We start from the raw sequence: 72,089 nt of genomic DNA on the forward strand, positions 1-72,089 counted from the left end.
TACGTTATACCAATATTTATATAGAAAGGAACAAAGCGCATGCTAGAAGCATAATGTGCATGTGTAATGCAGTGGCGGAAGCCTGTGTGCATGTACACTTAGTAAAGAGCTCACTACAGTGTTCTAAAAGCCACCACCAAATGTCTGTAGGGCAAAGCTGCCCGCTGGCTCAGGCCTACAGTATGGTCCAGCAGGTCCGTTAAATGAGACAGACGTGACTGAATGAGGTCAGAGATCCCATCATCACGCACGGGAACATTGCTTTTTTGCACGTGCGCACTCAGGATGATGCACCCCACCCCTCTAGCAGCATCGCGCTCAACAGGTGTCTGTAGGGCAGAGCTGCCCATAGGCCCAGGCCTAAAGTATGGTACAGCATGTCTTTAAAATGAGAACGAGATGTGACTGAAGGAGGTTAGAGATCACATCATTACACAGGGCAACATTGCTTATTCGCACGTGCACACTCTGGCTGATGCACCCCACCCCTCCAGCAGCACCGTGCTCAAGAGGTGTCTGTAGGGCAGCGCTGCCCGCTGGTTCAGGCCTACAATACAGTCCAGCAGGTCTTTAAAATGAGAAAGAGATGAGACTGAATGAGGACAGTGATCACATCATTGTGCAGTGCAACATCGTTTGTTTGCTCCTGCATAGCCAGGCTGATACACCCCACCCGTCCCGCCGCACCACACTCATCCAGGCTGCTCTGCTTAACTGCTGTTATTGTTATGTGAGCAAACACTACGGGCAGCAGTGCTCACAATGCAGATGGAATGTTGATTGCAGGATAGTGTACACCTCATGGATCCCTTTCGTAGACGACGGGCAGTAGGGCTCACAATTTATAGCCCGTGCTGATCGCCAGGATGGTGTACATCTCATGGATCCATTTTTCTTTTTATTGTGCATTGTGATATGTGAGGTGGATGCGGCCATATCACCTGAGGCAGTGTGGAAGAACTGGGACATATGGCGTCATCGTTATCCTATTTATTTGTACGCAGAGTGGGCTGGGCTTGCATACGCCAGGCCAGCGTAGGGGTGGGAATAATTATTCCAGGGACCTGGACGTTGTCCAGTTCCTGTCTGGCCATGAAATGTACTTATTGGGTTTCTTTTGTAGTTTTAACCTCACAGAATGTGCAATTTAGATTAGTGTAGCATGTGCCGGGAGGGCGGAAACTATCATTAATGAGATGGTGTTTGAAAAGATTGAATGGTGAACATTACATGTCGTTGTCAAGGTTGTGGATATGCGCAGAAATGTATGTCAATAGTGTGCGGTATTATAGAAAGGGTTGGTATCGGGAAGCGAACACAAGTGAATGTGCTCAGATGCAGGGAGGATCAGTAGTGAGGCTACGTCATACACAGTGATAACACTCATTACAGTCAAGCAATGCATGTCAAATATGAATCTAAAAGTCTCACATATAACACACTACTATATTGGTAAAGCCTGACAACAGAGCGTACAGCAAAAGAAATCTACACATTGCTGTTTACTGTTTGTCACATGTGATCTAGGATGTGCACTCTGTCCGTTGTTCCTGATACTTCTTAGAGCCATGAATACCCAGGCTGAAAGGCGGTACAATAATGTGCACACACACACCAGTGGCATTGTTTTTTGATGGACCGTTTGAGATGCATGGCAATCACACGTGGAAGGCTAGTAATGTACAGAGCATGAATATTGATCAAGATGATTGTTGCATGTTGAGTGCAGTATAAGATATGTGTATTCAGGAAAACACTTTTCAGAAAAGCTTTTTAAGCAGAAGAGGTGTCTCTCATCAAACGCTGTAGAGAGAATAAGTAAAATGGGTGGGGTCGTCCAACTGTTACAATGGGAAATGTTATGAACCAATCAAATGCTTTTTTAACCGCATGCGTGCGGCGCGAATTCCCCGCCCATGCTGACTCCGCCTTGCGCGGGCGGAGTCATGACGGAACGGTTCCGTCATCAGCACAGCTCAACCGACGCTCATGACGGAACCGTTCCGTCATCAGCATCGAAGGGGTTAAGGTCACATAGCAATCGCGCACCGAGCGCGCAAAGAGGCCGTACCCAACGTGATTTTGACTAAATATAAATATATCTAGATATATTTATCATAATATAAGTTTATTACAGTTAGAAATATATATATGTTTAAAATATTTTAGAGTATCACTTGCTCTCATATACTGTTTAAAGTTATTTAGATATACTTTTGAGATAAAAAAAAGGGAATGGCGTACCCGGCGCAATACTATACTTCTGTAACTTAACACAGGGCCTGGCAGCGTGTACTCGTCGCGATGACTGGGGCCCAAGTCGGGCCTTATCGACGGCAGAAAATAAGCGCGTCGAATTGAAGGAAGGTATTGCAGGCACTACAACTCCCAGACTTCCATTACCGTGAATTAAGGGCGTGACATTACTTAAGGAGTTGTTGCCTACCAGCAGCGCGATTTTTTTCTAACTGCCTCTGATGAAGGGATTACCCAGAAACGCGTCAGGCATACGAGAAGCTGCTCATAGTACCGGTCCTTGTGCCCATCAGTACCTGTTATGGAGGCTGGTAACCTACATGCCGCTCGTGTGCAGCTCCTTTTGGGATACCACGTGTTGTTGATTTATATGCGGCAACCCAGCCGCAGAGTATGCACCACCCCATGACACCCAGGGGGCCACGGCAATGGATTCACCGTTTCCAAATTTGGAGTGCCATGCCAGGATTTATGATGGACACGATGACTGGGGCCCAAGTCGGGCCTTATCGACGGCAGAAAATAAGCGCGCCGAATTAAAGGAAGGTATTGCAGGCACTACAACTCCCAGACTTCCATTAACGTGAATTAAGGGCGTGACATTAATTAAGGAGTTGTTGCCTACCAGCAGCGCGATCTTTTTCTAACTGCCTCTGATGAAGGGATTACCCAGAAAAATGTCAGGCATATGAGAAGCTGCTCATAGTACCGGTCCTTGTGCCCATCAGTACCTGTTATGGAGGCTGGTAACCTACATGCCACTCGTGTGCAGCTCATTTTGGGATACCACGTGTTGTTGATTTATATGCGGCAACCCAGCCGCAGAGTCTGCACCACCCCATGACACCCAGGGGGCCACGGCAATGGATTCACCGTTTCCAAATTTGAAGTGCCATGCCAGGATTTATGATGGACACGATGACTGGGGCCCAAGTCGGGCCTTATCGACGGCAGAAAATAAGCGCGCCGAATTAAAGGAAGGTATTGCAGGCACTACAACTCCCAGACTTCCATTAACGTGAATTAAGGGCGTGACATTAATTAGGGAGTTGTTGCCTACCAGCAGCGCGATCTTTTTCTAACTGCCTCTGATGAAGGGATTACCCAGAAAAATGTCAGGCATATGAGAAGCTGCTCATAGTACCGGTCCTTGTGCCCATCAGTACCTGTTATGGAGGCTGGTAACCTACATGCCGCTCGTGTGCAGCTCATTGTGGGATACCACATGTTGTTGACATATACATATATATTACCTACTGGCGATAGCCAGTAGGTATATATAGTTAGGATTGTTTTCCATAGGGAAATCGCAACATTCTATTGGGAATAACTTTGGCGCCGGTTGAGGAATCTTCCTGAAATTTTCCTTAACTTTGCCTCGCGGCGCTCCGCTGCTTCCCTGAAAGTTTGGGGGGGATTCAACAAGAGGGGGCCGAGATAAAAAAGTTTTCCCCATGTTAATTTCCATAGGGCGGTTGGACTCACTTTTAGCCCGAACGGCTGAATGGTTTTCCACCAAACTTGGCAAAATTGTAGGGACTGGTAGCCTGATGTGCCTTTGCTATGTCTCAAGATATGTGCTCCAGTGGTTTTTACGAAAATTAACTTTGAAAAAATATATATTGGGCTACATTGGTCTATATATATGTTAGAGCCCAAATGTAGCCCAATGTAGCCCAATGTAGCCCAAAGATGGCCACCAGAGACAGAAAAAAACAAATGTAGCCCAAATATCAGCCAGATGTAGTTCAACTATAGCCCAATGACAGAATGTCCCAGAGTGTTCTAAAGAACAACTAGAACACTAACAGTCTTACTTATGACAAAAGTATGGCACACCTGAAGTCATCTTGATTGGAATAAAGTGGTAACGCTTAATACATTTAATTTGAAAAGGAACAAAATGAGGGGTTTCATTTTGCCATAGAAATTTTATATATATATATATATTCACTGAAAAAACCATAGGTTACACACCAGTTATAGTTAGGAATTAGCATTTAAAAAACCTTCGAAATTCACTGAAAAAACCATAGGTTTCACACCAGTTATAGTTAGCTGGAAATTTTACTCGCATAAAACCATTGAAATTCCCACGTTATAGTTAGTTGGACTCACTATAACTTGCACGTCTGCAATGCACTGCTGATGACGTCACATATTACATCACTCATGCATATATTTAAATATTTAAACATTACTCGCTAATATATGTATTCACTAAGATACACTTAATAAGCCAGTTAACCAATACATTTTTTTTTTAAAAAACACTGAAAAAAACATAGGTTTCAGGCCTTATATAGTTAGGAATTAGCATTTAAAAAACCTTTGAAATTCACTGAAAAAAACATAGGTTTCAGGCCTTATATAGTTAGGAATTAGCATTTAAAAAACCTTTGAAATTCACTGAAAAAAACATAGGTTTCAGGCCTTATATAGTTAGGAATCAGCAGTTAAAAAACCTTTGAAATTCACTGAACAAACCATAGGTTTCAGGCCTTATATAGTTAGGAATTAGCATTTAAAAAAACCTTTGAAATTCACTGAAAAAACCATAGGTTTCAGGAGTTATATAGTTAGGAATTCGTTTTTAAAAAACCTTTGAAATTTGGGGGGGGTTCGTCAAGGGGGGGCCGAGAAAAAAGGGGGGTCCCAAAACGTGTTTTTAACATTGAGTTTTCCATAGGGCGGTTGGCCTCACTTTTAGCCCGAACGGCTGAATGGATTTGCACGAAACTTGGCAAAATTGTAGGGACTGGTAGCCCGATGTGCCTTTTGTAGGTCTCAATATATGTGCTACAGTGGATTTTGAGAAATTAACGTTCAAAAAAAGATATATATCTAGAGCCGCGCCTGGAGCGCTCCCCGGTACGCGTACCGGGGAGCGCTTCAGGCGCGCAACGCGACTTGCGCACGGCAAGCTGATTGGTTCTCGGGTGTCTGTAAACATTCGAAACAGTCCGCAGCGGCCGCCATCTTGTGTCTCGGTAGGATTGAGACACAAGAGGTGGCAAAAATCAAAGGGGGAAATGAGCAAGAGGGGGCAGGGTACACACCCCCTGACCCCCTAGGTTTCATGTGGGGGCCATAAAAGGCTCCGGCGGGTGAAAAAAAAAATTAAAAAAAATTCGATTTTCGCGGGGGTGAGCGCCCGGTACGCGCACCGGGGAGCGTACGGGGGAGCGTACCATGGAGATTAAAAATGACAGACTTTTAAAAAAATAAAGCTTCTTTTTAAAAATTGGAGGTAGTTCTGAAAAGAACTTTTTTTTTGATTTTGTTGTTTTATATATTTTTTTTTGTTTTTGTTGTTTTATATTTTTTTAGACTTTTTAAAACAATTTTATATTTTTTTTGGATTTTTTTCAAGGGAAAAACAAAAACAAGGATTCCAAAACTGCTCAACAGGAGCAAAAAATTTGAAAATTTAGGGACTGGAAGAGCAGCGGTGTTGCTGTTTCTTTAGGGCAATCAGTTCAACACTCTGCTCCCCATAGCAGAGCAGTTCGTCACACTCTTTGCACAAAAATTTGATGCCCGCAAACACCGGCTGAATGTTAGGGACCATTCTTCCACGGGGTGGTCCCGAAGGTGTTGCTCCACCAGTGGAGGTGCTGCCGCCATCTGTGGGTACATTCCGTGCCAGCTCTCTGACACTCTCCCTGGCAAAGTTGTTAGGGTGTCTTCTTTTCACATGCCGGATCAAATTAGCATTCCCAAAACTATATTTTTTCAGAGGATTGCCTCTGGATAAACTACTCCCACATATTTTGCATGTTACTTTGGGAGCGTTGACTTTTTTCTGTCCTTCTGGGATTTCGTAAAATTTCCAGATGAAATGGGTTTTTTTCTTTTGCTGAGGAGGGTCCTCATCTAAAAATCCCTCTGAATCACTGCTGGATGACTCTCTTGCAGCCATTGCTGGAGATCAGAAAAGTAGGAGATAGAGTAGACACAACAGCTCTTGCTCTCTCCAAGTACAAAGCAATAGTGAGAGAAATGGGTGGGTTTCACACAATTTGGAAAAAAAAAAGTTCTGAACCAATGAAAAGTGTTATTTTAAAGTCACATGGTTTGACGCGCTTACGCTACGCGCCCCGGGGCGCGTCCCGGGCGTGTATCGTAAGCGCATCGGGGCACTTACGTTGCGCGATCGTATGCGCTTCCGGGTGCGCTTACGCGGTGCGTCATAAGACGCATCTCGCGGCTACGCGATACGTGTCTTATGACGCAAGGCGTGGCGGCTACGCGATACGTCACGATGTTGTTTTCGTTCTCGGCAATAGCGCTTCCGGGACGCGCATTAGTACGCCCCCCGGGGCGCGCCGCAAGATTGCGCTTACCCGTGCGTTCACCTGTCCGCGCCCCGGGAGCGCACTAAAAATAATATTAAAAAAAAATAAAAAAATTATAAAATATAAAATTAGATTTAAAATGTATTATTTTTATAAAGATTTGCTATTAAAAAACCTATGAAATTCACTGAAAAAACCATAGGTTATAGACCATATATAGTTAGGAATTAGCATTTACAAAACCTTGAAAATTCACTGAAAAAACCATAGGTTATAGACCATATATAGTTAGGAATTAGCATTTAAAAAACCTTATTTTACTCACACAAAACCATTGAAATTCCATATATAGTTAGTTGTACTAACTATATATCGCGCACCCGCAATCCACTGCTGATGATGTCACATATTACATCATTCATGACATGGTCAGTGACATCACTGATGACATCACTGATGACATCTCAAATGACATCACTGATGACATCACTGATGACATCTCATTTCACATTACTCATGACATCATTCATGTGATGATACGATGAACCTCTTCAGACTCTAATAAAAACGTAGATACACTCAGTGTAAACAGACACTCACAGACTGTCACTCATCCATGGAGTTACTCACACACCTAATCAGTCTTGCAAAGAATCAATCACACCTCCATTTCCGAAAACTATATAGTTAAACACACCTTACTTATTGAAACATATAATAACACATATTTACTCTGTTATACAATCCCTGATACAAGTTCACAATAATCCATACAGCCACTCACACATTCACTGGCTCTTATGCACAGTTATTTATATATGTCAACTACCACATGTACTGTGTTTTACATATGTACTTACTTTGACATGTAGCACTGAGATATCCATTCACTCACCAATACACTCATGCACACAGTAAACCGCCCATACAGCTGTTTCCACATGCACTTTTGAACCCATACATCTAGTGAATCAACTGCTCACACATCTATGCACAGAGTCATACACCTCCCAGCCACCCACACACACACTCAGTCTCCCATACAAATACTTGGCCAACTAATCAATAACCCATATAGTTAGTCATATAGCTAATGATCAACACATGCATCAGATTACAAAACAACAGACACAATGGTGCACAATTTAAAACAGTTTAGTCACTAACCCATGCACTCAGTGAGACACATTTAATCACTCACTTATACAGTCAGTCATGCACCTACTAAATACATCATCCAGACAGTTATACATCCACTCATTCTTCAATATATAAGACATATTTTAACTTTACAGAAACATACAGTCACTGGATGTTGTCATCAGTGATGTCATCAGTGATGTCATTTGAGATGTCATCAGTGATGTCATCAGTGATGTCACTGACCATGTCATGAATGATGTAATATGTGACATCATCAGCAGTGGATTGCGGGTGCGCGATATATAGTTAGTACAACTAACTATATATGGAATTTCAATGGTTTTGTGTGAGTAAAATAAGGTTTTTTAAATGCTAATTCCTAACTATATATGGTCTATAACCTATGGTTTTTTCAGTGAATTTTCAAGGTTTTGTAAATGCTAATTCCTAACTATATATGGTCTATAACCTATGGTTTTTTCTGTGAATATATATATATATATATATATATATATATATATATATATATATATATATATATATATATATATATATTTATATATATATATATACATATATATGTATAAATATATGTGTCTACGCTACGTGTGTGTGTCACTGAACAAAACAAAGTTTACTGGGATGTTACAGTTAAGGAACAGATTTTTTTTAAATTTGAAATTAAAATTCACATGTACAAAACCATAGAAATTCAGCAGTTATAGTTACCTGAGCTAGCTAAAACGTACACCCTTGCAATGTACTGCTTATTAACTCCCATATTACATCACTCCAGACATGGTCAGTGACATCACTGATGACATCTAAAATGATATCACTGATGAAATCCCTGATGAGATCATCCAGTGAGTGTTAGTGTTTTATTACACTTTTTTATGACTTACAGATATATGCTAAGATACTACATCAGTAAAATGACTATTGTTTCTGTGCTAGCAATTAGTCATACTATTTCTAATATATCTCATCTGAGTGGCTGTGTGACTGTCTGTATCAGTGTGTGAGTGGGGATGTGAGTGTCTGTATGGGTCAGTGAGAGGGGAGCGATTAGCTGTGTATATGTTTTAGTGGGTGTGTGAGTAGCTGTATAGGTGAGTGAGTGAGTGAGTAGTTGTGTGAGCAGCTTTATTGCTGAGTGACTGGGTGCATGAGTGGCTGTATGGGAGAGTGCGTGGCTGAATGGGTGTGCGAGTCACTGTATCGGTCAGTGACTGGGTTTGTACATGGCTGTATGAATGAATGAGTAGCTGTTTGAGTGTGTGTATAGGTAAGTGAGTGGGTGTGTGAGTTGGTGTATAAGTGACTAAATTGGTGTATAAGTGGGTATATGGATGTGTGGGTGGGTATGCAAGTGGTTGTGTGGGTGTTTGAGTGGGTGTGTGAGTAGGTATATATGTGAGTAAGTGGATGTGTCAGTGGCAGTATGGGTAAGCAAGTGGGTGTGTGAATGGCTGTATGGGTTTATAATTGGGTGTGTGAGTGGCTGTATCAGTGCATATGTAGCAGTGTGAGTGGCTATATGGGTGAATATGTCAGTTTTTGAGAAGCTGTATGGGTGAGTGAGTGGGTGTGTGAGTAGCTGCATAGCTGAATTAATGGGTGTGTGACTGGCTGTGATGGTGGGTCAATGGCTGTGTGAATGTGTTAGGGGTCTGTGAATGGGTATGTGAATGGTTTTGTGAGTGTGTATTTGAGAGGTGGTATGAGTGTGCCAATGGTTCTATGGATTATGTAATCAGTGATTTCATTTGAGATGCAATCAGTGATGTCATCAGCGGTCACTAACAATGCCATTAGTGATGTAATGTGTGAAGTCATGAACAGTGCATTGTGGGGGCATAAGTTATAGTTTGCTCAGGCAACTGTACATGCTAAATTTCTATGGTTCTGTGCATGTGAAAACTGAGCCTAACTATAAAGTCCCTGTAACCTTTGTTTTTTCAGTGAATTTCTAAGGTTTTTTAAACTCTATTTCCTAACTATGTTGCCCCTATAGCCTTTGTTTTTAAGTGAATTTCTAAGTTTTAAAATAGTTTTGTCAACTATAACATTCCTATAACTTTTGATTGTGTATGTGAATTCCTATGTTTTTTTTAACTACTGGTAGAATTTGCATAGTGGTAGAGAAACGAGGCGGGCCCTCTGATCAGCTCTCACGAATCCCGATGTGTGGAACTCACTGGAGGAAACATGAGGGTTTCTTGGCCCCCAAGGTCCCTCAGCATCAAAGAGGCCTTCATCCCTTAACCAGTAGTGCACCAAGAGGTGCATTTACAGAGTGGTGAGGAAAGGGGGAGAGGCCTCCAACCACCTCTCAGCAACCGTGCTGTGTGAGACTTAATGAAGGTAACAGGATGGGTTATTGGCCCCCAAGGACCCTCAGCATCCAAGTGGACGTCATCCCCCAACCTGTAGTGTGAAAGGAGACATGTTTTCAGAATGGCGGGGAAAGAGGGCAGGCCTCTGAAGACCTCTCAGCAATCGCACTGTGTGGGACTTACTGGAGGTAACAGAAGGGTTGTTTGCCACCAAGGACCCTCAGCACCCAAGGGGACTTCATCGCAAATCCAGTAGTGCTCCAGGAGGTGTGTTTATAGAGTGCTGGAGAAAGGGGGGATGGCCTCTGAAGATCTCTCAGCAATCTCACAGTGTAGAACTTACTAGAGGTAACAGGAGGGTTTGCTCACCCACTAGGACCCTTAGCACACAATGGGACTTCATCTTCCAACCAGTAGAGCACCAGGAGACGTGTTTGCAGAGTGCTGGATAAAGAAGGGGTTGCCTCCAAAGACCTCTCAGCAATCCCACAGTGTAGAACTTACAGGAGGTAGCAGAAGGTGTTTCCTAGCCCCCAAGGACCCTCAGCATTCAAGGGGACTTCATTTCTCAACCAGTAGTTCACCAGGAGGTGCATTTGCACAGTGGTGAAGAAAGGGGCGGGCCTTCTACAACATCTCAGCAATCCCACTGTGTGGGATTGCTGAGATGGTAACAGGAGGGGTAGGTGGTCCCCAAGGACCCTCAGGAGTCAAGGAAACTTCATCCCCAACTAGTATTGTGCCAGGAGGTGCGTTTGCAGAGTTGTGATGAAAAGGGGTAGGGCCTCCAGCGACTTGGTGGGCCAGCTTTTTTCTTTTTATTTATTAGGTGGGCTCCCTTTCCTTGGCGGAATTTAGCCCTGGGGACTCCATCCTCCAGGCCCTGGTCTTTAAAGAATGGGGAAGGGGGCTGCTCGACTGCTCTTGAAGCTGGGTAAGCGTTTTTAAATAGCTAGTTATCATCGGCTAATTATTTTGGAAACCCGATAAAATGTTACTAAGTTTAGGCTTATTATTATTTTTATAGTGGTGCCGAACAAATATACGAATCCTTTGGAATATATAACTGAGAAAACAGGAAATCAGGATTACAGTATCCTACACCAGTTTACAGGTACATGATATCAATTATCCTCCGTTATTTTAATTACCACTCAGAGAATCAGATTTGGGTCACTTCAAATGTGTTCACCTTTCTCATAGGTTACTATTTTTGGCCCTATTTCGAGTGATTCCTCCTGAGGGCACACAACCTTGAAGGTAATTCCTTTACAATCCTTCATTTTCCTCTATGCAATGTAACAGTTTTTTACCTCAGATCCTCAACAGAATGTATTATATTCTTCTAGGAGGACGTTTTTCATTAAATGAAATTACAATAAGAGCATCAGTATTGAATCTTCCACCGACGTCAGGGTAAGCAATGGACCCCCGTCATTCTTTTGAAACCAGTCTACTTATTTACAACAGCCTATTTAGACCATCTTTTTTGTCCCATAGGGTCATTCAACGATGTATGGTTGCTCGTCTTAGTCCTGATGAAGACTCGCATGGCCCAGGCTTAACTCACCGTGAGGCCATAAGTCGAGTCGAAACGTCGACGCTTTTGTAGATATTTGACCTGGACCTATATATTATACCCCTTGTTTTTTGTGCATTTGATCCATTCATTATATAGATTTATGTAATGATTTGAAAATATAGTTGAACTGAGCCAGGGTCAGGTCTCAATATAAGGATGATTATTGATCCTTTGTTCAAATGTTAAACTGTTTTTATGTCACGCTCCTTGCAATTTCCATCCTTTTTCTTAATCACCAATTTCACTTTACTTTTCTATTTTTGCACGCTCCCCTTGGGGCAATCATCATGACCTATATGTATTGTATAAGACATTTAATCTTTCTAATAGTGGTAGAAAATGAATAAATAACCACTGCTGTTCGTCTTGGTTGGCTGTTGTTCTGTGAAACTATTTCACTATTTGAATTATCAAATGTTGACTTATTGGGACATTTCAAAATAGTTGTCTTTGGACCATTGTCTTTCAATACTGTTTAATACCCAGATGTCTCTCGTGAACTCAGTTGTTAAACCATGACTAGGAAAAAATAGGCGTTCTCAACAAACATACATGGTTAATATTTTTTATAACACTAGTTTACTTGTGCCTGCAATATTCATGGTAGACAGCAGAATACCAAAATTGTTGTGTGCTGTGTTTTTCATTTATACTGTATACGTGCAGTTTTCCATGACAGTGAAGCATGACTGGAAATAAAGCATGCAGTCTCACTCCCATTGCAGTTGTCAACCAACACCGTATGTCTTACATTTGCCATTATTCCATCCCTAACTTGTCTAATATTGAGAACCAACCAAATGCTCAGAGGGATATTTTTGTTAGAAGATACTGCAGTGCTAACCGAACTGTAGTGGTGTATTGCAGTTGTATTTGTGTATTGAACAAATTAAGAGGTGGCATATAAATAGGCTTTCCTGTTTTCAGTTTCTATTTTTGGTAAATTCTGGTGGGGTTTTTTCAGTGTTTTCAATACCTTGAAAAACAGTGGTTATTTGTGGTTACACATTTTTGCGCCATTAAAAACAACAGAAACTGTGTTTTTCCAGTGTTTATGGAATGTTTTGTTATTAATGTTTGGTTTCTGCACTGATAGTGCATGTGTACAGACAGTGTACGTACAGGGTATATGAGGTCCAAATACAACTTTACAAATCAAACTTATTGTAGCACACCATACAATACTTCTTTAGTGATTCTTTGGTCATGTGAGCTCACTCTTTCCTTCCCATGTAAACGTTTATCTGTGAAAAGGCCCTCTTAACATTAGCACTTGTGACGGGAAATGCCAAAACAGCCAATACACAATTTGCTAACTCTGGCCACTGACATAGCTTTCCAGGCCAATACTGGTGCACCTGAAGATTGTGATTCTCTGGGACAGGTTATGCAATATATGCGTTGAACTGGGTGCATGTTCTATCAGTTATTGAAGTGGTCAAAAATAAATCGGTACTTTTCTTTTTTTTTTTTTTTTTATATTTTTATTGGCAACTTTTAACAATTTATTTCCCCCCCTCAACCCGAGAGGGGGTGAGGAACAATTTACTATAGTACATCAATAGTGCTTCCAACCTGGAAGTATAGAAACAATATTTCTTCTTGAAAGATTCACAACATATGACACATTATAACTTATATTCCACCTAGAACTCGTCCCTCATGCCTTAGTGTTTACACAGCACATATTTACAACAGAAACAACATGTCTTTTTGTACTTCTAGTATTTACATATTTACATATAACAATTTATACATCACTACATCTCTTTTATTGGTACCGGAACCCCTCCCTTTTATGCCAGAGAACCTTACACCCCTGGTGTACTTTATATGTATATTACTCTTCTTCCTTCCATTTCGATATTGGCTCCCATATTTCCAAACCTAGTTTCCTCGCACTCTTTCCTCTTCTTGCATATATTGCCTTCTCCAAACTATATATGTTTAAAACCTTGGCTAACCATTGCTGAAATACTGGTGCAGATTGTTCTAACCACGCTGATGCTATACATAATCTAAAAACTGCCATGGCGACAAAGATAAAGTAGTTACCCTTTTCATGCTCATTTCCCGAGTCTACACCCAATAGTATAATTGCAGGTGTTAAATTAATAGATAATTTCAATGCCCTCTGAAGAAACATTTCTATCTTATTCAATAATGTCGTTAAACATGGGCATGTTGCAAAAATATGAATAATATCTGCATCTAAGCTTCTACATCTGGGACAATTTATACCAGTGGTCGCCCCCCATTGTGCCAGTTTCGCTGGAGTATAGTATAGCCGATAAATGGTTTTATAATGCTGAGCCTGTAAAGACGCAGAACACAGAATATTCTTTCCTAATTCTAGTGATATAATAAAGCACTCCTGATCTATATCTAACTTCGCCGACCAGCTTTCCCCCCACTTGGCCATGTCATCTGTTTTAGATTCGATTAGCTCCGCATAGAACCTTTTAATTGTGCAGTCTGCTCCATTATGTAGTGCCTCTAATATAGAATTTTTTTCAAATCCTCTCAATCCACCCCTCTTATTTTGCAGGAAACTTCTTATTTGTAAGTATTTGAAGAAGTGTCTTGATGGCAAGCCATATTCCGCCTGTAATTTTACAAATTGTTTCATTCCCTGTGGGGAAATCAGATCCCCAACTTTCACTATACCTCTCCGGTACCATTCTAAATATATTGAATCAGAAAATATATCTACAGGAAATACTATATTATCCTTTATCCTCGTATATCTATTTATTTTCCCCAGTCCAAACTTCTTAATAAAAACCTTCCAAATGTTATGTGCGCCCCAAATAGTCTTGAATCGTGTTCTTTTAAAGTAAGCTGTGTCAAAATGTTTCAAAAATATATTTTTAACTTCTTCTCCCATCAGTATACCATATATCGCAAGTGAACCCAAATCATCTTCTTCTTCCACTTCTGCTCCGCCTATTAGTCCAGCCATATATTGTAAGGCTGCAGCCCAATAATACAATTTCAAATCTGGTAATGTCCATCCTCCTCTCTCCCGAGGTAGTGCCATAAATCTTGCTGCTCTCCTAGTCTTACCCTTAGACCAAATAAAACTATTAATCATTTTTTCCATTTTTTTAAACCAAAGATTATCAAACCATAATGGGATTGTCCTGAAAAGATATAAAAATTTTGGCAGTATTAGCATTTTTATGATGTTTACTCTGCCAACCAAAGTAAGGTGCAAATTGTTAAATCTATCTAGCTCTTTCCCCACCTTTCGTATAATGGGATTTATGTTTAACTCTACCAGCTTTGCTAGTTCAGCGGTTATAATTATGCCGAGATAAGTTCCTGTCTGTACCACCCGTGGGTCCTGACATATAGCCTTATTATTTTTTATAATTTGTGTTTTTCCAGTGTTCAAGGAGTATCCCGAAACTTTCCCAAATTTTTTAGCCTCCAACTCCACATATCTAATAGCCTCTGTGGGTGTTGATGTTACTACAGCCACGTCATCGGCATAGGCAAGTATCTTGCAGTCCCCCCTAGGTGTGGCGACTGGAGGTATACTCACATTTGCTTCTAGTCTACGTATTAATGGATCTAAATAAACCGCAAAAAGTAACGGGGAGCACGGACACCCTTGCCTAGTGCCCCTATTTATCTTCACTTGCTCTGTTGTTCCCGAATTTATTCTAATCTTCGCTACTGGATCCCTATACAAGGTCTTTATAGCCGTGACGAAGCCATTCCCAAACCCCATCCTTTCCAGAACACTCCACAAATATGCCCATGATACCCGGTCGAATGCTTTCTCAGCATCTAATAGTAGGACCGAAAATGGCTCCCCCTTAACCTCCGTTTTATCTATTAGGGTTATTAATTTACGTATATGGTGCGGGGTCCCTCGTCCAGGTATAAATCCGTGTTGACTGACAGTAACTAATGGTGTTATTACCTTGGCAAATCTTATTGCCAGTGCTTTTGAATATACCTTTGTGTCAGTGTTCATAAGTGTAATTGGTCTATACGAACCCGGATCCGTAGGTATCTTTCCTTTCTTTAAGATAACAACTATTTCCGCCCCGGACCAGGAGTTTGGAATTGACGCTCCTATCTGTGCTTGTTTCATAGTACGTACCATATCTTCCCCTATCTCCTCCCAGAACACCTTATAAAACTCCAACGGAATCTTATCTGGCCCGGCAGCTTTCCCAGACGACAAATTCTTCAAAGCACCTCTTATTTCCTCATGGTCTAGTGCAACGTCTATCCTCTGTTTCTCTGTTTCATCCAGCTCAGCCCCTTCGTATTGATTCAGGTATTGCATTATGTCTTCAGGATCTTTCACGTCGTTTTCGTGATATAAGTTCGTATAGAATTCCCTGAAGACTTCTCTAACTTGTTGCACGCTTGTTACCACTCCTCCTGAGCTATCTTTTATTGCTTTAATCTCACCGAATGAAACTTTTTGCCTTGCTCTAGTTGCTAGCATTTTGCCGACTCTTTCACTCATCTCGTAGCACTTCTCTCTATTGATCACATATTGTTTTGCTGCCTTCAATGCTATACATTCTTCAGCTTCCATTCGAAGTTTCATGAGTTTCATGTAGGCAGGATCTAATACTTCACTATTGTCGTTCTGTTCTGGTCTATTGCTTACTTCATCCTCCGCTAATAATAATTTCAACTTTAAAGCATCGCTTCTCTCTTTCTCCTGTTTCCTTCTCCTAGCCCCAAAACTTATAGTCTCCCCCCTCACCCCTGCCTTAAAACAATCCCATACTATCCCAACCGCCGCTGTATCTCTATTTATTGCCATAAACTCAATTATCCAGCTCTTCATATATTGAATATATACCTCATCCTCCAGCAGAGCTTTTTCAAATGACCACTCTGAGACCCGCCTTGCCGCTGCCAGCCCTTTTACAGTAATAATTAAGGGATTATGATCCGCTAATAATCTTGGTAATCTCTCAATACCTGCGCCATCTATGCCTTGACTGCTAATTAAAAAATAATCTAATCTCGCACTTACCCTGTGTGGTACCGAATAATACGTATACCCATCTAATCCTGGGTTTAAGGTATCCCAAACATCCAAAAGCCCATTATTCTTAGCTAACGAGCAGACTGCTTGAAAAACTCTTTTCTTCCTTCCTTTGTATTTAACTGAGGGTCCCAACCCCAAACCCAGTCCACCTACACCGTTAATATTAAAATCTCCTCCTATAATTGCATATGGGGCCCAAGTCGCCAGCTCAATATCAATCTGTTCAAAGATTTCCGAATCATCCCCTGTAGACCCGTATATAGAGCCAAGGGTTACCCATCGTTCTCCTATCAGACACTCTATTAAAGCCCATCTTCCCCAGGCATCCTCCCATTTTTTTCTAGTGGTAATATCCCTTTGTCTCGCCATTACCGCCACCCCCCTGTTCCTAGCCCCTTGTCTTGAGTACGCAATCACAGTAAGTCCTAACTGGTCAAGTAGATGAATTTCAGACGCTTGTATATGTGTCTCTTGAAGCATTAAAAAATCTAGTCTAAAACTTTTGATCATGGCAGCCACCTTCTGCCTTTTTAATCTGTCATTTAATCCACAGACATTCCATGTCATTATTCGAGTATTCATCCTGGTTTCTTAAGTAACTCAACATTAGTTATACAGATGCACGACTGATTCCTTATATATATTGGGCTAGCAGCCATATACAACTCATAAATTTTCTCTTTTTTATTAATCCCTGTATTCCAGGTTACTTTCCCACTGCAGTAATATACACTTTTTTGTTGCTGTTCCTTATTGTTCCCCGCCCCCCCCTTTCCCCCCCCTGATACCCCACCCTGACTGTCCCACCCCCCCTACAGGCAAATAGGTCCATAAGACCTATATGTGACAGCTGTGACCGTGCGGGACCACCGTGCCCCCCCTCTTCCCCTTCCATTTTACCAAAATATACAAGCAAGGTGAAACAAGATGAATCCGACTTATTACAAACATATATACAAGTTCCATACAATACGTTTCACTGTTCTTAATACTTATTTGTGCTTCTACACTTCTTTTTTCACTTTTTTTCCACTTTTCTTATACATATTTACACACATTCTACCACTATTTTTTTTTGTTAACAAGCAGAGCTACCGCTCGCTCTCTATCAGCCTGTGCCTGTGCCTGTGCCTGAGATTGTGTTTGGTTCTGTGGATCCCTTTCTTTTAGCCATGTCAAAAACTCAGATGCTTTGATTTCGGAATAGAAAATTTTGAACTGGCCGTCCCTTACCACTTTCAATCTACTCGGAAACATCAAGAATGCCTCACATCCCAGCTTTTGGAATGGCAGTATGAGTTCCCGCAGTTTCCATCTCCGTTCTACCGTTGTATGGCAGAAGTCCGGCCTTGCAAAAAATTCAACGTCATTATATCTACACTTAGCCTGTGGTTTTGCTTTGGCCATTATCTCCTCCCTCAGCAGATAATTTCCCACATAGATAAGTATCGCTCTAGGCCTATTTGAGGCATCCCCCTTTCTCTGTATGAATGGAAATCTGTGGGCCCGCTGAATCTCGGACTCCCAATCCCAGCCCTTTATGTCAGGAAGTGCACCCTTAAGAAGCTCTATAACATAAGATCTCACATCCTGCCCTTCTCTTCCTTCCGCAATACCCAGTAGTCTGATGTTATTTCTGCGTTGCCTATTCTCAAAACTTTCCAACTTCCATAGCATATCTGTGGTAGTCTTCTCTTGCTCCTGTCTATACTCCTTCCAGCCCTTCATTTCGTCTTCCAAAACCCCAGTTCTTTCTTCTACCTCCGTAACTCTCCCTACCAAATCTGCGTATACTTTATTTACTTTACGGAGAGAGGCTTGTATCTTTTTACTCTCCTGCCTCGCTCTACGACTCTCAACTCTCGCCTCAGTTTGCATTTGCCTCAGCATTGAAAACAGCGCTTCTAAGCCCACTGGTGGCGCTTCCCCCTGAGATTTGCTCGGACTCTGACTCTGCCTGTGACTCTGGCTTTGACCCCCAACTGCCTCTTGATGTAGCTGTGACGTAGCTGAGTAATCCCAACTGAGCCTCTTTACAACATCAGTATTTACAGAGCTCACATTACCCTTTGATTTCCTTCGCTTTTTTGTCAAAATTTTAGATTTGCGCCTTGCAGACAGCCCCTGAGCTGAGGCCTCCCCAGACTCTGTTGTGGCTACTGTTTCTGTTACCAACCCCGACATTGTTTGGTCACTCTCCACCTCCTCGGCGTTAGAAGAAACCTCTGTCTCCCTCTCCCTCACCCCCGCTCCGTCCAGGTGCTCCTCCTCGCCCTCCTCCTCGCCCTCTCCCTCGTTTACAGAAAAAAAACACTCATCAGTTGGCGAGCCTGGTACTATCAATAAACCAGCATCGATGGTAGTAACCATATTACCCCCCATTACATCCAAATTGTTTGTAACAGGCCCAGAATTTACATCTCTTTCAGTAGCTACCAGACTTAGATTAGTTACTGGATCTATATTGTCCATATTGTCCATATTGTCCGCTCTGCGGTCGACTCTTAATCCCTCTGATACTTCTCTTAATGCCAAATTTTTAACAGTACCTGTAGACAAAATATTATCGCTACCAACGCAAGCTGCTACTTCCTTCCCCTTATCACATCGCTGTAGAGCCAATCCCTCCTCAATACATATTGTATCGCTTATTTGTATGTCCATTTGATTACCGCAAATATCAGTCTCACCACTGTCCACCGACTCAACAACCACGTAAGCATTCTCAGCAGCATTCTCGGCAGCAGTTACCTGAACAATTGCCTCAGGACCTTCTTTTTGTGAAACGCTTGCTACAGATGAATCTGCGGGTAAATCTTGACCCAGACACTGGGCTTGGGGAAAGCCACCGCCTGGTAAACTCAGAACAGGGTCTGCTAGAAATGACTCCTCCACCGAAATCCCACGAATATTAGCAGTGGTCGTAGGTAAAAATGCCTCATAAACCAAGGGCTGCCTCATGCCTGCTTGTTCTTGTGGTTTTCCTTTCTTTGTAGATACCTCCTTGCTTTTCTCCTTTTCCTTCTTCTTTTTTTTTTCCGCCGCTGCCACGCTGTCCTTGCTCCTCACGATGCTCTTCCCTTGCTCAGCATCGCGCAATTCCTCCTGCCCCTCCTGCATCCGCAGCAACTTCTTAGCTCGTAGGTTGGCTGCCGGCGCATCCGACTCGCTCCAGGCAGCCTTCTCTTTCCCTTCCCTCGATGGTTTCACAATCTTCGGAGCCATCAATCGCCACAAGCTGGGCGCGGTGTCTATCGACTTCAGATACCGCTGATAGTGCTGCTGCCTCCAAACGGAAACCTTCACCATCAGGTGATACGTGCGAGCCAATGTCCACGCCAGCACTGACCCCACCTTCAGTCCGTAGTCCGTTACAGAAATGCTCGAAGTGGAAGCCTTTACTCTCTGCACCATGTCTCCACTCTATCACATATTCAGCGCCTTACAAAGGGAAACGCCAGCATTAACTTTGCTTGATTATCTCCGCTTCTTCGCTTTCAATTCCAAACGCCTCCAACAGCTCCGTTAAGCACATCATCTTTCACTCGGAACAGCTCCGTTAAGCGCTTCACCTTTCACTCGGTAAAACGCCTCCAACAGCTCCGTTTAGTGCATCACCTCTCACTCAGAAAAAAAAGCCTCAGGTAGAGAGGAGAGAGCACGTCCTCTCCCTACAGTCTGTCAGCGGCCATCTTGCCCCCCGTTGTGTCCGCAACCCGCTTTCCATTTCGGTACTTTTCAAAGTTCGGAGAAAATTCACTTTTACGGAAGGGAGCTAGAACTTGTGCAGAATACCTTAGTGAGGCTTCATTGACTTCAAATGCCATAGTTGGTGAAGTGACATTTCTATGCATCATTGTAAACCATTTATCATGCACTGTAAAATAACATTTCCTGAACTGCTCTTCCACATTTCTTTGCTTACCAAGTGGCAAGAATTCTAACATGGAACATGTTGCAGTGCCAAAGTCTCTAAAAGTGTCGCCCAGCCTCCTCTCAAGGAGATGTTTCACATCTACTCCAATTACTCTGAACACTTGGTAGACAAGGGTGTTTTCAGGCAATAGTTTTTTTATTATGTCCACTACTGCAGTCATGTTTTCCTGTAAAAATCTAAGAATGCAGTATAGTGTACTTTTTTCACATCACTATCAATATGCTACCAATGATCCTCACATTTCTTGCCTTTGGCATCATCACCTTGCAAAACATTCTGTATACGGTCACCACATAGATAATATAGCATTAACGGCCTCTATGACTGAGAACCCCCGGCTAAATGACACAGTTGGGATGACTCTTTCTTTGAATCCACATAAAAGCACATAATTAGAAATATATGCATTTTAGTTCCAGTGCATAATGAAACAGTGCACCAGAATGGACTGAAATGTCAATAGCATTCTTCATTAACTTTGAAGATTGTAAATATTTTCTTAGCATACCATCTAGCAAGTGCAAGGATCTCTTACAGGGATGTACTTCAGCTCAGGTATCGATTGTGACAGGTCATAAAACAACGTTTTCATATACATAGCTGAATTACAGCAAATACAAACAATATCACTCAAATCTTTGTTGAACTTTTTATAGCACCATTCAAGGTGACACTGCGTTCCATCTTTTCCAAATATCTGGTGTCCTGTTTTCACCACTATCCCGGATGCTTGGTGGCAGCACTCTTTTCACATATACCTGTCACTACACAATGTATAGGATGTTTAAAGCCTGGGGTGTTTGGCAATTCAACTACTATCAATACTGACTCGCTATAAAAGAGGGCTGATGCATCAAAGGATTTCACTCATTCTCTGTCTCTGGGTTAATGTGATGGGGCATATTGGAAAAATTCTTATGAAACCAGCGATTTTGCCTATCAGTAAAATAATCAAACATAGCTAAAATATCAAATATGATTATGATATTTCCTGATTCTCTACAGTTTACAAAATATTAAATAAGACCTAAAACATGTTTCTAAACACTGCATCTTTAGTCCAAAGACCAAAAAACTGAAAAATCAAAAAGAATAAGAAACAATATTTTAGTGTCATCCTTAAACAACAAAACTCAAGCAGAATAATGTTAGCCCAATGTTTCTTGCTGCTGCCTTGTATAACAAAGTTACACTGTATTGCCCCTTCAGGAAAAAATTAAAATTGCTCGTTGAGTCACTATTTCCTTTCTTTGAATGGCATTCAGTTTGTGGTTGCGAAGGTGTTTTTTCAGTGTTTATATGCTTACACTGGTGAGGGCTATTTTCCTTTTGGTGGGGTTTTACCACTTATTATAGATTTAAACCTAAAACAGTATAGCTTACATATAAAATATGCATTATATTGTATTATAGCCACACAGACAACCAGTGACACTGGCTCCAGTGCTGCTACAAGATGAGACACTGTTGAAGGGGGAGAAGTGGTGGCAGGCATGGAAACTAGTAAGTCACATAATTGCTTGCTTATTGACAATTACTCTTATACTCACTAGCTAGTACCAGAGTGTCATCAGCTCATGACAGTGAACCCCCAGCTTTACCAGCTGCAGCGATGGTTAAGTCAGTATGATCTCTTTGATTTGCAACTCACATAATGAGCGTTGATGGCTTAAGAGAAATGTAAAAGAACTGAAGGTTAAAAGAAAGGAAATGGTATATGTGTGAAAGGGAGGGTGGATGAAAGGGTGCGTGGGTGGGTAAATGGATGAATGAATGAACGGATGGTTGGAAGAAAGATTGGATATTGAATGGATGGATTATGGATTGGAAATTTGGGTGAAAGACAGGATGAGAGAAAGTAAAGCTTAATCACGATGGCTAAGGATGAATTAGAATAAAAGGATGAATGAATATTTGGATTGTTTGGATGATTAAGCAAGGGTGCTTTTCTCATGGAGAGGGGCATGTTGTTCACCTAGATCGCTTACTTTGTTTTTGTAGGGTTGTCAAAGGTATGGTTCAAAGTGGGGGGTATTTTTTATTTTGTGTTCTACTCCCTTTACTCACTGTATTTGTTAAGGGAACCAGATGTAGCCCACCTATAATTCATCACCCCCCCTTTGAATTTTGCCACCCATAACAGTGCAGTATGGTTTAATATGTGGCTGCAGTGTTGGCTGTGCAGTGTGCATCTGCTTCAGTTAATGCAGCAATTATAAAAGTTTTCAATGCAATGCGAACCAAACCCACAAGGTGTGTTTCCCTTATCCTACTCAGTCACCTCTTTGTACTTCACACCGTTACTTTTCCTAAGTTCAAAAAATGGACATGTGCCGCATTTGATTTTATAACCATTTTAAGTGAAGTGATTCCAGAATATATTGTATGGTTTTCCATTACAGATTTTTTTTACACCTGTATTTTCCTTTCGAATTCTGCCAACTTGTACAGTGATTGAATAACCAAAAGATGACGAATCGATGATCAGTGTAGTGACCCCTCTATTCTATCAAAAGCTCTACCCTACCCTGCAGTACAGTAAGTCAAGTTTTCTTTCCTTGCTTACTGCCCAGTGAATTAATTTGTAGGAAATAATATGTTGTACAGGGCAAGACCACTGAGTAAAATGGGAGTAAGTATATGATTTGAAGTCAAGCTTGGGGAATGGGATACACTGTGCTGATGGGTAAGACTAAAGACACAAAGACTAAATCAATGCAAGACGGGGTATAAATGAATGGAAAAGGATGGCTACAACCATAAATGTGCCTAGAAGAGATTGACTTCCAAAACAAAGAAGTAGTACTTCTAACACCTCATTAAAATTCTTATATTGATACATCGCCAGGGCAAAAAATGAAATACAGCACAATGTCCAATGCTCCCCCCCCCACAAACTGGGAAATCTATGAGAACATTGTGCTCCAGGAGACATGAACAATTGACCCAAAGGAAGTGGCCGGCTATACACTCCATCATGTAAAAGCTACAGAAACGCGTTGATATTGGAGAGCAAAAAGCGACCTGGAAGTATATGTATCTACAGCACTGAAAATCAGGTAAGAACAGATTTCCAGAATGACATCAGAACTATAAGTAATCAAACTGGATCAGTGGTATAATTGTCCAACAGTTAAAATAATACTGAAATATCACACCCGAATGCGAGGAAAAAAGCGGCACAATGCTATATGTTACTCCCCACAATAATGGAGATGAGATGGGAGAACCCAGATTGAAAAATAATTGTAACAGGTGATTTTAATTCTAACTTAAACTACACTCCAGATGAAGAGGAGAATTTAGCACAAAAGGTGTTCTGCGCAGTGCCCCACAAATATCTTCAGCAGTAAAGCGACAGGATTTGAATGGGCAAAAGATAGTTCTGGCCTTGGAACATTTAGGCCTGAGAGTTATAAATGGCAGCAACAAAGATGATAAGCCACCACAATGGACCTATCATTGATCAAATGCACAGTCAATAATAGACTACACAATTCTTATTTTACTATTATTGGACCTTGTGGAAAAATACATCACCAAATACACCACCCAAATTGCTCATTCATATCAACATACCTTACCAGAACTAACAATGCTAGCCAAAGAGATCACAGAAACAGTTACAACTTAAATAAACAGCCTTGTAGAGAGATGGATGACCTTTACAAAGAACGTGTTTAAAAAGGAAGCTAATGAATATGCAAATTACACCCCTCTTAAAAACTGTTTATGAACTAAGAAAAGAACTAAGAAAGGCAATCAGAAAGAAGAGGTGCCTTAAAGCCTAGAAATATAGATGGAGTGAAATAAAAAATCTCAGGAAGCTATTTAAAAGCACAACTGGAAGGAGCAGATAATAGAACAGGATACATTCTGGACACAGATCCTCTTCTGCGCAAAACAAAATAATAGCAGAGCCTTTTGGGAAATAATAACTGGGATAATGAGATCACCGCTAATTAGAAACAACTCTAGTGTAACATAGTCATGTTGGGCAACTCACCTGAATACATTTTTCATGAGAGGCATACCAATTGTTAATACAGAGCTGGGCAATAGTTGCAAATCTTTGGAGCCCAAGAGCTTAGCAGAAACAACTATCAGATTTCTAGACATAAGTAATATTCACACAGTCTTGGACAGCTCATTAGATTAGCATCGCCAATACTACTCTTTGGAAAAGGTATCTGAAATAATAAGATCAGTATGAAAGGATGGGGTCCCTAGGCCAAATGGCATCCTGAAGGCCATCTTCAAGAGTGATCCAGATTACTGGGTTACTCCACTGTTGGAGCTCTATAAAGAACTGGGCACATCAAACATACTTCCCAGGAGTTGGAAGAGATCAATTAAAAAAACAATATTTAAGGGTAGTGATAGTTCAGACCCAGCAAACTACAGGCTAATAGCCATCCTTGATTTTGAAGCCAAATATTATGCATCTTTACTCCATGAGGAACTAGTGGAACTAGTGAAATGGTCCAATACCATTCAACAAGTTGATCCCACTCAATCAGACAGGATTTTGCAAAGGTTTTGGAACAAATATAAATATTGGAGCCCTTCCTTTAATATCGGATAAGTGCAAGTGCTTGTGGAGGAAATTACAGCTATTCATTAAAGATTTTAAAGCAGCCTTCAATCGGGTAGATTGGGGCTTGTTGTGGAGTAAACTAAAGACATGGGGCCGTCCTGAAAGAATACTACAACCAATAATACAGCTGAATTTGGGAACGTAGATCTGAGTTAAAATGGCCCATGGAGCAAGACTGTCTAGGGAAATTCAGACAGAGGTAGGATTAAAGCAAGGTTTTGTATTAGCCTCTTACCTATTCCATCTGCTTTTGGCAGATCATTCTCTGAGATTAGACCAGGTTAACTCCCATCCCCCATGCCTGGTTCCACTATGCATAGAACAACTTTCTTATGCAGAAGATATAAGCTTGCTCAGCTTAACAAGAATAGTCCTCCAAAGAGCGCCTAACTAACTAGCAACCTATGTTAAAGCTAATGTGCATGAAATTAACATCACAAAAATTAAAAGAGTGTCTATTCAAAATTGACACAGCATCAACACCCAATTAAACTTGGAGAAACAAATTTAGGTGTAGTCAGCAGCTACAAATATTTGGGGCTGTCTATAGACTGAACTTTCAATGTCACAAACAATACCTTGAAAAAAACGGTCTAACCTATGCACACTGCACTCTTTCAAAATTTAAAGGATCCATCTTTTAATCCTATAATGGCAGTTATAGCTGACAAACTATTGCCAACAGTGACATATGCAAGCCTTGTCTTAAAATGCAACAATGCTACATTTTTAGACAAACTCCAAACAAGAACATGTAAAAAAGTATTAGGCCTACAACAGAATGCATCCACAAAATCACAAGTCCGACTGGAATTTGGACTCATGCAACAAGACATGGGGAAAAGATATGCCACAATTAAAACATGGTATAAAATATGGTTACGTCTATCAAACTTATGATGCCTTGTGGCGGACACAGGAAGAAAGTACCCATTCCACCTACAGCAAATATCTTAATACAGCTATGGAAGAAACACATACAACAGAACTTTGGGCTCAAAACTCCTCTTTCCCAATTTTTCACCAACTGTCAAACAAAATGGCCAAAATGCACTCACTAATAGAAGACAAATGTAAACTAGCCAATTGGTTCCATGCATGGAAGGTTCTTCAATCTTACACAACAGCAAGATCGGCTGAATACTTGAATACAACATACTCTTTTCATTTAAAACTAAAGCTATTGGTAACTCGGTTTGGCCGACCAACCAACTTGGAAATATAGTGGACCCCGGACATGTAGCATATGTGGTTCAGCAGTGCAAGATTTTTTCATTTGATTTATTTATGTTTTTTTATAATTAAAAAAAGTTGTTAATGATAGGGGCATTAAGATAGAGGCAACCATTCCTGTAGATCAGCTTTGATTAAGGGTCTTGAGCCAACAGACCCTCAACTGATGAGGAAAAGCATAGCACCCTGTGATGAATATTGTCTAGACAATCTTGCATCATGGTCACTCAACTATAATGTATATGAATGCCATGACTAATTGTCTGGTTAAAACGTTTTTACACTGGTTCCGTGTAGTCAAGCCTGTGATGATCACTGTCTACAGAATCTCCCCTGATGGTCACACAGCTATAATGTACATGAATACCATTAATTATAGTCTGGTTAATTTGTTTTTACACTGGTACTATGTAGTTGAGCCAAATGTCACAAAAGGAATCTTATTATATGGATGTTTAATGATACTAAAGCACTTCACACAGAGGATTGACGTGATCGCAGTAACTGACACAATAAAACACTCTTCATTTGTTTGTTTTAAAATGACACCGAACCTTGATAATATGTAATATCTACTGTCTTTTGGAATATTGTTATGGTTTGTACTAACTTAAACAGTAAAGTATTGCTTGACTGTGCTGAATGTACCAAATGAAATCAATATAGTTCGTACCTTTCCCTGCATTGCTGTCCATCATTTTACCAAAGATTTACTTACAGCAAACAGCTTAATATCCACAATTCAAATGTGAGGTGTGTGACAAATTGTTTTATTTATCATTCGTCTGATTATTTGGAATTAGGGTAGAAAAAGAAATGCATTTGGAGAGGAGCAGGATAATTGGAATTAAAATAGATAAATGTCAACTACAGCTGTCCTAGCTGCAGATTGTATCAAAATATCTGACACACTGGTTAGCAATGAGCATTGCTCCAGGATACTCTTTTTACTTTTACTTTCCACTACTGCCTACAGAGTGTACAGCTTAGTTATAGAGCTATACCTCTCAAACTATCTTGACCATTAGAGGGGATGCTGCCCTGGCCTGTATTGTCTGCAACAACATAGATGAACAATTACTTGTAATAGCATTTATTTATCTACTTAGTAACTTAACTAGTTCCCTTCACTCCATAGTTGTCTTACCTGAATATAGCTGAAGCAATAACCCAGAATGCATCACAACTTTACAAGCGAAGTCCCACTTCCACCCAGGTGAGCTCCAACTGTAGGATTAATTGGAAGGATTATCCATTGTATTAAACTAAATGGAAATAAAAACACTGAGTTAGTGGGTTATATTAAAGCTTTACAAAGAATTGACACCAAACTACTATATGATAACACAAAAAGAATTCCTGATAGGGAGCTAGTAGTAAGGTACAAAATCCTTGAGTTATAAAAAATGGGCTCAAAGTCTACAGTGGACAAGCTTGGGTTACTTGTTTGCGTTACGCAACACAAGGCCGAATGCTGATGCTGATGACTGATGTTCTTCATTCTATATCTAAAATATACCTCAATATTATGCGTGGATGGGTAAATGGGGCTAGTGTAGGCTACTGCTTAGAAGATCCTGCAGTGAATTGGTGTTGCTTTCTCCACATCTGCCCCACAAAGTGTATGATCCATTGATGTTGTAAATTAAGCCACACCTCAATAAATCACACAGGCCCACATGCATCAAGCATTTTTGGAGTCGCAAACGGTGCGATTCCTTAAAATCGGCCGTTTGCGAATGCAAAAGTGCTGTTTGGGATGCAACATGCTATTTTAGAAATTGCAATTTTTTTGCAAATTCTAAAATTGCGATAGCACATAAGAAATCGCAATTGTGCAATTTCTAAAATGCTATGCATCATTTCTTAAAAATGTGCGATTTTACAAATTGGAAGTGCAAATTACCACGAAGTTCAACCTCGTGGTAATTTGCGAAATTGTTCAAATATGCACAAAAATGCATTTTTTAAACTGTTAAGTTACAGACACACATGTCCTTAGGACATGTGTGTATGTAACTTATACTGAAAAGTACATTTCATGGGTGCAGGGGGGGGTCATTTGCACCCCCCTCTCCACCCTTGAAATGCATTGATGAATTTCGATTTCAAATTGCGAATTCGCAATTCCCATTCATTCCTATGGGCATTTTGGCCCATAGGAATGAATGGGAATTGTGAATTCGCAATTGAAAATTTGCATTTTTTATGCAATTCGGTAAAAATAGCGATTTTTACCGAATTGCAAAAAAAAAGAAAAAATATTCATGCATAGGCTTTTGCGATTTCTAAATTGCAAATCGTTATTTTTCGCAATTTAGAACTCGCAAAAGCCGATATTGATGCATGTGGGCCATTGTCCGGAAAAAGATGTTTAAAGGTTTGATGAATGGATTGGAAAGGCGCTTTGGGGAAAGGTTTGACAAAGACAAACACTGCACAAGGACCACATTCATCTGGGCAATGAGCAGCTTATCATTTGTCATCAATCAGTTGTGGAAGGAAATGAAATAATGATTATGATAGAGTACAGTTAAATGCATTGCAAACAGTTCTTCTACCCCAGAGACCCAAGTTATCAGATATCTAAATCTTCTGTCTTCTAGGTTAGGAGTGAACCCACCCACCCAGTTCTCCAAATATTATAGTTAAAAGAAAAATTATACTCTATTTCAAAATTAGATGGCACATCTTCATTCTTTTTGATAATGTCCATCACTCTTGGGTGCGTGTCTGGACTGGTTTGGTAGAGAAGCAGGAGTGTTGAGACCAGCTTTCACCTTTTGTTCATGCAGGAGACTAGAAAGTCTGTGAATTGTAAAACAGACACTGAAGTTTAGAGTCAAGGAAGACAGAAGGAAGGTACGCTTCACAGGAGTGTATTAAGAAGCCACAGAGGCAGCACAAAAAAAGAGGGATTCAGAGTTTTACTTTTTCTACAAGTGCAACACACACGCACACAGAAGCAATTCACAAATAAATGCACCTCTCTCCATTGCATATAATTGAGTATTAGGCCTCAGACTGTTGGTTTACCTTTGAAGTCGATAATTTCTTGCTTCTAGCAGTTGATGAGGTAGTCCCGCAGCTCCCGCCGAGAGTTCTTCTATCCTCCTCCTGAATCTGTGTAACTCATTCCCAGACAAGTCATGGCCAGAGCAAGATAGACGTGTTGTGCACTGCTGTTGAAAAACAAGTAGAGAAACAGAATTGGAATATTTTATATAGGTTTTTGTTTGTTAACTAAAGTGACTGTTCTGGCCTCTGAAAAGCTAGAAAAAAAGAGAGGACCCTGCAAGAAAATCTGGCTAAGTGTGAAAGGGCCAATCAACATCAGGAAAAAGCTTATTGCTTATCACTCAGGCCCCAAATATTGCAAATCCATCATCTCAAGCAAGTTCCAACATTACATTTTAACACCCTCCCTCACTGTTTGCCACCAAATGAATCATCAATTGTCACTCACTATCACTCGATAATCAGATCACTCACTGGTGCAATGGTTACCTGTTCCAAGTCCAAACGCAGTGGTAAGTAACTTATCCCCACTTTCATACAAGCAACAGATTTGAATTTGGCAGTGTAGTAAATCAAATGATTATCTGGGCAGACATCTTAGATGATGAAAAAAGCAAAAGGGTCATAGAAGTGAACCATAGAGGCTAAATCATTTTCAGTAAATACGTTTGTAAATGCCAACCACCTCCAGAGAAAAAATGATCGCACATCACTATAGCCCCAAATATTGGAAATTAAACATCTTAAGAAAGTTCCCACATTACAGTTCAACATCCTCCCTCACTGTCTGCCTCAACATGAATCACAAATCATCATTACTCACACAATCACTCACTCACCATTGCAATAGTTGTAGTTACCTCTTTCAATCCAAGCATTTGCAGTTTAGGTATTAGGTATCCATCTGTGACGCAGGCAACACATTAGAATTTGGTATTGACACTCTTGCAAATCAATGATCTTCTGGGGCAGACCTGCTAGTGCTAACTGATGCAAAAGGGATAGGCAATAGGCATGCGAGGGGGACATGCATTGCGTCCATTGTCACAAAGGAATTCTGGAGGCTTCATCAATGCCCAATGGTCTAACTGCAATCCAGCAATATATGGGACTAACAAATGGTAGGGCAGGATAAATCTGACACAAAAATAATATTAATATTGGTCCACTAGCTACTTTTTGTTGTTGTTGCAAAGATAGAAGTAAAGAGAAAGAATTAAAAACAGTTCTATGGGGGCACTGGTACACTCCATCTGGGAAGTAGAGTTTGTCCTCAAACTCAGGTGGTTCACCCAGAAGTTGGTCAGCTAATACTCTTGATTCTGATCAATCCTCCTCCTCCTCCTGGGCTGCTTCAGGAACGGTATAACTGTGTGGTATGAGATGTTGGTTCATTCCTCCTCCTCCTCCTGTGCTGCTTCAGGAACGATGTAACTGTGTGGTGTGAGATGTTGGTTCATTTTGATCAAAGTCAATCTCTCCACTTGTTGAGGTGAGAGACTGGCCCTTCTCACTGTAACAACCACACCAGCTTCACTGAACACATGCTTATCAGACACGCTGGCTACTTCCCAAGCCAGGTACTTTTTTGACAGACTGCTGACCTGTGGCCCTTGGCACATCTTCCCATACCAATACATATATGGATTTTGGTCAACAGAGACATCTTTTGGATCATCCAAATACTCCTGGAAAATCCTGCAGATCGTCATTGATGCCGCCACTTGCCAAACCTCTTTTGCCATCACCTCTACACTGGTCTTAAGCTCTGCCGATTGAAACCAATACATTGCAGAGGTTGGGGCTGGTCCTTCTGTTGCTGTCGTTGCCAGGTTCTGGTTGATGGTGTTATTGGCTGCTATGAGACAAGACTGCCATCTCTGGACGTTTAAGGTGGCACCCATGAACTGTAGGTTGGGATTCTAAGTCCCAGCCCTATTTCTTCGAGGTATCTGGCTTGATCTGCAAGTGTATGAAAGTTTTCAGTGCTCCGTCCATCATCTCCTTGTGTTTGGCAGAGTATGCCTAGACGTAGGTCCCTTGCTCACTTTTCACTGAATTCAAGCTTGCCTGGCTAATGAGGGTTGTTAACCCGAAACCTGTCCAAGGATGCTTGTTTCCTGTCCAGGGAAGACATGGCTTGGCAGTTTGGGCTGAACTGTTCCCATGAGGCACAGGCTCAATACTGGTTTGCATATAGCTGTGTCAGTACTGGGGTGGCAAAGTAAGCTAAAGAACAATGATGGATTCAACCCAGATCTGTGACTGGGGTTGAGTGTCTGAAAGGTTTCAGCACTCTTTCCATCATCTCCTTCTGCTTGCTTTGATCTACAATCCACCTCATATTTTGAAAAATCCCCTTCAGAAAAGAGAATGAAAGTGAGCAGAATTCTTTTGTACTGTGGATAACGTAGTGTGGCTCCAATGTAACCTTTAGATATGATGGTGTCAAGTTGCAGCCTTGTATTATAAGTAAGGCTCCCTGTTTTCCGTTTTTACGGATTTTTACAGATAAATACAGACAGAAAACAATGTGTTTTCTGTGTGCATTTATCTTTAAAAGTGGATAAATACAGAAAATTGTGCTTCTTTTAAGTGACTCCCTGTGCTTTCTTTCAAGAATTATAGTCCAGCAGCTGAGCAAATGGACAGCATGGGAAATTTAAAAACAGGATGAAATGTCTTTAAATAACGGAATATGTTAATATATATTTATGAAATAGTGCTAAAATCTACCAGTGTATGTATTGTGTAATATTTGGAAGCTTAAATAGCTAAAACACGACAGACATCAAAGTATGAGTGCGCGTCTGTCAGTTAAATAGATATGGAAATGTACAGTTTTACATCTTCATTTATACGCAAACACAAAATAAATATGGATAAATACAGATAAAATGGCCAAAAAATAAATATGGATAAATACAGACGGAAATGGCCAAAAAATAAATACCATAAAACCGGGAGCCCTAATTATAAGGCACGCAAAGTATTAAACTCTTAACCAAGGTCTGACCTTCTGTGTTTTCATTCCCACCTCCGGGGGCGAACTTTTGAGGCACGCTCTTTACCTGATCCTGCAGCAGATGCAACAATGGGATAGCTTGAACCATTGTACTGTTCTCCTCTCCTTGCTAACTTCCAGTGTGAAAACCTCAAAAGGGGTAGCATCTCTGTCAGGCGTTTGACTAGGCCCCATTTGTCCACATCCATGATCATAGCTTTCCCAACTGCATCTCCTTCTCTTAGAATGACATAGTCATTGATCTATTTGTACTGCTCAAAGAGATGTTGCAAAATGTAATAGGTTGAGCTCCAATGTGTTGGCACCACCCACATCAGGGCTTTAACTGGTGTGCTATCATTACACTGAATATTTCACAACTGCTTCTGGGCTTTAAAAGAATGACCGAAACAAGTGCAGAGTCTTTTCAGGTGGTCAGTATGTTGTTTTGAATGTCTTCTTTTTTGAGAAAGTCTTGCACCACCAGGTTGATGCAATTGGTCAAACAAAGGACACTGAAATAGCCTCTGTCTGACATGGTTGACTATGTTACTATCATTGTCTGTGGCAACAAAGCAATTCTGAGACCTCTCACAGCCATTCATACACCTTGCTGTTAAATGTGTCCAAGATGTTTTTAGCTCTATGTGATTTCTCCTTTGTGAACATTGTAACTGTTGCATGCTGCTGAATGCTCTTTAAAGTTTCTTCAGGGCCAAGACCAGCAGATATCTTTTGCTTTACCATGCAAAATAGAAACCCAGTGTGCAGGGATGTAATCAGTCACCTGACAACTGCTCCACATGTCTGTTGTCAGGTGGATAGTGTGAACAACAATTTGCTGCAAAGCTTGTCTAACCAACTACAGCACATCACGATGCAGTGCTGGAATAACAACTCTGGCAAAATAGTTCCGACATTGGTACCTTCCATTTTGGGCAGATGGCTGCCACAAAAAGGTAGGAGGTCCAGCGCTAACATTTTTGCTAGCTTCCCATTGTACGAACGTGCAGTTGGGTGGCTCTGCCCTAACATGCCTGTAATAGTAGCATGGATTTTCAACTTTTCTGGGACCACAGGTGTTTTTCAAGAAGTAGATGATGGTGGTAGACTTAATGTGCGTCATGGTGGGGCAGTGCCTGTATACCCTGGTGTCTCCATCTCACTCTGAATCTTTTGCCTTTGGGAAGTCCCAGAGGTAGGTGATTCTGCTGCTGCACTGCTGGGGACAGGGCTGCTTTGCATGAAGATGTCACCATCTTCTTCCTACTTCCTCATCATCACCTTCCACTGTGATTGGACTTGTAGCTGATGTTCCTCAGCTCTTCCTACCACCAAGACCATGTACATCAATTTTTTGAAAGTGCACCTTCCACTTGATTGTGCAATGTTTTTTTCATATGGGTCATTTGGTTACCTTGACAAACATTTGTGTTGTAAATGCTGAATACTGCAATGTGCTCCCCCTTTTTGCTTACTGTAAAAAATACCCAGACTAATGAGAAATACTATTTTACTGTGCCACTGCCAATTCCTGAAGATGTGGGTGTGATGTTGATAGCCTCTCTGCTTCTCTTGAGGTAGGGGTTGGTGCAGGTCCCAGCTGGGACTTTGTAAATATGGGTGATGACGGAGCTACCTGTGCCACATCCTTTGGATCACATTGAATAGCAATGTCAGACTTCTTTGTTTCACCTTCCACAATGACAGCCTCATCATCATTATCCTCGTCATCATCATCTTCCATAAGTCTAAGTCTTTCAGGAACTTTTCTTTTCCCTTACACCTCCTGTTGTCTCCTGGACTCTGCTGGGGTCCACTTGATGTCCCTATCATCATCACCAGCAGTGGGACTTGGAGAAGATGGTGGAGTAGTACCCTTCCTTTTCCTTGTTGAAGATCTGGGAACCAATGATTCTAAAAGAGGAGGTTCTTGCTTGAAAGTAAGCTTAACCTCTTATTCTGCTTCAACATCAGAAAAATGTGCTATTGCTGGCTGCAATCCACTTTGCTCAGTTTTCTGAAACAAATGTGTACTAATTCGCAAATTTAACGTCACTACTTGTCGGCATCAACATGATAGCAGTAGCTGCCTCACTAACAAACATGGTCCTTGGCTTAGGTTAGGGTGGTGCTGTTGTTGCAGGAGTGCTGCTCTCAGCTTGCTCCCTGGAGGCTTGTGCGGCAGACACACGACCTGGTGGTCCAAGAAAGGATGGGGTACATACCACTGGTGGGAAGCCGCTTCTTCTCATGGACTATTTACTTGGAAGCATCTTTCTTTGGGGCCATTTTAAAACTCTCAGTTGGCAGTTGTACTAAGTAGGCCTGGGCTGTAAATTCCGTTTCACTCGCAAAATGTGTAGAATTTGGGTAATTTTGCGTTCCACAGAGAACGCAAAATTGCCCAAAATTCTGCGTTCAGCGACTTCGCGACATTTTTTTGCTTGTTCGCGTTCTCAAATGTGTGTTTGAGAGACATTTCCCCCAGAGCACGCAAACAGCGATTGCGAACAGTAAAAAAGCATCACAAACGAGCAATTCCGCGTGTTCGCGGAATTTCGGCAGGTTCGCGGAGATTTATTACTGTTTTGCGGAGATTTGTGTAACGCGATTCCGCAAATTCCGCCCACCCGTAGCAAAGCTGCACAAGCAGAAGTGATCAGATGACTTACGTGTGACTGCATAGGCATTCTACTTGGCAGAACCGCATGTGATGTCTCTTCTCTTGCAAACCCAGAAGCTAACAAGCAAGGAAAGCATTTAGTCTGAAGCGTATCATTGTTTTCAGTTTGAAATTGTACAAAGGAAATGTTAGTGTGGTTGTTTAGTAAACTTAGGTAACCACTTTAAAGTCAAACCACACCACCGTACCATAATTCCCTATTAGAATAACACACGATATACAGAATGACAGAGGTCTTTCCTTTATTTTCATATACTCTAAAGGATACACCTGTGGCCCTCAGGGAACTAAATAGGTTAAATGGAAAACTATTTTTTTTTTAATGGAGGTTAATGTGCCCCTATAGCAGGCAACGTGTTCCGGGGGAGGGGAAAGGAATATTAATCCTCATCATTAGACAAATGAATTATACTAATGTCTACTCTAAAGTGCACCGCAGCCAGGGTGTCCAGGAGGAAATTTAATTATGTACCCAAATAACTGAATGCTGAATGCTGTTGCGTGGCTGTGCACCTACGGTGGATGGATGGATGGATGATGGAGGTACAGTGGCGAAAAAAGAATTTACAAGAAACAAAATTAAAAAATAATTAAATTACAAAATATTTAAAAATAATTACAAAAACAAAAAAATCTAATACAAAACTTAGAGTTACAAATATTTCAAAAATGTAAAATGAAATACATTTAAATAAAAGACATTTAATCAAATCTGTTATTAAAAAATTAAACAATAAGTAAATTATCTTCAGGCGTATTATTAAAATTATATGAAATGCTTCCATGCAAGCCAATGCGAAAAGGCACACTGGCTGGACCACAAAGTGGCTGCAATCCAGTGCCACATGGTCAACAACAACACTGAGCAAGAAGGCATGGGAAACAAAGAAGACATGCAGTCCTATGGCAAAAGCACAATGGCGGACAAGACAAAAATGCCGCCAGCCACATGGTCACTACAACAAGCAGGAGGTCTGGAAAAAAAAAGTACATGCAGGCCTATGTCAAAACATGCTGGCTGCCTACACAAATTTGCTGCCAGCTACATGGTCATGAAACCAAAAGACACACAATTGATGGACCGAATGCAGTACAAATCAAAACATTCACCCCCAGTCAAGAGATCTGGGTTACATCCATCATTCTTTTGCTCACCATGCCTCTCCAGTTTAGACCTGGCACAGTCAAGAGATCTGGGTTAAATCCATAATTCCCACGTGGTCACAACAACAACCAGCAATGAAAGGCATAGCCACAACAAAGAACATTTACTGACCTATGGCAAAAGCACACTGGCAGCCTAAACAAAATGCCTGCGAACCACATGGTAACAACAACATCAACAACCAGCAAGGAGGAATAACCACATCAAAGAACACATGCAGGCCTTGGGCAAAAACATGCTGGCTGTATACACAAAATGGCTGTGAGCCACATGGCCACAACAACAGCAAGAAGGAATGACCACAACAGAGAACACATGTAGGCCTATGGCAAAATCACTCTGGCTGCCAAAAAAAATGGCCCCAACCAGATGCACAACAACAACAACTCGCTCGCTGTAGCGCGATTTTACTGTGTAATTTGTATTTCCTATGTTTGGGGTGATTTAAGACTTCAATCCCTCACGAGGCCCTTCTTACCTCCTGGCCCACGCTAATTGCTCTCATTTCGAGGCTTCTGCAGCCGACTAGGCGCTGCTCCTCCCACTCCCACCGCCATCTTGGGTGAGTCAGAGGGTGAGCAGAACAATTGCTCGGCCCTCCCACCCTGACCAGTACAAAAGCGCTGCGTGTCCTGTCATTCATCATTACTTGACAGACCTGTAACCGAGCGTAAGGTCCCTGAGGCGGAAGCCGGGGACGCCGTCATTTTACTTGCAAAAATTGTATTTTAACCTCACTCGCTGTAGCGCGATTTTACTGTGTAATTTGTATTTCCTATGTTTGGGGTAATTTAAGACTTCAATCCCTCACGAGGCCCTACTTACCTCCTGGCCCACGCTAATTGCTCTCATTTCGAGGCTTCTGCAGCCGACTAGGCGCTGCTCCTCCCACTCCCACAGCCATCTTGGGTGAGTCAGAGGGCGAGCAGAACAATTGCTCGGCCCTCCCACCCTGACCAGTACAAATGTGTCCACCTCCCCGGAAGCGCAGCGGACGAGCGCAGCGGGTGCGTCGGATGCGCGCCGAAGGTGCGCCTAAGGTAAGCCCGTCTGCGCCCGTCCGCGCCGGACCGGGCCTGGGGGCTGACCACAATGAGCTATTAATCTCTTATTCGGACAATCTTCTCAAAGAGCTACAGCTCCCCTATCCCCCACCTTCCCCTGCAACCATTAGGCGTATTAATACAGCCGGCCTCGCACGGACAGTTCCATACCTCCTTAAAGGTGGCACACGCCCACCCAAACAAGCCAAGAGCGTTACACCCATCACCGTGTTATTTTTGAACACCCGCTCCTTGGTCAAACATCAAGATGATATTTTCATCTTGTTATCTTCCAATAAACCGGATATACTTCTGCTTACAGAAACTTGGCTGAGTACAGATTCCCTAGCTGACATACTGGCGGCCCATCCCCCCGATTATTACATTCTCCACGCCGACCGCCCTGGGGATCGGCTGGGGGGGGTAGCGGCCATCATATCAAAGCACCTTAATGCTATCTCTTCATCTTCCCTCATCCTCCCTGAGGTTGACAACTTGCTTTTCACCTTAAAAACTGATATTGGCGCCCTCACGCTCCTACTCCTTTATCGGCCCCCATACTCCATGCCCTCGTTCTCTACCATCATGAGTGAACAGCTGTCCAATTTGCTCACACATCACTCTAGTTTCGCCCTTTTCGGCAATTTCAATTATTGGTTTAATGATGCCATGGCCGGCCCACAGGCCACAGAACTTTTTGAAGCTTTTAACAGTCTGAACCTGTTCCAACAAGTCTCCTCACCAACTCACATTAAAGGCCATATTCTTGATCAGATATGGACCTACAATTTAGCCTTATCTCAACCATCTATCTCCCCTTGTCTTTGGTCAGATCATCACCTTGTCGATACCACCATTACCGTCGCTGGCAGAATTCCTGCCCCCTTGATGGCGGGTGGCCTATCACGTAAATGGAGTTCATATGACTCCCAAGGCTTTCTCACCACCTTGGCTAATAGCTGCCCAATCACTACCACCCCCGCCAACATTGACGCAATGGAAGAGGACATCAGCTCTTGGCTAGAGTCGCCCAGCGACCAATTTGCGCCTCTTACTAAATTTCCTTGTACTCGACACAATAACTCTCATAGATGGTTTTCTGACAAACTTAAGCAGCACAAGTTGAAAGTGCGCCAACAAGAATGGCTCTGGAGACGCGATTACTCCGACCCAGCCAGACAGTATAAAGCTGCTATTATTTTAGCCAAATCGGAGCATTTCTCGCATAGACTATTGTCAGCGGACAATAAATCTAAGGAGGTTTTTAAAATTATGAATGAGTTAACCACTGACGATAGAACCCTCCCAGCCCAGACTCCCACTCAAGTGGCCTGCGATGCCCTCAATCTCGTTTTCATTGAAAAAATTATTAAATTCAAGGATTAAATACCCCCTAACCCCCAGACTCAACCCTTGGACCTCCCCAACAATTCATTCTCCTTCACTCAATTCCCCACTATCAAATCCAACACGCTAGCGGACCTCGCCACTATTGTTCAACCTCTACCTTGATCCACTCTCTTCAGCCATGGAACATTACAGTGTTCAATTATGCGGACGACTTGCAAATTTTCTTTCCACTTAATTCCCCGAATGCCGTTAGTAACTTTCACACTGTCATGATTCACATCCAACAGTGGATGAATCATAATCAACTTAAATTAAACCCTGGCAAAACAGAGCTCCTTCTCCCTGGACTTAGCCCTACTCATTGGGGCCCACAATTTTGGACTACGGAGTTGGGTTCCCCCCCAGTTCCGGCCAAATCTGTAAAAAGTTTGGGTGTGATCATTGATGGCGAGCTATCTCTCAAAGCCCAAGTGAGCGCTGTGATTTCCTCCTGTATGCACCAACTCCGGAAAATTCGCAAAGTCAGTCACCTACTGCCTCACTCCGCACTGGTTCAGGTTATTCTTTCATTGGTAATATACAGATTGGATTTTTCCAATTCCCTGTAATATGGTCTTCCTCAATTTCTGCTTCGCCGCCTTCAGGTAGTACAGAACCAGGCGACCCGCCTCATTTACAAAATGCCCAAGTGGCAATCAGCTAAGCCCATGCTTCACAGACTCCATTGGTTACCGATGGAACAAAGGGCGGCTTTCAAACTGGGCTGTCTTACGTTCAAAGCCCTCCACTGCACCAGTCCTGCCTTTCTGAATACACTCATCACCCCACACCGACCTACGCGCAACCTTCGTTCTGCCCATCTTCATCTGCTCACCGCCCCAAAAATCAAAACCAAGAAATTTGGCGGCCGTCGCTTTGCCCATCTAGCCCCCGCCAACTGGAACTTTCTCCCTCTTACCATCAAGTCCAGCCCAACTCTGCTTCAATTCAGGAAAATGCTCAAAACCCACCTTTTTCCTTCTTTAGGCTAACTCCTCCTCCTCTGGTCTTATACTCATCTACTCATTCTGTCATGTAGCGCCAGGAAACCTCCGGTGTCAGCGCGCTTTAAAAGTGTCACTTAACATAACATAACAACAATCAGCAAGGAGGCCTGGCTACAACAAAGAACTCATCCAGGCCTATGGCAAAAGCACACCGGCTGCCTGTACCAAAGGGCCACCTGAACACATAGCCAAACAACAAAAAGCAGGAGGCATGGAAAACAAAGAACACATACAGGACTTTGGACACTGACTATACAACAATATGGCCCCTGACCACATGGTATGAGGACAAGGACAAATGGTGACCAATGGCAAACACAACCCCACACTGGCCAGACAAAGGAGGCATGGTAACTCAGAACAACACAGCATTAATTCTGCAAAGTAATAAATTAAACTTAACCGGGCTAAAAAAGTTTACAACACACTTACTCCAAAGGCATCAAATAAGCATGGCATTGAAGGGAAATAATTTATAGATAGCTCAGATAACTATAACCGCTGAATTTCAATGGTTTTGTACGAGTGAAATATAACGTCCATGTAACATTTGTTTTTGTCAGTGAATTTCTAAGGTTTTTTAAATTCTATTTCCTAGTATAATGTCCCTGTAACCTTTATTTTTTACTTTAGCTAACTATAATATATGCCACCGCAATGCACTGCTTATGACCTTACATAATTCGTCACACACAAAATGGTCAGTGATGTCATTTAAGATGTCATCAATGATGTCACTGACCATGTCATGTGTAATATGTGAGGTCATAAGCAGTGCACTGCAGGTGCATAGTTAGCTCAGGTAACTATAACTTCTGAATTTCACTGTTTTTGTATGAGTGAAATCTGAGCCTTGCTATAACGTCCCTGAAATCTTTTTTTTTTTTTTTTTTTTTTTTGTGAATTTCTACGGTCTTTTTAATTCTACTTCCTAACCATAACATCCCTGTAACCTTTGTTTTTTTCAGTCAATTTCTAAGATTTTTCAAATTATGTTTCCTAACTATGACATCACTGTGACCTTTGTTGTTTAAAGTGAATTTCTATGTTTTTTTAAACTAATAGTCGTGTTTGCAGAGTGGTGGAGAAAGGGGGTGGAACCTACAACCAGCTCTCTGGAATCCCGCTGTAAGTGACTTACTGGAGGAAACAGGAGGGCTTCTGGGCCCTGAAGGTCCCTCAGCAGTCAATAGGACTTCATCCCTCAACCAGTAGTGCTCCGAGAGGTGTTTGCAGAATGGTGGAGTAGGAAGGCATGGCCTTCAAAGTCCTCACATTAATCGTACTCTGTAGAACTTAATGAAGGTAACAGGAGGGGTAGTTGGCCCCCAAGGGCCCTGTGGAACCAAGGCGACTTTATCCGCCAATCCACAGTGCACTAAGAGGCACGTTTGTAGAGCGGTGCAGAAAGGGGGTGGTACCTCAAAAAAAACTCTCAGGAATCCTACTATAAGGGACCTACTAGAGGTAATAGGAGAGCATCTAGGCCCCGAAGGTCCCTCAGCAGCCCCGGGGACTTCATGCCCCAACCAGTAGTGCACATAGAGATGCATTTGCGGAATGGTGGAGAAAGGGGGCATGGCCTTCAACGTTCTCACAGCAATTGTGCTCTGTAGGACTTACTGGAGGCAACAGTAGGGGTACTTGGCCCCCAAGTATCCTGTAGAGCCTAGTAGGGACTTCATCCCCAAATCCATAGTGCACCAAGAGGTGCGTTTGTTGAGTGATGGCAAAAGGGGGCATGGACTACGAAGCCCTCTCCGCCATCCAGTAGTGTACAACTCACTGGCGGTAACCAGAGGGCTTGTTGGCCCTAAGAACCCTCTGGAGCAACGGGAACTTCATACCCCAATTAGCAGTGTGCCATGAGGCATATTTTCTGAGTGGTGGAGAAAGGGGGCATGACCTCTAATGTCCTGCAAGCAATCCCACTGTGTGGGACTTACTGGACGTAACAGGACGAGTAGTTGGCCTCCAATGACCCTCAACAGCCAAGGGTACTTCATCCCCCAAATACTAGTTCACCAAGAGGGGTGTTTGCAGAGTTGTTGAGAAAGGGGGCATAGCCTCCAACAGCCTCTCAGCAATCCCCCTGTGTGGAACTTACTGGAAGTAACAGGAGGAGTAGTTAGCCCCTAATGACCCTCAACAGCCATGGGTACTTCATCCCACAACTATTAGTGCATCAGGAGGCATGTTTGCAGAGTGGTGATCAATGTAGTCATCTGCAAACATTAAAGAATAAACTGGGCTGCCAGCTATTTAAGGAGCATCCCCATTACAATCATATAAGGACTCTAGTATCCAATTAATAGGGTGAACCAGGTTGGGGCCAAGACACACCACTGTCTAACCCCTCTGCCCATCTTTATGCGTTCAGTAAGTTCTCCATTTTATATCCATCTTATGGGAGCGTAGGCTCTTGGTGGAGCCTAATAATCATTTGAAGGAGATAGTCTGGTACACCTAGCTGTGCTAGATCATCCCACATTTCCCCCCTGGAGATAAGATCAAAAGCAGCACGTAAGTCCACAAATACAACCTATTTGTGTTCCTTTTAGATCGCCATGTACTTCCATAAAATTATTACAAATCTAAATAGCTGGTCGTTTGTCCTTGTGTTCTTTCTAAAACCAGCTTGGAGTGGTGAGATTGTCAAATTGTCCTTAATCCATACATGTAACTTCCCCAACAGGTGCCCGCAAAACTATTTTTGCGAAATATCTTTCAGGATAGTTTTTATCTCCATTTTGAAATATTGGGACCACCTTCGCTCATAGTCAAGAATCAGGGACCTGTTTACAAGTAAAGATAGCTTTAAAACTGTGATCATGAATGGCACTCCACCTACTTAAGGTAGAGATAGCAAGGGATTTTTTCTAAACCAGGGGCTTTTCCTCTCTGTAGCACAGCGAGGGCTAGCCTGGTTTCCTCCAGGCTTAAATCAATGGAGTAATTGTCCCTGGATTCAATATTTATGTCTGCCCTTAATAAGTTATCAGTATCCAGGAACATTTGAGTCTCGCTGGCATAGAGTGAAGTAAAATGATTTACCCATGACATCAGTTGAATATTATAGGGGCATTTTACCAAGTGCAAGTATCGCCGCTTTCTCGGCGAATCGTACCGAGAAAGCGGCGATACTGCGAGAGCCCTATTAACAAGGGCATTGTAAAGCCTGCCCCAAGCCCACTTTGCATGTCGGCGATAAACATCGCTAATGACATGCAAAGTGGGCGTTCCCACGTCCAACCATATGAGAAATGTGGTTGGAGGTGGGAACACCCTATTACGAAGGAAGGCGATGGGAGGAAAAGACCTGCGATAAACTCATTTATGGCAGGTCTCCCAATGCCTGCTCTGACAAGGCGTTAGGCATTGATAACATGGGGGTGTGGATCATAAAGCTGAATCCACCCCCCCATATTATTACGGCCCACATTAGCGCGTGAAAACAACGTTTGTTTTCATGCGCTAATGTGCCATATCGCCAACTATCGCCGGATTTCGCCTGCCTGATGCACATTGATAATTGCGCGCTAAAAAGGCGATGAAATCCGGCGATAGCCGGCGATACGGGAATGTGCGTTGTGCGTTTTCAAATGCACTCCTCGGTAATATCCCCCATAGACTTCACTAATGATCTGTCTCTTGTCGCCCTTAGCTACGATATGCCAGAACATATTGCTATCCTTGCTTTTGGCTGCTGGGGTTTAATCTCGTTCTGCTCATTCTGTTTTTGCTAGATTTTGGACCCTGTTGTACTGATACCTTCTTTGTACCACAGTTGAGTGGTAACCCATTTTAATAGCTCCTAATATTTCTTACCTTGCTGCCTTATAAGACTCATTAAACCATCCTCCTTTATTATTATAGTTAAGAGGGTGATTCACTTTCTTGTAACAGAGTTCTTTGATTTTATAAATATATAAATTATACATTAACTTGATACAACTACTTGTATTAGAGTGTGCCTCTCTTCCTTGTGTGCTCATGTTTATGAGTGCTTTGATTTTTTATATATGTAGACATTAGTATCTTTTTTTTAAATAATATTTTATTGAAATAAGAAAAAAAAACAGAGCATAATGAGCAATTCAGTAGCACAGTGGTATAAGAAATATGACATGGTATACGGTACAATCACATACATTTCGCATCAGTTTAGGCATTAATATATTGATTACCCTCAATGTTGGCCCATTTGATCCTTCTCCTGGTATTATTTGTGACAATTGGGTAAGCTAGCTCTCTCACTCATTTACTGTCAGATTTTTTTAGAGCCGAGAACTGAGTAGCAGAGAAGTTACTTTCGGTGATACCTTTTGACTTGTTTCTCATACACTTCGATTCTTTCATGATACTTTTTTCATACACTTCAATAGCATCACAGAGGATTTTTGGTACAAAAGTAGATTTAGGTTTAAATGTACAATGACATGCCAAGTCTACATATACACCTAAATTATACAATTTCAAAAAAGGGTCCTTGTGACCCTCCAGCCCATCATCCAATAGAGCTAGAGAATGTAAGATGTCTATATCTTCAATATCCAAGTGCTCAGAGTTTAGGTTGCCCCTGATGTAGGTCAGATTGAGGACTGGTGAAGAGTACTTGTGAAGAGAAGAATACAGCAAGGAGAAAGGTGAATCAGGAACCTGGACAAAAGACTAAGGTTAGTATTAGTAGAGAAGAGAATGGGTTAGACTCTGAAACTCAATTGAAAAAAAGAAAGTGGCAGGACTTTCTAAGAAGCACCCTATACCAGCTATGAATATTTCTATGGAATGGGACTTGGGCCTCTTTGTTAATTGCAGTTGATATAAAGTTTCAATATGATCCAATGCTTTGGACACAAGCATATCTCCGATATGAGCAGAATATACCTCAGACTCCGCAAGCATTACCCCATGAGTCATTTCACAGTGTGTTTTATACAGACAGCTCTGTATAACCTGTGGTTGGGAGTAAACAAACGTATTTGGTAGTCTGCACAGCAGTGTAGGATGTAGTGAAACAATGTGAATTCCCCCCGCAGCACACCCATATCACAATTAGGTGACAGCATCACACAATAATCAGAAATTCATACCTTAGTACTTACATCGCAGATGGCTGATGTCACTTTCCACACTAATAGCATATGATGATTCATCCTTTTCCATGCAGAGCTACAATCTATATTTAAAACTTAGGCACCAAAATGATTCAAAGATTCAAAAGTGAATCCGATTAGGAATAAACAACTATGGGGAAAGGTAGTTGTTTTAAAAGGTAACCTTCCACTGGACTATATATACACCACAATCTGGGCCATAACTTGACAGGATTCACACCAAAAGGAACTGTGCAGCTGACCTAGACATGAAGACTGCATTTTCGTCTATTAAACTAGCATTTGTAACCCGATTTCAGATCAAGATTTACACAGATATACTAGCAGTGATACACGCAAGCCAGTTGGCTTTCCTCTTGAAGACTCCTACACCCTCAATTGAGATAATACTCCAGGTGGTTTTCATACACAGAGTGGGAGATAAAGTAATTCCTGAGACGCTTTCAAGATTAGTCAAAATCAAAGCAGGTCATGGGGGTTAGCGTCTCCTCATGCTAGGATAAATGTATTCGGGGAATTGCTAGAACAACACTACTAGTGGCCATTTTTCCTTAAGTTTTTCCGAGATTATGTTCGAAAATGTGATATTTGTCAACAGATTAAAGCGGTTAGGGTTAGAAGACCCGAGCAGGATCCCCTCATGTCTCTAGTCGACTGTTTAGAATTTTTAAATTGGACCTTGTTGGGCCAATAAATTCAACTATCTGATGTAAGTACATATTGATGGCAATGGATCATGTTCTCGATTCCTATGGGTGTGGTATCAGAGAAATACTGGTGCTCAAGCAGGTGTAGAGTACTTGTAGGGTCTTATAGCCATGAGACCAGTCTATACATTTAATTCAAATAATGGTCAAGCGACCAACTCATAAGCTTACTGGGAGCTATGTCTGCTATGCGAGTATGCATGCAATTCGACGACCCAATTTGATTTGAGAATAATGGGTTAACAGAGCTGTAGGAAAATGGATTCTGACTACATGGTTGCCCCCACTTTTTTTCTGGTGTTTTGATGTTTTTTTGTTTAAATCTTTTTTATTGTTTTCAAACAAAAAGGACATTGCATCAAAAGAATAGTTTGGCTGGGATCCTGCTATTCAGGACCTCAGCCTATCTGCTTTCCTCTCTAAATTGATTGCATGTACATTAGGTACACTCCAGTTTGGTTACTGGGGTGCTCTTGTGAGTCCCTAGTATATGGTACAACAGGTACTCAAGGCATAGGTACCCCAGAGGCCTACCAGGGACTGCAGCATATATTATGCAACCCCTGGGAAGCCTTCCAAATTGACACCACAGGACTGCTACTGCAGCCTGGGTAAGGTGGTGCATGCACCCTTTACTAAGATATAGATTACCTATAACTACCTTTATTCACTGACACATATAAACCTATCAGTCACTCCTATGGCAGGCCTTATCAATCCTGAATGCAGAGTGCTTGGTTTTGTGCCGAGAGGGTACCCATGCATGAATTGGGGACCTCTGCCGCTTTTGGAGCCTATTCTCTGGGGCTGTTCTGTGATGCAGCCAGACCATATACTCTTAAGTGCATTATTACCTCGCAGTAAATGCTAACTTTGGAATGGCTGCATGGAAACATATCGTGTTTGGTGTAAAGTACTTTGGAATCCTACCCCCCCCCCCACCAGTCCTGGTGGCAGGGGTAACATTCCACCCATCTAGAGGGAGAGACGTTTACACACTGTTCTAACCAGTAATAGTTTTAAAGAGCCCTGGCATCACAAAATGAATGCTGCAGCCACAGACACGAGTCTGGCCTCCTGCTACTGACCAAAACTCCGGCAGGGGAGGCCTGGACAATAGGTTTCCTGTCACAGGGAGGTGTAACCAACTCCCATACAGGCTTAAGTGTATAGGGGCTGGGTGTGTGCACTCTAAGAGTGCATTGAAGTGAGCACTGGGGGCACATTTGGTGTCCCTGTGTATAACCCAGTTCAAACTAGTTGCAGGGGCTACCAGCCCCTGCTCTGGCATGAAACTGGACAAAGGAAATGGGTGTAGCCACCCCTCTTTCCAGACCCTCCCAGTGGTGGGTCCCAGAGTATGTCCAACCCCCTTTCTTAGTACAAGTAAGGAAACCCTGGCAACAGGACTTTAGATTACACCTGGACGAAACTCTGAAACTGAATCCTGGAACTTCGACGCTCTACTAAAGACTAGAGGAAGGAAGAATCTCCCTTGGGGTCAAGGAGGGACTCCCATGCTCAAGCAGGCATCAACGAAGCATGTTGCCAGTCTGCATTTCCAAAGCTCCCGCCAGACTCTGAAGTATTTGTGAAACAGGAAGAGGATGTCAAGACTACTCAGAGACTGACCTGAGACCGCAGCAAAGGTGAGACCCACTGCCCTCGTGAATGACGTGGAACCGGAACTCCTGGACACCGTGCACATTTGCTAGTGCATTGACTTTTCGACGTCTCCTGAAGTTATGCTTTGGGTTACTTGTAGTCCAAGCCCGAACACCATTTGCACTGAAGATTGTGGGCCTACACTCCACGAGTGTTCCGTGAGCCCACTTCTTGCATTTCCGCTTGAGGCTCCTTCATGATCCCTGGTCCGTCAACTGCTGGGTCCCTGTTAAGGCAACTCTGATTTCCTTGGACTTCCCTGGTTGCTCAAGACATAACCTGACTTCCCACTGAGTGGTAAGTCCCTCAGACCTTGCTGGTTTGCACCAAAGCATTATTTTGATTCCTGCATGGGTTGCTGTTGCCAAGGCTTGTTGGGTCCGATCTGGGCACCGACACCGCAGCACTCGACACCCTTTGTGGGACGGCTCGAATGCTCGAATCCAGCTCCTGGTTGTCATGAACGCCTCATGGTCCTCTTGGCTGAAGAGTCAAGCTTCACCTTTTTCACCTGAAATCACCCGACTTTTGTGGGCATTCGACTATTGTGCCCCTGGTCACTGGCTAGTGACCCAGACTCTGTCCCCTCTGCTTTCAGGTTCTTCGCATCTTCGATCCAGGCTTGGATCACACCGGACACTTTCCACTTCTTCAGCAGCAGCACTTTGAAGCAGATCGCCATTGAAAACGACGACGAAACCCGACACCTAAAGACACCTATGCACCCGGCTTCCCTGGGTGAGGTAACTCGAGTACTCCGATGCTCCCGTGGGTGTTGGCTCTAGATCCCCTTAAATCTAAAGGGCTTTGCTCAAATTCCTCTCCTAAGTGTCCTTTATTTTTAAATTTCCAACCGTGACTTTCCCCATAGAAGTTAACGGTGATTTGCGGCTGTGTTTAGACACTGCACGCGCCCCCGTGGGACTCCTGTGTCACTACCTTGGGTGGTTCCTGGTGGCCCCAGGGGTTCTACAGGCTCTAGGCCTTGTATCTATGCAAGTCGTGGTTCTTATACCACTTTCTTAATATATGGTTTGGTATGCCCCTAGGGCTCAACATATCTTGTGCTAATTTACTGTGTGCTATCAAGTTTATCGTATGTACTTTTGCCTCTAGACTCATAAAGAGACTAGCGGGATGTGCTTAGAACAAATACATATATTTTATATATATACCTGGTGTGATTCTCCTTTCATTTGGTCGTTCACGAAATGATAGACTGGTAAAACAAGCTGCTTTACATTCCTCCAAGACTTAGCCTGAAGGCTGCTCTCCACAGTTACCACTAGGATATCTTTCTATGAAGGTTGTCTTTAACCTACCATCAATAAGGGTCACTTGGACTGGTGCAAGGTGCCCACTAGAATAGTGGACAGCATATGCTAGGCCAACTTCTCACAAGAGCAAGCTAATGACACACTTAAACAAGTCCTGACTGCTAGTGTGTTTAGTTTAGGTCTTAGTTGGTACCATTGCCTCCATGGAGTTCGGAGAGTGATAAACAACTTGCCTAGATGGATATTCGGTGCCCACACTCCATACAAAGTGCTCATAGGAGTACTTGTGTATATACTTTATTTAGATTATTCTGGGAAGATGGCAGAAGAAAAAGTATTTGACCTGTACCAACATGTAAAAATCTTACAGAACGTCTAAAAGGTCAGGGACAAGCTCTCTAATTAGAAGCATTTTGAAGCCAACATTGATGAAGAGAAGGTATCACCGGCTGCTGATGGGTGGGTGCCCCTAGTAAATAATTTGGTTCAAGAGAAGACCTATCTTACAGACAACCCATTCAATTTCTTGGGTTAAAAGGCATCCGAACTGTAATACATCCTCCATTATCTAGTTAAAAGTAAAACAGCAGGGGTCCATTGAGGGAAACAGCATTTACAACCCTATCATTGCATCACGTTACCATTACAACACGGTTGTTACAATGACCGCGTTGTTAGTACGTGATGCAATTACATCGCCAGTCATTACAACGACTTGCACTAGGGGGCGCTCAGGTATTGGAAATAAATTCCAAACACCTTCCATACTGTTGTGCAAACTGGAGTAGAAATAGTAATTAATACTATTCCTAAGTCCAGCGTACCTCCTTGTGCAAGTCGTTGTAATGACTTGCGATGTAAACGCATCGCATACTAACAACGCGTCGGTGTAACAACCACGGAATAGTACGCGATGTTATAGCATGCATTGTAACATGCTATATTCGTTCATTGACCACATCTAAACCCACTATGTTGCTGATCCTGTACATCAGACCATCCTGGACATCAATAAGGATTCAGAGTAGAGTCTTGGAGCCTCTCCTTACTCTGAGTAAAATACCTCTTGAAGAGTACCATAACATCATTATCTTGGGTCGTCAGCTGGGGATATTCAAGCCTACTTTATCTTCAGCTTTACAGCAACCACTGACTCCATGGAAAATTCAGATGCTGTAATTTGTACAGTTGTGAATGTTCCAATCAATGCTGTGGTGTACCATGAAACCCTGCATGAGTTAACTTTGATTGAGATGATGCCTTTTCGGGAAACAATACTTTATGCAAATGAATTTGAGTTTTGCACAGATAACTTTACAAGTACTTCCCTAGTCACTCTACACCTTTGATTCCTTCTTTTTTATCAATGGTTTCATGACATGTACTAAATTCCACAGGGGGCTTATGTTTGGATTGCTACAGGAGTGTTTCTTTTAATTTCTTTTCATCCCATGACTTATAAAGGTGACTGTCATTCTACCACTATTAAATAGACATTACGTCCCTGAAAGACCAATACCACAAAGTGTGGTTTGAGAACTAGAACTGCATCTTTGTTCCCATATATATTAATGAGATTTTTGAGCTGCAAAAATTACAGCTTATCCTGTGCCTGAGGTCATAATTTGGGAAAGGATTCCTATTATTTTTTTATGTATTTTTTATTTAGGAAGTTTTATATAGTGCTAGCCTGACAGGAAGGTGTTGGAGCGCTTCACACAATTACAGAGCAGTGCAAAAGAAAGCAAAACATAATAGGGTAAAGCGAGACATTCAGGATATGAATCGTAGTAAGGAGAATGATGATGAGTTCTATTACAGGGCCTTGGCATTCCGCACCCGGAAGAGGAGCAATGTTACTTTAGAGCTTCCGAGCTGCTCCTATCTGTTAGATAAGGAGCGGTCAAGGAGAAGGATTTTGAGCTGACTTTTGAATTTAGGGAAGGAAGGAATAGTTCTGATGTGGGGGGGTTGGAGTTCCATATTTTGGGCACATTTTTGGCAAAGGACCTGTCCGCGGTTTTTTGTTTTCGAGCTTTTAGCGGGATCCAAAGTAGGGTATTAGAGCTTCTGAGGTTCCTGTTCTGACCTGCTTTTTTAAGTTTGAATGCCATAATATCGGGTTTGCCTGTGTGAAGGGCTTTGTGGGTGAGGCAGGCTGTTCTAAAGTTCGCCCGCATTTCTATTGGTAGCCACTTGAGTTCTTTTAGTGCCGGAGAGATGTGGTAACATTTCTTTATTCCAGTGACCATTCTGGCAGCCGCGTTGACAGTTGTTTTCAGAGGAGCAAGTTGTGTTTTGGCTATTCCCGAGAGGATTGCGTTTCCATAGTCAAGTCTTGACAGCACCAATGCTTGGGGGGCTTGTTTGAGATCTTTGGATGGAATGAAAGGTTTTATTTTGTTTAGTAGCTTCAGGCTAATTAAAGAGCTCTTCGCTGAGATCTTAATATGTTTAGTCAAGTCTAGTTTGGAGTCTAGAGTGATGCCTAATGATTTGACGGAGTCAGCCAGGCTGAGGTTCCCATTGAGCACATCGATATCTTTTAACCATTCGATCATTTGTGGGTTTTCTTCTTTGTTCGAGAAGAGGAGTAGTTCGGTTTTGTCCGGGTTCAACTTTAAGTGGTTGCTTGACAGCCAGCGTTGCACTTCCTTTAGTGTTTCATTGAGTCTATGAATGTCTTTAGATGAGGAGATTGCCAAGTAGAGTTGGGTGTCATCAGCGTAGAGGTGGAAGGGGATGTTAGCTTTTCTGAGTAGGTTGGAGAGGGGTTCCATGTAAATGTTGAAGAGTTGAGGGGAGAGCACTGATCCTTGGGGCACTCCCCTCTTGACTTGGTAAAGGTCGGATTCGAAGCTTCGGATTTTGATTCTTTGGGAGCGGTTGTACAAGAATGAGGAGAACCAGTTGACGACCACATCATCTAGACCAGCCCTTTCTTCGAGGGCTTTGAGGAGAAGATTGTGATCAACTGTGTCGAATGCCACCGATAGGTCTAGGAGAATGAGGAGGCAGCATTGGTCTGAGTCCAATGTTGAGGATTGCGGTTTCCGTGCTGCACCCTTTCCTGAATCCTGACTGATGTGAGTCGAGGAGGTTGGTATTGTCCAAGTGCTGAGTCAGTTGTTGGAGTACACATCTTTCTAGGATTCTGGAAAGGAGGGGTAGGTTAGAGACGGGTCTTAAATTGTTTAAGTCATTTATGTCCAGGCCTGTTTTTGTAGCAATGGGGTGACTTGTCCCACTTTCAGACAGTCTGGGACGATTCCGGTTTTTAGAGAGCTGTTAATAATCCTGCACCACAGTGGGGCTAGGGAGAGTTTCAGTTTTCTGGTGAGTTGAGAATGAAGGGGGTCTAGGGAGTGAGGTGGAGGTTTAGAGGTGGGGATCATTTTGACTATCTTTTCTTCTAGAATGGGGTGGAAGAGTGACAAGGGTTGGGAGGGGGAGCGCTACCCAGCACCCCATCCAGGCTGCTATGGGGAGTTGGAGAGCAGTTGGTAAACAGAGAGCGCTCGATCTTGCAGATCTTATCAATGAAGAAGTTGGCGAAGTTGTCGCAATGTTCTTTGGAGGCCTGCCCCAGGGAAGTATCCGGTTTGGAGGTTTGCTGTCTAATAATACTGAAGAGCTCCTTGGGTCTTTTTTTGCGCTATCCAGAGCAGAGAGGAAATACATGGATTTTTTGTTTTTGATGTCATTGTTATATTTCTTCTGGATAGTTCTGATTTGTTGCAATGGAAGGTAGTGGGCAAGCTCCTCCAACGTCTTTCTGCAGCTCTTCGCTGTCTCCTTTCTTCATTAGTGTCAGAGTCGAACCATGATCTGGACGGAATGGCTTGATTTTTTCTTAGTTTCAAAGGTGCTAGTTGGTCAAGAAGGTTTCTCATATTCATGTAATAGAGCAAGGTGAGGTCAGTTGTGGATAGAGCTTTGTCGCTTGGTAGGAGCAACTTTAACCTCTCTTCCATGACGTCCAGGGGGACCTGGGAGAGATTTCTTGGCCATTTGGTGGGGTCTAGAACAGGAGGCAGGGATAGGACTCTTTGGTTGATGTGGAATAAGATCATGTGATGATCCGACCAGTCCACTGGGAGGATGTTGTCGATCATAATTGTGTCTTGGTGGGCAATGATGGCATCCAAGGTCACTCCTTTGTTGTAAGTTTCTTCAGAACAGTGTTGGGAAAGGTTATTGTCACAAAGGAGAGTATTGAGCGATTGAATTAGTGTGCTGTTGTCCTCATTCCAACGTAAGTTGAGATCACCCAACATTATGTGGTTAGAGGGCAATCAGCTCCGATAGGTGTTCACCACAAGTAGGGGTCTTGCCAGGTGGGTGATAGAGAAGGTGACCAACTAAAAGGCTGTTGTCCTTAATCTTGATGGTGACAGATAGGCACTCAAAGGAGCTATATTTGCATGGGTCAATTACAGCGATGTCAATGTCATCTTATGGATGATGGCTACACCTCCCCCACATTGGTCTTTTCTATCTTTATTGATGATGTTGAAACCTGGGGGCACCAACATGTCTAAACAAGGTGGGGAGATCTCATTTAGCCATATCTCCATGATGAACGCAATGTCTAAGTCCTGAGAGAGGATGGCTTCAGCTAATTCCGTTGCATGCTTGGGGGCTGATCTACAGTTAATGAGCATGCAGTTAGTAGATAGAATACTTGTGTTTGGCTGCTTTCCTGAAGGGGCCCTCGGTATGGAGGTGAGGGAGGTGGGGGTCTAGTAGTTTTCACGGGAGGGAAGTCTCTTCCAAAGCCCGTGATCACTTGAATCTTGGAGTTGGTGGCAGTTGGAAGAGGGGAGATTTATGTTGAGGCTAGGTCCATTGCTTCTTCATCGGACATTGCTGCTATAGATCTGGAAGGTCTTTGAGTTAGGATCTCCACATCTTTACTGGTGTGGGTCTGAACTCCAGATGCGGGGGCTTTGATTCTTGTGGGAGAGTGAAGTGGGATCACTGCGTCGGTTCTAGGGGGCCTTAGCAGCCGGTTCTCGAGGGCAGATGAGGTCCCGGATTGGGGTTTAAAAGGAGTAGAGTTAGTCGGATAGGAAGCCCTGAATTGGGCATATTGGGGTTTTCGAGCCTTGTATAAGTTAGAAAGGATTTCATCCAGGTCACTTAATATGATTTCGAACTGACTTTCTAGTAAGGCCAGCCATTACGTCATAATTTCCTGGGCTGGTGGCATGCAGTTTTGGGTAGGGACATCATGTGAGATGGGGCAGGGTCGCATTGTGAGGTTTATTGCTGAGAAGGTCAGCCTAGCTGGAGTGATGAGGGGGTCAATAGACCGAGCCCTGGGGATGGTGTTATGTTGTTGAAGCGGATAAGATTGAGGGGGCGATGGGGATTGATCTTCTTTGAAAGATTGACGTGGGTCAGTGGACTGAGCCCGTGGGATGATGGAGTGATGTTGGAGAGGATAGGACCGAGGGGGCTGAGGGGACTGATCGTCCTTGGAGGATTGAAGATCACGGTTCGTGGGGACGGAGGAGTGGGAGGAGTTTCTAAAGGGGAGGCTGGGGGATCTCATCCGGGGTGATGAAGTAGATATTTGCATCTCCTGATGGGGCAGGTTGATCGGGGAAGGGGGCTGAAGTGGAGCGGAACAAAGAGAGTGAAGATGTGCGGATCAAAGAATAGGGAAGAGTGAGTCAAAGGCCTCTAAGTTCTTGTTATTGGCCTGTATCAAAACTGTGTCATTTGAGTAAATGGCAACTGATGTGTTCCCTTTCCTAGCTGCTTGGTTGGGGAGGGAGGTGGTCAGTTTACAGCTGTGTGAGGTGGTCGTCATTTTAGATATGTGAAGTTGCATTCTCAATGTGGTGTTCTAGCTTTCAGGTCTATCTGTGTGGAAAATGAGATCCATCTTAACCTGTCCTTTCGAGGAGTAGTGGTACGTGTCTACAAATAGCGTTTCTGGGTGTTGTCTGATTAAATTATGTTTGTGGTTTCTTCTCGCTTTTGGAGAGAGGTTGGGGGAAGCTAATCGCGAAGGTATTTGCGCCGTGTGGTTTCATGTGGATCGATATGGGAGCTTCAACGGACAGTGGCGTGCCTGGTGAAATTGTTACGAATTATGAAGGAGGGATAATACCAGCTGTTGATAGGGAGGCGGGAGTCCTTTGGTCTGGTAGTATCGGCTGTGGGCGAGTACCCACGCCAAATGTTTGGTGGGGACTTAGGGGTCCACCCTACTATGGGAGCCATGAATAAGGGGGCACAGAGTAGACTAAGGTATACGAGTGGTTGCAGCAGGTGGGAAACAGCATCATGAAGCAGGAAGTGGGGGCAAAGAGTAGGCTGAGGTATAGGAGTGGTAACTGCAGGGGGGTGAAAGCGACATGAAACATGTCTGGTACCTTAGAGTGGGCCAAGAGTCGCTAGCGTCACTAGAGCAGGCAGAGGTTAGACCTTATTGGTCGCCATCGGAGGGTCCGGCAATCTTTAGGCTTCTGGAGGCTGGCCTGATTACTCCTCAAGGCAGAAAATGTGAAGATGAGGTCAAGCTTGGCTTAGCTTCCTGGGTATGCCCTTAAATTGCGTGGGCATTTAGCTTTGCGTCCTGGATAAAGTCTTAAAGCTTGGCGGTGTATTAAATCCCACTCTCTGATAGCCGAGGTGGATTGGCGTCGGCCATTTTCAGTCCAGGCATCGGGCCGTGCCAGTCTGGAGCATGGACAGGCTCATTTATGTGCTTTCTATTGGGCAGGTTCATCAGCTTTCAACTACGGTTTAGTCAATGAATCAAAAAGGGGCAAGGACAGCTTCAAGTGGCTTCCGGTGATCAATCAGGTCCCAAGCGGTGGCCATTTTAGGGTCAGGCATCACCACCCGAGTCGATCCTGTGAGGGATTTCAGCTCTTTGTAAATCTTCTTTCTGGGTATATTAAGGTACTTAATATGGGGGGCAAGGGAGGGTGAGTCGCGCCCCCCTTGAGCAGGAACAGCCTAGTGTGATCTTAACTCGATCACTCAAGGTCCTAGGCGGCGGCCATCTTAGGGCCAGGCATCGTCATTCTGGACGATCCCAGCTCCATTCAGTGATTTTAATTGTGCCTAAGGTACCCACCGTGTAGAGCAGGGGGGAGCCTTGCCCCAGCCCGCTGTGCGCTCCGGTGTGGGGGGGCAGCCGAGCCGGTCTTCACCTCAGCAGCGATGGACGCTATCTCGCTGATCCATGGTTGGAGCCCCGGGAGTCTCCGCTGAAGCTCCGGTCTCTGCTGCAGCTCCAGTCTCATGCGGGGCTGATCAACGGTCGGACCTAGGATGGGTCTGTGCCGGGCCGTTCCATCAGTGCGATGTCATCCCAGCCTCAGGAGACTCCGATGCGGCTACAGGCTCCCTGGCAGACCAGCCAGGAGGCGGGGACCTCTTCTTCGAGCCGCCCAATGCCCAGAACGGTAAGTCCTGGGAGAGGGAGTGATGGTTATGGTGGGGTGAACGGGGTGGACAGGCTGGGTGGGATTTACACTGCGATAATGATCCCAAACCCGAGAGCCTGTTTTCCCGATCCTACCTCCGCCCATGTTAGATGTGAAGGACATCTAACCCGAGCTTCAATTGGAATTCCATAGAGCATATTATCAAGCCCATTATCGCCATTTTAGTGGCAGTTTTCTGCCGCTAAATCGGCGATAATTTTATCGCCTGTCTTGAAAATATGCCCTTATATCTTTTGCCTTTGTACTTCTAATTTGTAACTTAATGTGAGTTCCTCTCTTAACTCACCTGCTGCATTTGCTCCCCGTGCCTTCTTCCGCATCTCTCCTCGATCCACCACGGGTTTTCCCAATCGAGTGGATGGAATTTAGGTGTAGAAGGAAGTTGCAATCTGCACTTCCGGGGGAATGGCACGAAGGTCAGCGTTCTAGCAGCTGACCTCCCCTATTTTTGTAGTATGCCAGGCACGATGCGCAGCAGACACACCCCGCTTCTGCGCCGAAGGCCCGCCAAAGGCAAGCCCGTTTGCACCTGTCCGTGCCCAGTCGTCGCCAGGAGCCAGAACCCCTGCATGTTTTATATCAGAATCTGACACTTATCCTAACAGTATTTGCGTCTATACTACCCTGAAACTACAAGAGATTAGACAGGGTAATTTAAACAAATGCCTTCATCTGGCCAAGGACACCCCCCAGTACCCCAATGACATTGGAGGGGCCCTTTGCATGTAGCTCTTGCAGATTCCAGAGAATGCATTCTACACAGCCCCTTCCAGACAATATCACACCAGATATCAACAAAAAACAGCCCAGTTCTCAAGCATTGACAGATTCTTTTTCTCAGCGTTTTTTAGGGAACCAAAACTGGTACTGCTTGCTTGGGAATGTAAGATCGCTGCCTAAACACATGGCGGAAATATGGAATCTCCTAGCCTCCAAACTTCCCGACATCGGCTTCCTAACCGAAATGTGGCTAAAATCAAGTTCCACCCCTGCCTTGGCAATAGCACTACCAGAGGGATATTGTATCCTAAGGCTGGATAGGCCTATTAAGGTTGGAGGGGGTATAGCTATAGTACATAAGGACTCCATTAAAATAACTATATTGGAGCAACTAAGTAATGACAGAATGGAAGTGTTAGTTTTTAGAATTGACTTACATCGGCTATACTGTTGGAAAGGTGCCCTGGTGTACCGCCCTCCCGGGCCCCTCCGAAATGTTGCTCTCCAATTACGGAACTAATTTCCCCACATGCCATCCCCACAAAAAACGTCATTTTATTGGGTGATATTAATGTGCACAGTGAAGACATCCTGAATCAGGAAGCCTCATCACTTTTAACAGATCTACTCACACTAGATTTAAACAAGATCAACATGGGCTCCACCCACCAAGCGGGACATATGCTATATCTTATTTTCACTAAGTCATCTAATGTCCGATGTGAAGCTATGAGCCCCCTCACATGGACCAACCACTCACTGATAGAGTTCAAACTCAGGGGTCGGTTGGCACATAATGCACAGTCCTCAACTTATAGGAGCTGGCACAGAGGGTGGCACAAAATCACTCCTGATAACTTTCAGGATCTAGCTCCTAATTCATGGAATCTTGACACGGAGAACATAGAGACTGGCCTAGCCCGATATAACTCTATCATAACAACAGCCATTGATCATTTAGCCCCTCTAAAGCAGTGCACAAGCTCAGGCAGGCGCACTCAGTCAGCCTGGTTCTCCACCAGTCTCAAAACAGAAAAGAGTCTCTGCAAGAAACTGGAGCGGTGCTGGCGTCTCTCCTATAATGCACTAGATAAAGCACACTATACATCGACTTTATCTAAATATCACAAAAATATAAGAAATGCCCACAAAGCTCATATTGTATTAAAATTGCAGCAGGCTGGAAATGCCCCCAAAACCCTACATACGATACTCAAAACATTTACTCACCCAGAGGCAGTAATAATGAGCAGACACCCTCACAAGCCTTATACAACAGAATAGCTACGCACTTCACAAACAAAATAGATTTGATTTACAACAATATTACCCGAGATGGGAGGTGCCAACTTGACTTATCTGCCGATCTCTCACCCACTCAAGCTACTGTGCACTCGAGATGCTTCCCCTTGATCAGGCCCAACACAGTAGAGTCCTTAACCACTACTGCTAAATCAGGCCCACCCCTTGAAATAATCCATTGCAAGGACCACCTCACTACAATCCTAACAACTTGCTACCTCCACCTGCTCCATTCTTAACCTCTCACTAAACAAAGGTCAAGGTCCTACTGAGTGGAGAGCAGCACAAAAAATTCCTATACTTAAGAATCCTAAGGCCCCTATGAATGACATGACTAATTATCAACCTATTTCACTGTTACACTCGCCTGTGTAAAATATACACAGAAACCCCTGATTTTAAGATAGACAGTAAAATCTTGGCATAACAAAATCAGTTTAAAGCCATACATGTTAAATTCAATGCATATACATCTCCACAGATAATTCAATGTGCAAAAGGAAGGTTATTTACATTGTGCAAAATATGCAAAAAAGTGCAAAAGTGTAAATAAAGTTTGTTCAAAAAGTTTTTTGTCACACAGTTAAGCCAACAAGGAGATTCTTTTGGGCATTATAGCGCCGTAGATATCTGCATAAATACATTGAATTAAAGCTGTTATTGTTCGTGAGCAATAGTAAAGGTGTTGGCTACTGGAGCCTCAGTGATCCTTTGATCAAGCATAATAGGCTCAAAGTTACAACAAAGTGCAAGTGCAGGACATTATGATGGTCTACATTTCAAGGTAGTTTTATATATACAATGTATAAAGAGTGGAACAAATATTTTGAAGTAGAAGCTTCTGAAAGAACTCAACAAATAGATTAAGATAAATATGTAAGCACATTTCAAGATTATTGATAATGGCATGTACACACTCTCCAAAAGAATGTAATAATTGAACAACATCTTGTCCTCAGCAACAAGTGATATTATTAAATAGTACTAACAGTATTACTTACATTGTGAAAAGAACAGACTCAGCAAAAATGCAGAGATGTTAACACATCAGAGAGTTTTGCATTTAGAGGCAGGTTATATTGGCAAACCTTTCCTATTACACTTTCGTTAACATTTCAAAACCTGAGCTTCAAGAGATTGGCATTGTTTTAAACAAAAAGGGGTGAGAAAGGAAGCTAAAAATAGGTCTTTCAAATGTTGGACATGCAATTATAGTTTTTACATGTCATAAAAGTGAAACAACTCTTTTTACTACTGCAAAGCTTCCCTCTCCCATAGGGTAACACTGGGTTACCTTGTTACATTTAATAATTGCTAACTTTCAATTGGGAGAAAGTAGGACTGTTGAGTTTGATGTTTAAAGAATTGGAATTTGAAACCCTCTTTAATGGCAAAGTAGGATTTTAAGTCACAATTCTGAAAATGCCATTTTAGAGAGTGGGCATTTTCTTGTCCTGATAATTTGCTGCTCGCAGTCTGCATCCTGGGTCACATGACTTAATGTAGCTGGCAGTTGGTCTTTGTGTATTGCTTTAAGACAGTGAAACAAAGGGGAAATAGTGTTGGCAGGATGGACCATCTCCCATTTCATGAGGGGCTCTCACCTATCATACTGGCACATCACAAAGGCTCTATCTGAGTACACGCACAAAGGGGTTGACACTAGTCTTTTGTGACCCCAGACAAGCTGGGGCCAGTGCCAGAAGGTAGGATATTCTTAGTACCCCTGGTGGGATGGAAACCTCCAAAACCTACTTCTACTTCAAAGTGAGCACCAAGTTTAAAAATGGACCCTCAGACCCAACTCTTCAGTGCACCTCTGGGCGTTTGGAAGATTCAGGAGGACACTGCTACTCTGCTGGTCTGCTGTCTAGCTGCCGGAGTGAAAGGACGGCATCCTGCAGTCTCCTTAGAACCATCATTGCACAAATCATTCTCAATGCAAGCCTTCTCATCACAAGCCTTTCTTCGACAGCACCCTTGACCACTATGCAGGACTATGCATCATGGCCCCACAGCTCATACTGGGCTGCCAGTATAAAACACATCTTCAATGCAGGAATCAGCATTGCAAGCCCCTCATCAATGCCATTGTTAGACCTGGCATCTTTGGCGTGGTTTCCCCTATCTTTTTGCCTCTACCTCCTGTATTTTTGATGCTGTGCTGGATTTCGTTTTTGCTGGTTTAGATGCTTTGGACACTCTGCCACTGCTGATCAGTGCCAGAGTGTAAGTGCTCCCTGTGTAAATTGTTATTCTGATTGAATATACATGTTTGGCATATTTGTATCACCACAAAGTCCCTAGTAAAGTGCACTGGGTGTGCCAGGGCTGGTGATGACAAATGCTACTAGTGGGCCTGCAGCACTGATTGTGCCACCCACAGGAGTAGCTCTAAAATGGTGTCTCAGGCCTGCCACTGCAGTGCCTATGGGCAGTTTAGAACTGCCATGTCCTCCTGGTCAGTGTCCCCACTGACCAGGCCTAACCCTTCCCTTTTTGTGCACATCAGCCACCCCTATGGAAGGCCCAAGGTACCCCCCTGGGCAGGGTGCAGTGTATGTAAAAGGTAGAGCATGTACTAGTGCAGGTGACATGTTCTGGTAGTGAATTACAGCCATTTTCGTTTTTCACTATTGTAAGGCTATCTTGCTCCATAGATTAACATGGGGGATGCTGGCTACAGTGGTTAACAGCATTTCTTCTCATAGGAACAAGATAGGACATAAGTATCTAGTATCCCTGAACTCAGAATTTAATAACACATCTTTTAGGAAAGATTGTTTTTAGATCCTGTGTTTGAGAACAGCACTTTTAGAAAGTTGCTGTTCTCTTGTCTGACCCTTCTGTGTGCCTGGGCCTGTTTGTGTATTGACTGTCTGGTTTGTGAGTGACAGGGGCTGGGGAATTCCCCAGCAGGATGGATGAGTCAGCACTAGGCTGAATGACTGCAGTTGCAACTGGAGTGGTGGGAGGAGTTAGCACCTGGGCTGAATAGGGCTGTGCCTGCCTTCCACAATGCTGGCTCCACCCCCCTGCTGGGCGGCTGAGGACCCTGCCCCTCACTCTGAAAGGAAAGATGCAGCCAGCAAAACAAAGTGCTCAGGATCCACCCAGAACTGGTTCAGACCGGGCTCAGGGCCCACATGCACCAAGAGAACAAAGACTTTAGGGGTATAAGTACAGGACCCCTGACAACAGAAAATTAGATCATCCTGGAAATCAAGAAGGAACCTCTGCCAAGGAGAAAGCTGAAACTGAAGAAGGAAGATTGTCCTGCTGTTGCTCTGCTGGACTGACCTGTTGCTTTGCTGCCAAGGAGAGGGGAAGGACTTTGCTGCTGAGCTGTGTCCCCTGTCTTGAAGGAATCTCCAAGGGCCTGAGAAGAGCTGGCTCCCTGTTTTGAAGTCCCTGGAACAAAAGGACTTCACCCCCAGCTTCCCTGAACTCTGCTGAGAGAGTTCTGTCCTTCCTAGAGTGCTTGATCCAGTTGTGGGGCCTCTGGAAGTTGTACCTGAGCTGGGAAGCTTGAAACTAAGCTTGAGTGACTTTTGAAACTGAAAAGTGTTGCATCGCTAGCTTGCGGAGCGCATCCCCGACAGTGCGAGAAGTTTCCCGCCGCTACGGAGGTCGAGATCGTCGCAGCGCCTGACGCCGCTGCCAGAGCCGTCGCATCCTCCGTTTGCGGGACGCACCAGACTGGTGCAGGAGAATCGAACATCGCTGCGAGTATCGTCGCAGAGCCTGTCGTCGCTGGGTGAGATCGCCGCACCGCTTGCTTGCGGGTCGCATCACGTCGCTGCGTGTGTCGTCGCAGAATCAACGCATCGAGGAGCTGCGAGAGAGAGGATCCCCGCTGGACCGCGCATCGTCGCCCCGGAGATCGTCGCAGCCCCTACGAGATCGTCGCATCGTGCCTTTGCGAGAACAGACTTCCTACGGAACCTACGCACCGGAATCCATACAAGTGGCCTTCCTCCCCATACAGACCGGATTCCTCGCAACATGCCCGCTGCTGCAGCGGGGCTGTCGCATCGCCTCCCCAGGGTCTCAGGAGCAACGCATCGCTTGTTTTCCACCGCACCAGCTTCTGCTTTTGGAACTTTGTTGCAACTAAAAGGTACTGTGAGTAAACGTGACGCAACTGTGAACTTTTCACGCATCAGTAGAGAATTCTATCGCAACGTAGAGAATTCTAACGCAACCTTAAGAACTCTTTTTGAAACCATATTCTTGAACTGTGTATGTTGGATTTTTGTCGTTTTGGTCTTGTGTAGTTTAGATTAAAAATACCTTTATTTTTCTAAACTGTTGTGGAGTCAGTTTGTGGTGTTTTCACTGTGTTACTGTGAGTGTTGGTACAAATACTTTACGCATTGCCTCTGGTTAGCCTAGACTGCTCGTGCCAAGCTACCTAGAGGGTGAGCAGGGGTTATCTCAGAGGGTTATCTCCTTGCCCTGACTAGAAGCAAGGGTCCCTATTTGGACAGTGGTACCTACCTCTGCCAACTAGAGACCCCCAGATCTAACAGCCATACTTGATGATGATGCGGGACTCCGCATCACAGTCCTGCACCTTCCTGGAACCACTGCTGCGTAATGCATCTTCAATGCTGTATCTCCTAAGCTCTACAACTAATAGTTAAGATACTTTGTTCAGTGGGCCTAACTTCGTCCCTGTATGAGGCCTGTGCTCCATCGCCGTTGGCCTGAACTTGTGACTTTGTTCCAGTCCATCATAACCAGCTAACCACAGTTGGTGCTTTGTGCTTCTAATAACCACAAAAAATACTCCTGTTGACCAACTTGTGGTCAGTGGTGCTTGTTGACTAACTATGCAAGAGAAAGTGGAAAAAAGGGGAAAAAGGATGAGGAAGGGGGGCCTCTCTAGTGAAAGTTTTACCTAATTCAACCATAAATGTGGGGAAAAACTTTTTTTGTTTAATTACCCTCACACACCCTAGTGGTGTCATGCTCCATCATCAGGTCACCCCGACCCCTAGAAGTCGGGGTGGGATCAACCACAGTGTTGGGAGCTCTTTAGATAAATGAAGACCAGGGGGTTAAAGATTAAGATACCTCAGGCAGACCAACGGTTTCCCTTTATTCTTGTCTGGGTTATTTAAAAAATCTAAAAATCGGATCTTGTTGGAGTATTATGGGCCTAAGACCCTGATGTCGACATGTTTCAGGCCTGGACGGCCATACCGATCCTGGACTTTCTTCAGGGCAAATGATTACCCCCTATGTGAGGAAACATTAAGGAAGGGAAGTCCCTATCCTCTCGGTGATTCGAGGACAGAGTAGAAGCTCCTCGTGGTGTGTGATATGTGGTGTGTCTGTTATCTGCCAACCTCCATCCGTGAATTGAAAACAGGGACAGATACCATATCACATTAAAAATACATACAGAATTGCTGTTGTGCTTCGTACCAATTTGGTGCATCGTACAGACCAGGTAGGGTTGCATGCCATCATATATCTGCATGCCTCTGTTAGAGGTCTCATCCCCTCTTGTGCCGCTCATCTATATTTCTGTAACATACTGGTTCTATGTGACAGGTATTTGTGAAGTGGCGAATTTATTTGCTATCTGTGTGTTAGTCTTACAATACAATAGAATGCATGCACCATGTGAAAAAAGTCTCAGATTACAGATCATAGCGTTTATCCGCTAAACAATGTGTTTTTTTAAAAAACCTTGCATGTATACATACATACATACATCTACCTCATGCATACTCCCACATCCGCTTTATACCTTACCCAATTTGGGGAAGCTGAACATATCACACAGGACCGGATGGATACTGTGGGTGGTCCTAAGGGTACCATCGAGTAAAGGTAATGTTTACAGGCGGGAGAAGGAAATGGAAATAAGAGTCTCTAAGGTTGAGATCTACTGCGGGCCGATTTAAAATCACTAGCAGGGACGGACACAAAGTGTGTCTGCGCGTATAGTTTAACACTTACTTCAATTAGAAACATCACCCAGCTTCTCAACCTACTCGGGTTCCGGTCCTCGGCTCGTGCAATCTGAGTTGGGGGGCCGGAGAATATATCCCACGCTAGCGCGGCAAAAGAACGGAGTGCCGATGTACCGCCCCTCATCTGATGTCCAGATATGACGTAATCACGAAACAGCTTGAGCGTCACTAGTTGTGCGTAGGAAGTGGGGCTTGTAGTTCTCAGGTTAACTTTTGTAGTTCAAGGGCCGTGCGAAGGTGCATCGAAACGGATAGGCTCTCCAAAGGACAGTAGCGAGTCTGGTAGTCGCGCATTAGAGTTTAACAGATGTGCGACAGTATTGATAATGTTGATGGGGCAAGTCTGATACTCGTTATAATTACAAATTACTGTGTATAACTGTGAAGCCTGTGTTCATAAACAGAACTCAGTATCCACTGGTCTGTGAGGCCCCAGATTGTGGGTGATTCAATTCTAGATTGTTACAGATAGGGGAGTCACACTTTGCTTACTTGTTATGTTGACTCCACAGGATACAGTCATTTAGTCCAATTTCATGGGGTTTTAAGCAGTACACCCAGCATTGTTCCCTGTCTAGGAGTATTTTCTGCAAGTTGCCATTGACTTTCACTTTCTCAATTATTTTCCATCTTATGTCTGTGTCTTTGGGCTGCTTCTCCATGTAGTGTACTGTTAGTTTAGTCACTGTAATTTCATACCTGATCGTGCTTCTGTGTTTGCTTATACGAATCTTCACTTTGCGACTGGTCATGCCCACATAGGACAGCTCGCAAGGGCATTTAATGAGATAGATCACCGACTACGAATTGCAATTTGTGTGTGATCTCTGTTCTCACGGGGTATGTAGACCTAACTCAAGGCTATTGGTGTGTTACATGAATTGACTCACCAAACATGCCCCACATGGAAAATGACCTGTGACTGGTGGAATATTCCACAATGTCAATTGATAGTCGCCCTTAGGTTTGTACGTGTCTGTGTGGATTAGGGTGTCCTTTACGCTTCTGTTTCTTTTGAATGAGAACATTGTTTTCTCATATGTCAGTTTGTTTGATGTGAGTATGGGTCACTTTTTGTTAATTATTTTCTTCACATCATTAGAGGATGAGTTGAATGTGGTGATACAGATCATTTGTTGTGGTTATGTCCTTTCATGAGTACCAAGGAGAGCCCCTCTCGGGGTGTTGCGTGCTCTCTTCCTGGCTCTTTCGATGATTTTTAAAGGGTAATTCTTTTGTTTTAGTTTTTCCATTAATACCTGTGCTTCTCTTCTGTAATCTTGGAGTTCTGAGCAATTCCTCCGAATTCATAGGAATTGTCCCACTGGAAGGTTCTCCCTAAGGGCCCGTGAGTGTGCGCTGTCGAATCTTAACAGGCTGTTCCTGTAAATATGGGTTTAACCCATTAATCCAGTTAGTGAATTCTTTTAGGCTCTGATCATCACCCTTCCAGACCACGAGGATGTCGTTGATGTATCGGTACCATTTACAGATGTTACTGGTGTATGGATTCGCTGTCCATATATGTCGGTCCTCAAAATGGCTCATGTACAGGCATGCGATGCTTGGAGCAAATGTACTGCCCAATGTAGTACCATGGACTTGTAGGTACAGTTGGTTCTCGAATTTAAAGAAATTCTGTGTAAGTGCCAGTCGTATCAGAGTGATGACACACTCAATTGGTGCAGTCCACTGCCAGTTCTCATTTTTTAAAAGGTCCTCTATAACTTAAATACTTTCAGTCTGGGGTATACTGGTATATAATGCCTCAACAACTAGACATACCAAAATGTTTTCCTTTGGATCATATTCAGTGTTGGTTAAGAGGTTGAGCAGATGTTTGGTGCCCTGTACATAAGATCTTATGCGTTTGATGAGCGGGCATAGAAACCAGTTGGTATATTTGGACAAGGGCTCGAGAACCAATCCAATTCCCGAGACTATGGGTCTGCCTGGATGGGGTATATTCCCTTTGTGAATTTTGGGAATGGTGTAGAATAGAGGTATCCGTGGATCCTCTTGGTTGAGAAACCCATGTTCTTTCTTGGTGATCCATTCCTTCTCAAGGGCATCTGTTGTTAGTGTGGAGATAGTTTTCCTGAGGCATTGTGTGGGGTCTCGGTTAATCATTTTGTAGAATTTGTTGTCAGCCAAGAGGGTGAGACATGCTGTTCCGTAGGCATTTGTGCTTTGGATCACTGCTGCTCCCCCTTTGTCAGCAGGTTTTATAATTAGCTCTCTCCTGTTCTTCAGTTTTCCAAGGTTAATCTGCTCCTTGCTACTCCAGTTGTTAAATGTATTTTTATGGGGTTGGAGTTCTTCAACTTGTTTTACTACTGCTTCCTCAAATGCGAGTACCTCTGGGGGCATCATGGATGAAGGCGGGTAGAAGGTTGATTTGAGTCTCAGGTCAGTGTAGTTCCCATCATTAGCAGTTTCTTCTTTGTCACGAAAGAAAGTCTTCAACCTAATTTTCCTGAAGAATTCGCCCAATTCGCATCGCAATTGGAATTTGTCTAGGTAGGTAGTTGGGCCGAATCCAAGGCCCTTCCCCAAGACGGCCATCTCATCTTTAGTGAGGGTGGTGTCCGTGAGGTTCACTACCAGTCCCTCATCATGCTTTTCCCTGGCTGTTATTGGTCTCTGGTGTTGCTTCTCGCATTTGGTCCTGTTCTGTCTTCCTCCCATTGTATTCTTCTGTTGCCCGTCGACCTCGTTTGCCTCTCCTTCTGCCCTGTCCTAAAAAATGCTGGTTGAAATCAGGTTGGAAGTAGGTGTCCATATCTCTGGTTGAAGCCACCTCTGCATGGTTTTCATGGTTTATTATGCCAGCTCCTGTTAGAACCATTGCTTGACCAGTCCTCTTGTTCTGAGTCTGATGATCCTGACTGTCCACTCCATGATGATCCAGTGTCAGAGAATTCTTGACCTTTGTAGTCGTCTTTTATATAGCTTTGTGCTTCTAGACACTATTTTTTACTTTAAAATGTGAAATTGCATACCTCTGATTATCCTGTTTGAATTTTTTCATTTTTATCTCAGTTAATTTATTGAATACTACTTTATTTTTCTAAATTAGCGTTAGATTTTTCTTGTGTTGTGTTTTCACTTTATTACTGTTTGGCGTGCTGAATAAATACTTTATACATTGCCTCTAAGTTAAGCCTGACTGTTTTGTGCCAGGCTACCAGATGGTTAAATACAGGTTACTGTGGAGTTTACTTATGTTTCACCATTACAGACATTGCAGTTTCAGCTTGAGTAGGGTTTCATCCCCCTAAACCACTAAACCAATTTCCTATGCAGAGTATTGTACAAGACAATAAATCTATCCAATCATGAGTAATCGGCTGACACAAATGCCACTCTGTATATATTGGAAACAATAGGCCTGGCCAACAGACAAGTAAAGCTAAAAGTCTCTCTAGATGAGGCCTAAAAATAAATATTTAATTTAGGGACAGTCATAAAAAATAGAGGAGTGCTAGATAAGCAGTTCATTTAAAAGTATTATTTATCTATGTAGTATATTGTAGTGACTATGTTTATAATGAAGTCTCATGGTTTCATGATTCAGCCCAGGGTATCAGCAGGCTATTTAACCTCTTGGATGCTATGGGAATTCCCCTGCTGTGCTGGGATTTCGCGATCCTCGCACATTCATGACGAGCTGGGCTCGTCATGAGCGTAGCAGGAGGCTACTGCATGACGAGCCCAGCTCGTCATGAGCGTCGAAGGGGTTAAAGTAGATGATTTCTGCAGAGGAATGTGGCCAGATTACCATAACCATTATTAGTGCCGAAGTTGACTTATTTTAGAGATGATGTAAAGGACATCAAACATGCCCATGCATAACATTGTGGGAGGAAATGACTTCCACAACATAAATATTAATACCAGTATTAGACAATGAGATGACAGTGGAGTGCTTCAGTCCTCTGTTTTCAAGTCTGAAAGCAAAATGAAAATGTTTGCAACCAATAGTATTTGTAGGTCTCCAAATGTGGACACCTTAATCTAATAGTCCAAAGTTGAACATAAAGAGATTGACAGAATGTGTTTACTTCGTGGTTTAGAGTTTTGAAAGTGGTTCTGAGTTTTGTAGGTGTTTTCTGTTCTCTAGACTTCAGTGGCCGGAAAAGGCTTACCTGAAGCATAGACTATACATGCATTAACTGTGAAATGTACAATATATAGATGGAAAAGGGAGCTATACTTGGAGAACCTCATATGTCTAAATGAAGGAAGTAAAATCAGAAAATGGAGGTAGGTGTATTTTAATAAATGTTATTTTCTGCTTGCTTCTTCTCAATGCCAGAATTTATTTATGTGGATTAAAACACAAAGCACATTGCTCAGCTCTACGATGGCAGCAACTATCTTAACAACCAATCAGGTTTCAGATCACGGTGCAGCAGGGAGAAATGCCCTACAAATTACAGATGAATCCCTCCTGACCACAAGGAGAGATGGCTGCCTCCTGATATTGCTCGACCTCTCAACCACTTTCAACAATGTCAACAACCTCACCCTTTTGGCTCCATCAACTACAGAATCATATTAGACTCTCAGGATGACAAGCTCACCATTTCAGGTGCCTCTTGGCACACCCAGAGCCAGCACAACTTCAGACTGGATACATAGATTGGAATGTAGAAATAAACAAACAACAGTCGTTCTCCATTTATGAATCAGGGATCTGAAACACATCTCCATGTCTACCAGGACTGTGACAACCATGCTCCAATTTAGGAAACAGCTAAAGGCAAACTTCATTAAAGAACACTAAATCACCTTGCAGACCCCAGCTACCCATCCAATGGCTCATTGACTGTTTCTTTGCTATCAACCCTGTACACTAGACTTGGACAGGAACATAGATGCAGGACCCTCAGCCAAGATGCTTGTAAGATGAATAAAGCAGGGGTACTAGAGGTGAAGGAAATGCTATGGAAAATCCTTGGAAACTTCTAGAGCTCGGTGGGGGGGGGGGGGCAGCCATGGAACATGCTCCTGCTGGTCAGAGTGAAACAAAAAAGCATTGAAGTGTCAGCGGTCTGTTTACTGACCTACATGAACTAAAGCAATGCAGTTCACCTAGGGATCTCTGAACAATACATTGCTGAGCTGCGAAAAACGTGGTAATATGACAGTTCGGCTAATATGTGGAGTCTGAAAATCTGCCATGTCCCTCTCCCACATCTGATAATTTGGCTTATTTTTTTTACTATTGCACAGAGCCTTTTACAATAAAAGTCCAACCTTTCTTTCCTGCACATTGCACCCTTGTCATGTTTTTATGATCCTGATCCTTGCTCTTATTTGAAGGTGCGTGCTTCATGTATGTAATAGCAGGAGAGCTTGGCCCCAAGCAATGGAACAGATTATTGCTGAGTCTTTGGACCACAGTCAATTACAACTGTTTGCAATATGGGAAGAAACGTTACTTGTGTTGTTAACTTTCTTAATACTGTTTTCTTTTATATTCCAAGCGCCAAGATGATCAGGTGTACACGTGCACAATAAAAATGATGATGATGGTGATTATTATAATTACTATTATGATTGTTATTATTATTGCTATTACTATTACTAATATTTTAAAAAATTGAGGAGAATTGGTCCGGCTTTATTAATAATAATGATAATAATAATAACAACAATAATATTAATAATAATAACAATAATAATAATAATAATAATAATAATAATAATAATAGTAGTAATAGTAGTAGTAATAACAATCATAAGTCATCTGTATTCACCAGATCGGCCACAAACCGTCTGTGCAGTGACAACATTTTTAAGCCTCCCACAAGGTTGAATTTATGGTCTAGTTTAGGTTTAGGGGGTTAATTAATTGTACACTGTGACCTTTCATTAGAGTACGTGATAAGCCCCAGGGTTAATTTGTGCGGATCATTTAGGAGTGGTTCAAACTGGTAATGCCACCTGCCATTTTGTAAAGTGTTCAATATTTGTAAATGTGTGTGTGGTGTTTAATGGTGTGTGCGGATGTGTGATATAGTGTCTTTCCTTTTTAAAACATAAAGCACTGACTGAACAGTAATGTATTCAGACGTCATCTGTGTATTGGTGACTTATCGTATTGCTGACTAATCGGCTTCGTGTCTCATTACTCTAGCAGTCAAGTGCTAAAAGTTGGTATTTGGCACTCGGATTGAGGGTTTTGCTGCACAGAAGCCACCAGAAGTGAAAATCCCAAATGGTCTAGTTGTAGTCCTGTAACTTCTGGTTTGTGGAGGTCTGGGTGTGAACACCCCAGGCTAGATTTCTTATAGTCTCAAATAAGGCCCTAACACTGCACCTTGGTTTCACAGCCAAGCGAAGGGAAGCCTCTGATGCACAGTTGGAGAGCTTGCAATGGTAAAGTTATTTTGTCGATATTTTTTAAGGGAAGTTGGAACAAGCCACAGATTGGGCTCGGAAATTATGGAATAATGCTCTGTACTTTGCACACAGGCACCGTCTACTTTAACAAATATGTTTAAAAGGAAGAGGGTTCTGAGGGAAGTGGAAAGGATATAAGGTGCCATCGACATTTGAAGAAAAGATGAGAGAAGGCATTGGTTATTCTTTGAGGGGTGGTAGAATTAATATTTTTATTTGGTGAGTAATATGTATTTGCTTGGATAAGATGAAAGGTGTGAAGGAAAACCAAGTATTTTTCTTTGTTCGGAGGGAGTCAGTTACCTTTAGAACCATTATGAGTCCTTTACTCACCACCTGCACAGATGAAGTTGTGGTACCGTTATAGACCCTAGAGGGAAAACTTTCAAAGCTGCTTGGGGGATGCCTGACAGTGTTACAATTAAAAACTTTACAATAAAAAGGAGATACCTCACCCACGCCACGCCATGAGGATAGTTATAAGAGGAGAGACATTGGCTAACTGGCACAGGGTCTTGTTTGTCGAACTTCTTGGTGACTGGTAAGGCCCTGAATACATTGGTGCTGGGAAAAACGACTAAAGAGGAATGCTTATGTTGTACAGTGCTTGGCTTCTTTCCCTGGCCAGCACTCTAGATCCCTTCCTAAGTTCTGTGTTCTGGAGCGCTCCTTCGCCCTGTTGGCAGTTGGAGCTCGGGTTGGACTGGGGACTGACCTACCTACATCTGTGCTGCAATAAAGCTCAAGCTTTACTTACCTCTTTGTGGAGCCTTCTTCATTTACAACACTTGGCGACTTGGACTTGTGGAGTGTCCAACCTCTTCATCTCCACGTATTGCTGCAGCTGCAAGAAACTCCTACAGAGCGGTAGACTCAGAATCCCCTCAAGAACCCCGTGTGCATAGCGAGGAACGAGGACGCAGACGACTGCTTGCCAAAAAACTTGTTTTATCCAAGAATCTTGCCTTCGGAGGACTTCTGGTTCACTAAGTGACGTCACCGCAACTGACTATTACCACGGTGAGTCGCTTAGCAACACGCGTCAGCAACACTACACCAAACAAGCGTCACCAGAAGACTAACGCTTAGCAACGAGCGTTAGCAACGCAACACGCGCCAACAGCGGCAGCGTCATTGAAGCGCAAGTTCTGACAGTGTCTGCGCAGGCTCTAACAGCATAACGCAGACAACGGAAGTTACTGCTCGACAACCGGAAGCTGCGTCATTGAAACGCAAGCTAAAGCATCACTGGAACGCATCGCTACAGCGAACCTGCGTCTTTGAAGATAGATCTCGTTCAGAAGCGCATTTCTTTAGCGCATATACCCTCGCTATAGTAACCATTGCAAACGTCTTACACACGACGTTTTCGGCCATTTTACCTTTATTTAGATATTTTGGATCTCCACAGATACGCTCCTGTCTGAGCGCTAAGCATCTGCTTATTGCTGATATTGGCTCTTCACCTCAGTTCTCCTTCATTATAAACGTAAGCCTATATTATATTTTTTTTTTCTGGTTAAATTTGGAGTGTTTACTTGTTTACTCTTTTTGTAGTCAGTGAACATGGCCCAAGCCATCAATGTCGCTCTACCTCCTCAATTCTTATCAGAGCCTGGCATGCCTCAGATAGCTTGGGAAGACTGGATAGTAATGTTTTATAATTACATTGAAGCTCTGGACGGCGAAGATTATTCACCCAAACGGAAAA

The sequence above is a fragment of the Lissotriton helveticus genome, chromosome 3_1, assembly GCF_964261635.1.
Source record: "Lissotriton helveticus chromosome 3_1, aLisHel1.1, whole genome shotgun sequence".
In the NCBI taxonomy this organism is placed as follows: domain Eukaryota; kingdom Metazoa; phylum Chordata; class Amphibia; order Caudata; family Salamandridae; genus Lissotriton; species Lissotriton helveticus.